Source organism: Labrus mixtus, chromosome 22 (genome assembly GCF_963584025.1).
Source record: "Labrus mixtus chromosome 22, fLabMix1.1, whole genome shotgun sequence".
NCBI lineage: Eukaryota > Metazoa > Chordata > Actinopteri > Labriformes > Labridae > Labrus > Labrus mixtus.
The window spans coordinates 13349069-13421157 of NC_083633.1; the positions used below are offsets into that span (position 1 = coordinate 13349069).

At 39.3% G+C, this 72089-nt stretch overlaps 2 protein-coding genes across 7 annotated transcripts in view; both read right to left on the reverse strand.

The window, feature by feature from the left end:
- Positions 1-279: 279 nt before the first annotated feature.
- Positions 280-54555, reverse strand: col7a1l (collagen type VII alpha 1-like). 4 transcript variants are annotated; one of them, XM_061029466.1, is made up of 108 exons: positions 54295-54553; positions 48820-49018; positions 45474-45654; positions 45075-45234; positions 43477-43570; positions 42160-42333; positions 41704-41867; positions 40520-40649; positions 40292-40408; positions 39920-40075; positions 39390-39506; positions 39079-39225; positions 38836-38955; positions 37820-37978; positions 37096-37209; positions 36734-36883; positions 36266-36403; positions 35970-36116; positions 35669-35788; positions 34774-34920; positions 34345-34608; positions 34103-34242; positions 33589-33712; positions 33108-33251; positions 32792-32979; positions 32209-32289; positions 32013-32030; positions 31899-31925; positions 31625-31690; positions 30619-30699; positions 30491-30517; positions 29579-29623; positions 29308-29382; positions 29133-29228; positions 28935-28961; positions 28596-28649; positions 28349-28420; positions 28200-28259; positions 28054-28089; positions 27888-27932; positions 27688-27723; positions 27501-27545; positions 26710-26781; positions 26586-26618; positions 25630-25701; positions 25444-25503; positions 25278-25313; positions 24828-24908; positions 24514-24549; positions 24336-24380; positions 23795-23866; positions 23544-23579; positions 23248-23274; positions 23009-23047; positions 22855-22917; positions 22263-22301; positions 22142-22186; positions 22016-22048; positions 21656-21721; positions 21422-21466; positions 21250-21285; positions 21142-21168; positions 20976-21047; positions 20765-20827; positions 20491-20508; positions 20357-20392; positions 20238-20276; positions 20117-20152; positions 19886-20014; positions 19494-19592; positions 18169-18363; positions 17678-17785; positions 16643-16687; positions 16114-16200; positions 15677-15733; positions 15306-15413; positions 14436-14483; positions 14257-14307; positions 12940-12993; positions 12797-12850; positions 12641-12679; positions 12033-12548; positions 11869-11904; positions 10427-10453; positions 10239-10298; positions 9738-9863; positions 9508-9579; positions 9289-9324; positions 9130-9189; positions 8880-8924; positions 8752-8787; positions 8362-8397; positions 8167-8223; positions 7474-7545; positions 7228-7299; positions 7105-7140; positions 6936-7016; positions 6780-6833; positions 6573-6626; positions 6422-6484; positions 6261-6323; positions 6019-6135; positions 5088-5165; positions 4514-4567; positions 4336-4384; positions 3328-3558; positions 1672-1743; positions 280-817 (listed from the first exon to the last, which is right to left on the reverse strand). In XM_061029466.1, exons 2-108 carry the CDS (start codon positions 48893-48895, stop codon positions 591-593), a joined length of 9093 nt encoding a protein of 3030 aa, XP_060885449.1. In that variant the 5' UTR covers positions 48896-49018; positions 54295-54553; the 3' UTR covers positions 280-590. The 4 variants fall into 4 exon arrangements, with proteins under 4 accessions (XP_060885449.1, XP_060885453.1, XP_060885450.1 ...); XM_061029470.1 differs by lacking the exon at positions 19494-19592 and having other exon boundaries at positions 54295-54555; XM_061029467.1 differs by lacking the exon at positions 20491-20508 and having other exon boundaries at positions 54295-54554.
- Positions 54556-68156: 13601 nt separating this feature from the next.
- Positions 68157-72089, reverse strand: part of lrguk (leucine-rich repeats and guanylate kinase domain containing) — a 14782-nt gene continuing 10849 nt past the window's right edge. The window contains exons 16-21 of one of the 3 annotated variants that reach the window (XM_061030143.1): positions 71710-71820; positions 71131-71273; positions 70776-70864; positions 70412-70480; positions 69079-69197; positions 68157-68763 (exon numbers count right to left, since the gene is read on the reverse strand). In XM_061030143.1, the coding sequence (XP_060886126.1) occupies positions 68531-68763; positions 69079-69197; positions 70412-70480; positions 70776-70864; positions 71131-71273; positions 71710-71820 (764 nt within the window). In that variant the 3' untranslated portion in view covers positions 68157-68530. Of the gene's footprint in view, positions 68764-69078; positions 69201-70411; positions 70865-71130; positions 71274-71709; positions 71821-72089 lie in introns of all 3 variants that reach the window. The other 2 variants (XR_009666048.1, XR_009666049.1) reach the window with 2 other exon arrangements.

Here is a 72089-nt window from a genome sequence, read left to right on the forward strand (position 1 = left end):
GCCACGCAGGAATCCCCTCTACTGCTGTGTTAGTCTGATAGAGAGGCCTCTGAAACAGTTCCTGCCTGATCTCATTCACTGGGCCCCGTTGGCCCTCATCTGGCTCCCAGCCTGACCCATAACACCCCCCACCAGAGGGACATATGTAGCAGTGGAGGTGGCAGCAGGCAATCAGCCACCAGCTTCTTATTTTTCACACAGGCTGCAGGGGAATTTACAAAAATAAAATAAAAGTGACTAAGGGTTACAAAACAAAAATGCAGAGACAAGCACGACAGATAGATGTGAAAAAGAGAAGACTGATTTAATGTTTCAGCCGTGTGAGTATTGATTACTGTTGACATTCAGTGTGTTGTAGAAATATTGAAAGAAATTACACATTTTTAACATTCACATCTTGACTTTCAACAAAAGTAAAAAAGGTGTAAAAAATATATAAATAAATCCGATATAAAACACTAAACATTAACATTTTACACACTTATGTACATAATGGTTTTGTTTGGGGTTGCTAGATTCAATGATGAACAGAATCCATACACACTGTACAACATTCAGAGTAGAATTTCTCACTCTCTTCATCAGCTGTTTCAGTGAATATCTCCTCTGTGATCTGATAGGATCCCTCTAACACTCCTCTCTTTCCCACACCAGCTCTGACACTCTTGTCTTGAGCTGAAACGGTTTCTGTTTCCCCCACAGCCCCCGAACAAGAACGGCCTGCATTTCCCTGAGCGAGGGTGGAAGTACCAGAGCAGGGCGTACTCTGAGCAAGAGCCCTCGGACATCGGCTCCAGGCAGCGGTCTGCTGCAGAAACTGCAGAAAAAAAGGGTTCATGTGAAAAAGCTTAAATATATTCTTCTGAAATATATTTTAACTGCTGGGCTTCAATAAAAATGAAGAAAAAGGACGCTTAAGTATGTTTTAGGTTGCTCACTTTAACCACCTTTAGATAGATACTAACTCAGGACACTGGAGGCAAATCACTTCATAAAGCTATGATTAAGAGAGTTTAATGACTTCACAACATAACAGATAAAAACTGAGACAGATATGTTTGTATGTTTCTGCTTCCATAAAGAGAGTTGGATGAGAATAAAACAGCGTACATAACATACTGTAGATCTAATGCCATGTCTTATTCAGTTGTCATATGGTCTGTGAGAAAAACTAAAAGTGCATCATGAGTAACAAGCTTCTGGATCAGTCAATCTTTGATCAACAACAGCAGGGCAAAGTTAGGAAGTTCACTTTAAACACTTCTATCATTTTATTTTGTATGTGCAAGTGACTATTTTTCTCCCTAACAAGAAACAGCATTTTTTGTTGCTGAAAAACCTTCCTCTGAAACCCTTGATTCCTGTATTTGTGCTATGTTAGGCTATCGCTCTGCTGTCTTTCAAGAAGACAACAGTCAAAGTCCCTATTACATTTTTCACTACATAATTGTATTGATTAAATTGCCTCTTGAAAGCTAGCACAGGCTGTCAAACAATCAGGGATTAACTTTTAGTCTTATCGTTCTCTCCCTCCTTGGGCTTTTAACTTCAGCAAGGAACTCATGATGACTCACAAATTATGAAAATACAGCAAGAGAGAAAGTAAACAAGAGATAATGAAAGAGGGGAGGCTGAGAGATAAGAAGAGTTTCACTTTTCTTGGCCACTTACCAGCAGTGTTTGTTCTAAATACTCGTCTTTTCGTCCTCTGTCCCCATTGGGCAGCCGCTCCCTCTAAAGAATCTGAAAAATAAAAACAATATCAACGAGAAGTTTACAGATTGGTCGATTCAATCGTCTGTGAGCAAGACGGAGCCACTTTGACTGGACCTACGCTGAAGGTTCAGTCTAGTCTACTACTCTATCTTAGTTTGAGAAACTACATTTACACAGTCACAACATTCATATGCTGTTAAAACCAGGAATGAGAGAGGACATCCAAAATGCAGGCAAAGGACATTTTTTTTACTTGCACAATAAAAATCACAGGTTCTTTTTCTTCTGTGAGTTTATTGTTGATCTCCTTTTACATAATTTGATCAAACAGCAACACAAATGACGGACGCTAAGTTCAGTCAGAAACATTTTCATCAAGAAAAATACCATTTATACCAAATGGTTATAGAGTTAGAAAAGGGTGTGAAAAGTGTACTTAACAAACAAATACAATCAACTTTACTCAAATCAAGCTTTCCATATATTTCACACATAAAGAAGCTGAAGCAACAAACAATTGTTGGCACAAAAATAATAGTTCAGGTTTAACTGTCTGCACTAAACAAGAGTGAGCAGTACAAAGGAAACCTTTAATGTCTTTGTCATTTTTAAAAATCAAAGTCTCAATATTGAGCTGTAGCCTTCCACACTTGTTCACATTCACTGTTATGAACAGTGTGAGTTCAATCTGACCGTCTTCTGTCTGACTGATTGTGATTTATGAATAAACATGCTGACATTGACTATGGGCAATGACAGTACAGCTGATTATTTTTCTGGTTATGTTGATCATAAGCCAGAAGAACAATAAAAAGGGTTGTGATTCTCTCCTTGGGGTTTGTTCACTAATGAGCTTCATTAAATACTGGTGATGTCTTGGCGCATGTTTAACCTTTGTTTAACTATTTTTGTCCTGATGCTGCTGATGACTTCATTGACATCAGTTTTGCATTACATTATGGCTACTTGAGCGCTCAAGTTCTTGGAGTCTTTAACATGACATTTTGTGCAAAATATTTTGAAGACATTTCTCTGGAGAATTGAGCCAATCTCTGCAGCTTAGATTGAATTTGCTGAGTATATCAAACCGAAATGTAATAGATAAAGAAACCAATCAAATAGACTAGCAAACCTGACGAGAAGTATCTAGAGAAACGTTTAGCTTATCTTTAAAAAGCTGTTTTCTACTTAGTGTTTCAAACCATTGCAGCTTAGCAGAGCAAAAGTCATTTTAATTATATTTATAGATAATGGACTATAACATGTGTGACACTAATGATAATCCTGTTTCCTTTAGTATACCAGCATGCTTGAATCATGATAATATACAGAGAGGTTTTCTAATATAATTTGATGATATAAAGGAAATTATAATGCCATGTTTTTTTATCTGAACCAACCTCCACACACAAGAGAAACTTCCAACATACTGTAGCAGCTGCTACACATGAGTATGACATATGCTACCATTTAGCAGTAACACACAAGTGGTCAAACAGGATTTCCAACATTAGAATATCTCAGGCATCTGTGAGTTTGACCTTCAGGCTTGCACAACAGCCCAACAGTAACGTGTGGCGTGTTGTGTGCCACTGAAGGAATCATAATTACCAGTGCGGTTTGTTTTGGTCTCTTCCTCCTCGAGGGTCACCGGGGCGGGACTTGTAATTTCCTCCACATTGTCTTCATATTCTTCCATGTATTCAACATCTTCTTCCATCCCTTCTTCAAGCAGCTCACGATTGAGGGATATCACCACGTCGCCTGGAACACTTTTCTTTTCTGTCTCTGAGTCGGTTCCATCTGGATCCACAGATTTGACCATGAACTTGTATTCCAACCCTGAAGTCACACACACATGATACAAAGAAATGAGCTTAAATGCATGAACCCCAAATAACGTTTAACATTTAACGTTTACCCTGCAGACCTCTTGGCACCTCCTCAGAAGAAATAACTAATTTTAAAAAACAAATAAATACAAGCAAACAATCCAGAAGTTAGCAACGAGCACATTCTAAGACCAAGCACACTAAATGAACGTAAGTAAGATTGTCTCACCGACAATTTAAAAAAAAGGGGGGCTACATTTGCAAAAACACAAAGTTAGGATGCAATGATAATACAACTGAAGAATGAAAAGCTTTTAATATAACTTCTTAAAAGTTTTCATATCTAAAAGAGAACTGTGCTTTCTACTGTGACATCTCTTACTGTCCTCTGTGAAAGAGGCATACTGCAGACAGGTCCACAGAATGCAGGATTATCCTTTCAGAGACCTGTAAGTAGTGTATTGAATTCCTCATGAGACGTCCCACCTCTTGGTAGTTTGGTGTTTGTGAATGGTTGTACTGTCGAGGGCACCATGGCGTGTGTTCCTCTGAGAGAACATAACAGATGGCACACACACACGGGTGCCTTGCTGCTGCCACAGGAGACCTCAAACACACACACACACACGATTCTCACATAATATGTAGAACTATCTAGAGGCACACGATTTCTACGATAAATGTACAGAAAAGTACAATCACCCATGGAGGGTCCATAATGTACAAGTGATGAACATGACAGGCACATCCCCCACACACAGACACACACTCATACAGGCAATCTTACCACATTTTACTACCACCTCCTTGGTGACCAGCTCCTTCACTTCTTCAGCCTTGACACAAAGAAGCACAATGTTCCACATCATTTGATTCTGCTTTTCTCGTTCTGTATTCAAATAATATAAAGTGTGTGCATGCATATGTGATTATGCTTGTTGTTTGTGTTAAACTGAGTAACATACTGAAAGTCCAGGTTCCCCCTTCTCCCCTTTTCCTCCTTCAATGCCCAATGTACCCTATAGTCAAAAAACACAAATAGTAGACTGTAATTAGAGACAGAGTGGTGACAAAACATTCACTTTAAAAGTCACTCATCCATCCATCCATTCTCTATACCGCTATTCCCGTTTGGGGTGGCTAGGGGCTGGAGCCGATCCCAGCTGTGATTGGTCAAGAGGCGGGGTACACACTGGACTGTTCACCAGTCAATCACAGGGTTGACATATAGAGACAGACAACCAGCCACACTCACATTCACATTTAAGGGCACATTTAGAGTCACCAGTTAATCTAACGAGCATGTCTTTGGACTGAAGCCAGAGAGAAACCAACGCATGCAAACTCAAACCAGGAACCTTCTCGCTGTGAGGAAACAGCGCTAATCACTGCACCACTGTGTGCAACCCAGATGTAATAACATACAGTAGATAATAGGAAAAACCATTTGGTTAGAGATGCTTGCTCAGAGAGGGTTAAGGCTCAGCTCTGTAACGTATGCATTAATGAGAGATGTGTCATGTATTTTGTGACTCTTACACTCGCTCCTCTTAGTCCTGGAGTCCCGGGTGTTCCAGTCTGACACGGCTTTGATCTGCCCCGTCTACCCCGCTCCCCCTGTGTGACACAGGAATCAGAAAGCAACTTACCATGTGTGAAATTTCTTCGCATAAAATCCTCTAGGATGACAAGGACAAATCCATGGCGGTACATTTCACCATTTACTCGTAAGCAGCATGAAAAACAGAGCAATTAGGGTTCATCCTTGGAATATCCTCATTAGAGGTTTCCAGCCTCTCTGTCAACACTGCAAGTCTGGTAATTGTGTCTGAAAAGAGCTAATTGAGTAGGATATTATTTTAAACCAGTAGACAAAAATAGATCCCGGTGTGTGTGTGTGTGTGTGTGTGTGTGTGTGTGTGTGTGTGTGTGTGTGTGTGTTAATCAAGGCGTGTATACAGAGCTCAAGCTGCCAGTCTCAGACATGGTGATGACTGTAATCAAGTTCATCCTTCTATTCATTGTGTCCTGTCACATTCTTAGTCATCCTCTCACATTATTTGTTACAGAAATGATTTTTTAAAGACTATTTGATACTTTTTATCCTCAGGAGAAATATTAAAGTGTACATTTATGTAAATTTTAGCTATTGATTTAGCTCCATGGATCATTAGTGCTTCTTTAACCTGTTTATAATTAAAGAACTTGCTTTATAGTGAATGCACCATTCAGTATAAGACAGTGGTAATATGGCTCTCTATAATTTACTAAAGGCTACTAATGCGAGCAAGTGATTCATACCTTAAACAGAAGACGCAGTGGACTCATTATAAACTTTTTCATTATCTCAAAAGAGTGAGATAATTCATCTTTATTGGGAAAATATCCAGAGATTATGTTTTTCTTCCATTTTTTAGCGAGCTCATCATATATATATATATAATACAAGTAAGAACTAGGACTACTGTACCTTAGTCCCTGGTTCTCCATGGGGTCCTGGTACTCCTGGAGGTCCATCATCTCCATCCCTCCCCAGAATCCCTGCAGACCCCTTGAACCCCGGGAAACCTGGAAAACCTGACGCACCCTGAATGGAGACAGAACAAAGTGAGAAAGCAGAATACTAAAAATACTAAAATATTAAATAAAAAACACAGCAAAACATGACAACATGTGGAAGATGAATCGTGATAATGACATTGTTTTGCTTACTTTTTCTCCTTTCTCTCCTGGTTCACCATCAGCACCGTTGACACCTCCTGCTCCTTTATCACCCTAAATCCAAAACACGTGAGGAGAAAAGTGAGTTTGTGTGTATGTGGTGCAAAGAAAAAGACTAATATGGTCCTTCATGAATTGTCTATTTTAATCACCTTGCGCCCTGTGAGTCCATTCAGTCCAGGTCCGCCAGGGGTGCCAGGTATCCCCATCTCTCCCTGTTTCAAGAAACCAGTTACATACACACAGTAATATTGATTCTTGAAATTGTTCGACAACATATAAATCCATTTCTAAGATACCTACACTATCACCATCTAAGCCTGGACTCCCGATGCGTCCAGGTAAACCTCTGAAACCCTGAAACAGCAGGCAACACACTGAAACATCACTGTAAAAACAGAACAGCAATATCATACAAATAGACGACCTGCAAACACAACCCCATGGGATCAATCTTAAAGAAAATGAAATGATAATGGAACAACTGTGGCAAATAGAAACGGCCTCTACCTTTTCTCCCTTCTCTCCTTTGTCTCCTGCTAAACCTGGTTCTCCTGGATCCCCCTGCAAAAAAAAAGCAATTACACACATCCGCAAAAAAACAAAGTTATTCTGAAGCTGAGGAAGTCAAAAGAATTATAACGGATGATATTCATTATAGCGTACCTGATTGCCCTTCTGGCCATCCAGTCCTAAATCTCCTTTGTCTCCCTTGGCTCCATCCACGCCATGGTCCCCATTGCGACCCTTAAATCACATCACGGGCATTTATGTTTGTGTTTACTAAAAGTAATGCACATTTACATTTACTGGATGTTTACAGCTGTGGCTTTACCACAACTCCATTGAGTCCTGGCTCTCCTGGATCTCCCTGCAGGAGAAGACAATAACAGGTCATAAAGTAATACAATAAAAATACTGAAAAGTTAAACGGACTGAACAGCCATAGTGTCCTTACCTTCTGGCCTACTGGTCCTCGTGCTCCAAACCGCCCCAACGCACCCTTAGTACCTGCATCTCCTTTTACTCCCTTTTTTAAAACAATTAGCAGTAAAATAGTTTTCTTTGATGTCCATACATGTAAATTAAGCATGAGGTCATCTTGTTGTCTATCAGACTTAATAATGACTCATTTGACATCAGTGTCTTACAGAAAGTATTGTTCTTCTATATGTTTTTGAATGTAAACAGAAGGATTTATGACCTTGACTCCAGGAGGACCGTCCTCGCCCTTCTCTCCTTTATCTCCATCATAGCCTGGTGGGCCGCGCCCACCCTGAAACCAAACATCTCATTCATTTACAGGACTTCTTGTGTTTTTACTTAACATGTGTTAAAAATCAAAAAAAGAAACAGTCGACAAACATTTAATAACAAGTCCTGCATTCAAATCTTAGCCTGTAGTGTTTTAGGTATTGAATGCATTCTATTTTTGAGGGAAAGAAGCAGCAGTTGATTAAACTCCAGATGTTTGTGATTTGATTAAGGGTTTGCAGGACTAAGGTTTGCCCAAGAAGTACATATAAGTATCATAACAGTATATATGGTATGACTGGATTATAATCAGTCATGCATGATTGTGTTGGCATCACTAATATTACAACTATTTAAACTGTTTATTTATATCCTAATGCCTGACGTAACATCACATTTCTTACTTCTCTGGTTTTAATAACTAGAGTTGAAACAGTAACAAATGTTTGATGACTGTAGTCGAGTTAAAAGTTATTTTTTGGCTTCCACATTGTGGTGTAGTAAAAGTATTAAGGATAAATAAAGCTTTATTAAACTAAACCAAGATCAATAAAACAAGCTTTATTTGTGATCATTTCAGAATGTCTATTTATAAGTTAATTGAACAATCTCATAAATGACGATAGCTTCAAAATCATCTCACCCCGTCTCCTTTAGAGCCCTTAAAACCACGAGGTCCCTGAATTTGAAGCACACTCCCCTGCAGAAAAGTCATTATGGAGATATTGAGCCATGAGTCATGAATACTTTTATGGTCTTATCTTCTTGCATGACACACAAACTGCCAGCACACATCCTACATGTGAAGCCATGCTGTAATAAAAAAAAATGTTTTTACCCTTTCTCCTCTGACTCCAGGTGAGCCCCCGTTACCCTGCAAAAAAAGTCATAGAAGTACACTTATTAGGTTATATCTCTTCTTCTTCGCTGCCTTTGATAAAGAGTCATGAAGAGTACTCGTATTGCCTTGGTCTTCAGGTATGTTACTTTGCAACATGCTGCATTAGAGTCTGAAACCCTCTGACGGTAATGTTAGTGCCATGTGGTTTGAACTATTTATCAAAGTCAAGGAGTTTTAACAACTTATATGTCTTGTCTGCTGAAATAAGACACTACAAATTGGCATCGAACGCAGAATTATGATATTAGCATATCGTTGAAAAAGTTGTTGAAATAATTAAAGGAATCCTCCAAAAATAATTTGTTTCAAAGTTAAATAACGACTCACCTTTTCACCTTTGCTGCCACGTAAGCCTTTTATACCCTGGAAAAAAGGTAAGAGAGGAGAATTTTCGTACATTGTACAATTTATATTACTATACCTTACCATGTTGGTTAGTATGAAAAGTTGCTTACTATGTTTCCCAGAGTTCCTTTATTGCCTGGAGCTCCCTTTTCACCCTGAAACAAATCCCCCAACATAAGAGTGATGGGCTTAATAATGCATGTCAAAAGTGTTGACAGGTACACAAGATCAATCATCATTCACTTTCACACAAACAGATGAATATGAAAAGTGTGTTTGAGTTTGAAATCAGGATTTTTCCCCAAACCAAACCTGGACTAATCGTGTTTAAATATGATGTTTAAGCTCAACTGAACTCACTCTTCTTCCTGGGAAACCTGTCAACCCCCTTGAACCAGGCTCTCCAGGAATACTGTCCCCCTGATGAAGACACATTTCAGTTGAGTATTAACAAATTCTTACAAAAGGTGAAAAAAGAAGCAGTATCCTCAGTTTATGACATCATATGTGCAGTTATACCTTTTCTCCTTTTACACCAGGCTCACCAGTAGGACCCTTGTTTAGAATGTGCAGTGTAAGAAAAGAAAATATCATTAATCATTCATATCAGAAGCAAATCAAAAAGATATTAAGACAATTGTTTGAAGTAGTTTTACTTACTAAGTGACACTAAGTAAAGTTAATCTGAAATTAATGAGTTTCAAAGTAGACAGCTCAAAGAAAAGGTCGTTTTCTCACAAGAGTTCCTGCTGCTCCTCGAGATCCAGGAGCTCCAGGTGATCCATTCTTCCCTCTTTTACCGCGTTCACCCTGCAACAACAAACAAAACATCTTGTGTCTCTAATAAACCTCAACATGTTTACCTTCCTTCTCATTTCATGCATTTGTTCAAACTCTTTGTCTGTCTTAACTTTCAACATTTAAAAAGTGAGCAATTTAAGAACACCATGCTTCTTGCAATGTAGTACCTCCCTGCCTGGCTCTCCCGGGTCTCCTTGCGGGCCCCTCAGGCCTGGAGAGCCTTGGATGCCCGTGTTACCATGGATACCCTGGATTCCTTGAGCACCTGGAGGCCCTGACTCACCTGGTTCTCCCTAAAGCGAGGTAAAGAAGGAGGAACACAGAGAGAAAGATGGAGACAAAATGACATGTTAAGAAGACAAACACACGGTGAAAGGTCAGTTGATTCTATAATGTAATTATTCCAGCCTTCTATCATTGATGATTAATCTTTTCAAAGTCCTTCTTCGCTTTATCACTTTATTATTATTCATTAATAATGAATTGAGTGAGTGAGTCACTGAGTCAATTACATCCCCTAAATTAAAAGCTCAGTGGGAGACAAAGTCAATCAAAGTGAAATTGATTGAAAGACCATGAAGAGTAATTGATTTGGGAAGGAAGTTATAAATGAGACTTTTTCACTTTATTTTATCTTTTCTCAAAGTGGGGAAGGAGGTAAATCTTACCTTCTGTCCTGGAGGACCGGCCTGACCTTCTGGACCTCTGTGGCCACTGCCTGGTTCTCCCTGAAAAAACAAATAAAAAAAAAACAAAAAAAACATTTGTTCATTTAATTGTAGAGATACATTTCTAGATTTCACACCTAACTCTAAAATAAGAGAACTGAAAGCTTATTAATGACACTCGTATTTACCTTTTGTCCCCTTTCTCCAATTTCACCCTGAAAGGAGAGCACATCAGTTAGCACACCTCAGCACGTTGTTTTTCAGGAGGCAAAATAAACCAGCACAGAGGAATTTTCAATGTAAAAAGAACTTCACATGTTCAACAAGGGGAATTATTAATGTCTGCTTTAATCTGTTGTCTCAGTCACACAGAAATAGAGACGATGGGACATCAAAGGCCTGGAGTCGACCGGCTGCACTGACAGGCGAGACAGCGCAGAAGTTCTGATGTCACTGACTGATGCAATGTGGGTAGGAGGGGAGAGTGATGATTATATTTTTATGAACCGATGGAAAATGTTATATGACGACTGTCATTTTGGCTCTGTGATCTCAGGATGATGCTAATGACACTTTAAATCAGCGGAACGATTTGGGTGACTCAGCAAAAGAAAAAGATGTTTCACTTTAAAATGACAAAACATGTTTTTTTTCTCTCTCTCTCTTCTGGTGATGCCAACCCCTGAATAGATTCCTGATTTTGAAGTGTTTATGTGAGGTTCAAAATTTAAATAAAACTTCAGGTTACTGAGCAGCAAAAGGGGCGACTCAGACTGTTTGAGGGGGATTATAAAGGGCCCCCTCTGAGTGCCCCATATCACTTTGTTCCTACTGAAAAAGCACTCAGTTATTTAAATCTTTAATGTTTTTAAACCCTGAGCAAAACTCAATGCCATTTATATCAACTGAGAAGAGACACGAATCATGTGTCAGTATCTTGGCAAATAGCACATAGTTAAAGGCCACTGCACAGCTGGATACAGCAGCACATAATGATATAGTCACATGATAATAATGATTTAAAAACGTTGGCGATAACCCTTACAAAAATTGTGCTGTCTGATCATGAAAAATCGAATCCTTCTGTCTTTTAATCAACAGTTGTCAGTCAAACATCTCACTCACCATTAATTTTGTCCATGCAGTCAGTTCAGACATGATCCCAATTATGCATAACTGTTGAGTTTATAAAATCCCCCCTCTGTACAGTGTGTGCTGATACAGACATTAATCACTTAGACTAAAACTGTTTTTGGTACCAGGCCGTAAACATGTTTATTTCTGCTGTCGTGGACATTTTAAAAATTTGGCGGTGTATTGTACTTCTGGGTCTTTTGAAGCTAGCCTCAATTTGATACCCGAGAAACTGCAGGTTTTTAGTCACTTCCAAATGGGTGTCATTTTTCAACACTGGGGGTTGCCACTTGGCTTTATTGTGTCGTGCATTTTGGGTGAACTGCCACTTTAAGTTAGAATTGCCAATATGTAAACACTCTACTTTGTGTTTTTCAAATGGATCTAAGACAGGTTCAGTATAGGATGTGAATGATTCCACTTAAGTCCTGTCATATTGGAGAAAATAAATTCAAGTCAAACCGTTTATGTGTCCCTACGATATATAGACCTTTACCTTTGTTCCAGGTTGTCCGTTCTCTCCCTGTTGTCCCTATTAGATAAAATATGCAATAGCAGTGACAATCATTATAACATTATATCTCTAAAATGTATAACTAAAAACAAAAGCTGAGAATGTTCTGAAGATGAGTGAATGTAGGTTTCTACATTGTCTCTTACTTTGAGAGAAAAATACTCTGGAGAGTAAGGGTACGGCTGTCTTGTCTCCTCACCATAACCACCTTCCCAGCCCCTCTCCATCTCCAACCTCCTCTTCTCCCACTCCTCCCTCTCCCTCTCCAAGTCTCTCTCCCCCTCCTGCTCTGTCCTCTCCCTCTCCAGCTCCAGCTCGGCCTCCCTCTCTCTCTCCAGCTCCTCTCTCCCCCTCTCCATCTCCAACCTCTCCCTTTCTCTCTCCCTCTCCAGGTTCTCCTCCTCCTCCAAGCCATCCCTCTCTCGGTCCACATCCTCTTCTGTTTCCCAGTCGTAGTCTCCACTCCTCTCCTCCTCCCAGTAGTCCGGCTCTTGTTCTTTTTCCAACTCCTCCAGTCCTTTAGCTGTAGTCGGTTCTTGGCCTCCCTCTTGAGTTTCTATGTCAGTCTCTTTTTCTGTATCACTGTACCGCTGGCTCCCGCTGTGTTGTTGCTTCTGACTGCTTTTATGTGCATGGAGGTCAGGATTTTCTTGCTTTTTCCTCTAGAAAAACAAGTTTTTTGAAGCACAAATGTATTCATTTATAAGTCAAACCATCTTCTTGGATTAGATTTGTATCTCAGTAGCTGACTTACATTCCAGCTATTGTAACCTTGAGCTCCAGATGACTGATGCTGAAATTGAAATAAAGAAACAAACAAATGGTCGATAAAGACAGACCATAGAATTTTGTTGACATGTTTGCTTATAATGGAGACACATATGTTATTTTTTGTTTGAAAAAAAGTTACTTTGGAGGCCTCCTTGAAGCGATTTCTTCCACCCGGGGCACCTGGCATGAACACCTATGATATACAAATGTAAATACGTCTGCCCTTTTATTATTTAAATGTGTATTATTAAACTGTCCTCTACAAAACAAGGTGAAACTTACCATGGAATCTGGCCAGTCGGCGCTTTTCCTAACCCTGATTTGGGATTGAAGAACCTGTCAAGCCCCCGAAAACGACGTAAATGTAATGTTCCATGTCAAACAGCTGAAGCAATGCGATATATAATTGTTATGCATGAGGTGAACCATGTAAGAAAGGAAGACACAGACTTGCCTATAAAGTTGTTGAAGCAGTTTTACTCAGAGATACATGCACAAAGAGATTAAAATTAGACAGACAGTGTAACAACAAAGAAACATTTCACCAGTGAAAAGAATGTTTGAGTTGGCAAGAATTGGCTAAAAGTACAATAACAGTCTGAATAATGTTTGTGATTCAAAGGTGTTTGTGGGAGAAGAAAACACATTTTTTTTCCCATGGTTCAATAAATAAAATATCAGAAATAAATTGACAAAGACAAAGTGGGCTAAAAGTGTTGCACATGTTAAAGAAAGCTTGTAACAGAAAAATATATGTCTAAATAAATAAATTGGAAGCTGTAGGCAGGCTAAAGTCAAGGTTACATTAAACATAATGCAGAATGAATTGAAACCTGGGATGTCACTTCTGCCTGATTTTCTAAAGAGCCCCATCTAATAAAAAGCCCTCAAAAAAGAAATGGAGTGTGGTGGAAAACATCGTCCCTTTGTGAAAAGAAGTCCTTCCTCATGAAACGCTCAGGGTCAGGTTCAGGGCTCCTCACCAGCAAAACAGTTCACAGTGCTTTCCGTGTGTTGTGTGTTTTCTTATGATTTCTTTAACTCTAAACAGTCACAGTCACTTGGGAATTAAGAAAGATCCTGTTTAAAAAAACAAACAAACAGAGAGAGAGAGTATTACAAGTAACTCTCTGGAATCATTTTCTTCGGTAGTAATTTTCTCCTCAAGAGCGAGACTACAGGATGCTTTTCCAGCTCATTCCCATTCAGACAAGATTCAGAGAAAAAAAAAAAAAACATGCTGTCCTATCTCATGCTTTGGATTGTGAATCCAAACTCTTTGATCGCTTTTTACATTCCCCTCGTGTTCATATTAGCCTCACACAAACATGTTTGCACTGGTGAAACTTTCACAGAAGAAAGAAAGAAGAAACAAGTCTGAAAACATGATGCAAAGTGCTTCTTTGTTATATGACTCAAGGCATGTTTTATTTCTTGAATACAGTATATAACGTCTCAAGCACTTGTGCATCATTTTCAAGACTCTCATTTTTGAGTGTAAATAAAGAAGATTGGCATTCCCAGGCATGCAAGAGTCTCCAGAAACATCCAGTTAATTAAGATTCAAGCTTGTAATGCGAGTTCAAAGTTCAACGCTACCTTGTCTGGTTGTTCTGTTGTGATGGGAGGTGTAGGTAGTGACACTTCGTCCTGCTCATAACAATAAAGGACAAATAAGATAAGAAAGATGACAGTGGAAACACTTCAGGAGTGAAGCACTATGTTCAGTTCAAATCAGTATGCAACGTTTACGGTGAGAGGCAGCTGCTGCTCAGTACCTGTTCTATTTCATCGCTGCGTTGTGGATCTGTGGTTGTAAAAGCAACCTGCAGGAGGAGAAAAGGGAAAATAACTACAGGATTACAACAATCTTACATTCATTTTCTTTTTAAACGTCATGCTTCAGTTTAAGAACTAACGTTAATGAGACGTAAATATCTTCTGATCATATAGGAAGCCCGAATGAGATCCAACAGGCTGTAGTGTTTTGAATGGTTGTAGTTAAAACTGTTCTTTTCAGACAAATTGAAATAAGCCTACGCTGGTGTTTTTAATGTAGATGATGTGTTTCTTATCAAAATCATACTGTCTTTCTGTTCAGCTCTGGGGTCTCTTTATTTATTATTGGTGTTTTAGGCATGACCCCTCTATCAGAGACCAAGAGCAGAGTGCATTGAGACCAAGACCAGCACCAAGACTTTAAGAAGCCTCAAACAAGAGCAATAAAATGTTATACATGTAAGGCCTGTGGAAAAGTTGATGTGAAAAAGACCTACATAGAAAAACACACACAGAAAACACTTAACTGTTCCTAAACATTTGTCTTACATATTGACATATAAAGTGACCGGTGCAGTTCATGTGTCTGTGTGTATCTGAAAAACAAGTAATGTCAATTATTTTGTATTGCAATTTGCTTTTGTGTTTACCATTAAACTTAACCAGTTTCATTCCACACTCCCTTTACATGTTTTACCAGCACCACCTAAACCAGTTTATTGTCTAATCATAGAAAGAATAATAAACATCATCAAGGTGATTCAACTTGCACAGAAACAAGGAAAATGTAACACCTAGTGTGGGAAAGACTGGGTGATTGAAAAATAATAAATGATGGTATGTCAGATAGATTTAGTAACACATCCTACATTAGTTGTAGTATCTGTCGCTCTGTTGGTTGAGGATGGCAGAGGATAACTGGAGGTTTCAGCCCGTGTTTCTAACTGGGCCGGACTGTTTGTGGGTAAATGATCCTCCTACAAAAGAGAAAAACACTTTCAATATGTTATTATTGTTCAGGTGCAGCACATTACTGAGCTCAGCTGTCTCTCCTCTCTTTCCATCAGAATGCAGTCTGGTGAAATAAAAGAGATTGATTAATAGAAAGCCTTTTATCAACCAGAAGGGGAAGGGAATCATAGGGACTTCAAGCTGCTATGACAGAAACATGAAACATATTATTTTACTTAAACACTATCAGCTGAAACAGAGGAGAGCATGAAGTTTGAAGCAAACTCACCTGTCTGTTGCCACTCCTCTCCTGAGAGACAGACAGGTCATCTGGATGAATTTCATCCTATTTAGAAAAAGAAAAAAAAAACTTTGATAACGTTTAAACACTCGCAACCTCCAGAAGCTCCAGTGGAAGATATGCAGAGAAGCTTGAGTGGGCTTGTGATGACAAACTCATTTATTTGTAATAATTAATTCAGGTAGTGGGTGTGTCATTAATCAAACTCTGAGCAGAGTTTAGTGTGGGCACAGACGAGACTCTACAATATATATGTATATATGAATTTACAATCTCATTATGAGTTTGACGGGTCTGTTAACAAGAAGACACCCACAACGACAGCCCACCAAACCCATAACAACCCCAACGCATCATCAACCATCACTTTAAATTGAAGTTTCCCACTGCTCACAAATTAGTCATTTACTGCAGCTGCGGCCCACCTCATATTCATAGCTGTATTCTTCTTCTTTTAAAAACTCCTCCTCCTCCTCCTCCTCCTCTTTGTCTTGCTTGTCCTCCTCATTTGTCTTTGGATTAAGGAGAAATGACAACAATTAGAGGAGGATACTGGTACTGATCATTGTTAATCATTTGTGTCAATGGCTGGAAGACAACGAAGCCAAGCGATGACAAAGCAACCCGTTAATCAAAAGTTTCAAACCTGTTATCATTATAATGAGAAGCACATGGAGACTAAGACAAATGCATGCTTTAAGTTGGACTAGCCACACCATGTATACAATAACTGCTTTATGATGTTTGTAATATCTGAAATGTTAGTTTATTATGATTATTTCTGTCACATTTTAATACTACACCTCTTATTCATTGTTAATGTCATGTTAGCTTAGGCCAGTGTTAGAGTCTGTGTTTGGGTTCTGCAGGGTGAGTTGGCTTGGTTAGTTGGTTTCTTTTGTTTTAGTTCGGGCAAAATGTGGTTTTAGTCGGACCCTCTTCAAGGACATTTACCAGGCGTTGTCTCTGCCTTTTATGCCGTCCTTTATTTCCTTTGCCCTGGTTAAGAAGTTCACAGTCGGAGAGAAAAAAAGATAAAGGTTTCTCATGCTTCAGACGTTCATGATCAAGTATGAAAACTACGAGTGGGTACTGCAAGTTAATGGGCAGATACCCTACAGAAGAGGGGAATAAGTAGTTAATGAATATAAAAAAAACAATGTAACACATTTACATGAAGGTGTTTAAGATGACACTTTAGTGTTATAGTTATCAATGGGTTTTGCTCATTTGTTGAGGAGCACACAGGTAGGTTTGTATGTTTCAGCTCATTTATTTAAATCAAAAATGTTTGACAGTATTGAAGACTATGGTTAGAGTCAATCCAATATTTTTAGATTCTCTCATTAGTTTTTAGCATGTAACGTGCTGCTCTTTATGCACTTTAATGTCAGGTTATACTTGAAATAAAGAGCTGTATATATAAATAACATTGTCTGGCTACAGTGATATCCTGCCCTCCAGAAAGCCACTGATTTTGCGTCATGGTTTGTGTACAGTTTCAAAAAAGAAGGTGCTGCAATGCAAAATATTACAATGCACTTTTTACATATAAGAAATAAATACTGCATTTGATAAAAGAGAAACAAAACACAAATGTAGACACAGTGAGCATTTATTTTCTTTCTTTTTTTGCCTAAATCTACTGGAAACATGCTCATAAGTGCTCGACTGCATTATATCTACAGTACCTCAACTTAAAGCACAAAAATCCCTGAAAGGTGAGTTTAATATTTTAATCACATTACTTCAAAGCAGTGAATAATTGGAAGGCAGGAAGGCTGAGCTGAAATGTTCAATACCCGCATGCTCCTTCAACTCTATGTGTTATGTTATCAAAGACAACCAAAAAGAATTATGATTACATTTGTTAAAAATGAACAGAGGAGTATTTCATGTTTGATGTTATAGATGTAAACATACATACGTTTTGAATGGTCAGGGGCAAAACTCATTCAACGATCATCATGTTCACAGTGCAGCTTTTACCTTCCCACGTTCCCTGTTCTTCTTCTTTTGTCCTGAGTTCTTCTTCAGAGAGTCCTCCTGAGAGAGGAGAACCGTCTCCAGCACACTTTCTGGTAACCCTGAAACCGTCTGGAATGCACACAGAAACTGTTTCTGACAGTTTTTGTCTTACAAATGACATTTTCCAAACAAATGTACCTATAGTGTAAAGTCCTACTGTAAAAATGAGATGCATAATGAGTATATCATATGATATATTATACTACCTATACCTATTCTGTAGAGTCTGACTACAGAGAATATGATATAATAAAAGGGATTACGCTGCTTTTGAAACCTTGATGTGATAAATGTTATTACTCAGTCTAATTGAAATTGTTGCTGGGAAATAATATTTTCCTGTTTTGTATTAACAATTAAACGATTAATATGTTCAGTGTTCTCAGCATGTTTCCAATCATTTCATAAAGCGACATTTAATGTTGGCATACCTAATTGTTAAATGTTCTTACCTCCTGGGTCGTAGTCGAATTGAAAGTAGAATTGACTGCTGTCTGATTAATTTTGAGAGAAAATGCTCCGTCCCCGTCTCCGCCTACTTTCTCCTGTTCTCTCAACTTCTTCCCAATCCTGTCCAGTTCTTGCTCGCCGTTAAGCGTGGTGTCCGTCCATAAAGTGGGACCCTCCGCTGTTTCCTTTGAAGGGTCCTTCACATCAAAATAAATAATTATTAGAGGTGAGAGGATATGCAGATTTGGACAAGAAGCATCTACTTAATGTATAAGCAGATCAGAGACAATAAAGAGTACACTGTAGCTTTAAATCTGAGTGAAAGAACCCAAACAGACATTGAATACGTCACATAGAAGAAGATGATGATGTTATGAAGAACTTGTTTAACAAGAGCTGATATTTTTGTCTGTCTCCAGAGGTCAAAGCAACAACACTCGAGCTGCACGATATCTGAGACCAACATGTGTTAGTTTGTTGTCCTCAGGGTCATCTTAGAACACTCGATTAAGAATATATAAACAAAATGTAGATATGAATCAATAAACATTCGTTAAGGCTTCATAAACTATATGTGATAAAACCATCATATACATGTGGAAACTTATCAGCCAAAGTGGTTTCCCTAAGTAAGATTGGTGTAAGGCAACATACGTCTCCGACTCTCCTAATGAGGTGAGGAATAAGTCTAAAATAGATTTGGATGACTCTAAATATTTGTCAGCGGTTCATCTTTATTCCTCTCATTTAAATGTTATTTTTATGATGCCATCCAATGAAGATCATGTGAGCCCTGTAATGGAGTTTTTCTGTTACCATTCAGTGTTTCTCGAGTCAAATCGGTTTAAATATGAATAGGAAAATTATGGCATCGTTTATGAAAATTAACAACAATATTGAGTCTTTGTGGTTTTCCCTAAGCATTTCTTCTGTCTTTGAATGAAGATGATAACTGCACTTATGACTGTTTAAGGAATTAACATCAGTAAAGAGGTTAGATCAGGGATGGGCAACTTTGGTCACAGCAAGGGCCACATTCATTTAATTCTCACTGCCAGGGGGCCAAATTGTAGGATATAAAAATGATTAAAATCAATTATGTCTCAAATTTAACTCAACATATACCAGTGATCAAATATTATTATGGACATATTTCTGGCTTTCATGATTTCATGGCAGATTTGTCAGGTTTTCTTCATGATTCCAATTAATTGATATGTCAAAATTGACCTGAGGGCCACATTGAGGGTTGATGGGGGCCGCATGTGGCCCCCGGGCCGCCAGTTGCCCACCCCTGGGTTAGATGGACATTTTTGAGGCAACGTACGACTGAAAAAGCTTCTGGAAGCTGTCGGCCAAAATCAGGGTCCTTAATGGAGTCCAAGTCTGATGGAGACTGGCCAGTAAGCTCCAACTTCACTGAACTCTGTAGAGGAGAAAAACATGAATGGAAGTTTTTCACTTCCTATAGGTTTACAAATGGTTTGATTCTTTTGTTTCATGACAGAGAAAATAAGTGAGTTAACATTTGACTCATGAAAAAAAGTAAATTAAATGTTATTTAGAAAATGTACATGACATCACTTAGACTGAGCTGTTTACTCTTCTTTGAACTTCGTGTTTTGTAACAGGGTCTTATAATACAATTTGACTTTTGCTTATTCATTTTTCATTTTTTAATCAACTCTGACACACTCTCCTTTCTTTGAGTTTATGTACCGTGTACTCAGTGATGACGTTGGAGGTGTGAGTTCCTTCTTTTGTTTTTTTGGACGTGATGAGCACATGAAGCAGCTCCTCTATTCCATCCTGCAGTAGCCTGTCAATCAAAGCCTTCAACAGAGGCAGCTGAGGAAAGGAAGTTTTTTTTTTATAGAGAAGGTCAAACTCGGATACAATCACAAGTATTTCTAACTTTTAAATGTAGTCAAAGTCAGATTCAGAGCTCACCCTGATGCCGTACGCTTCAAACATCACTTCAATGTCCTAAAGAGGGAAAGAAAAACAGATTGCTAAAAGTGCAAAATGAGAAACTATGTCTCGGGGGAGCTACTTCTACATTTGTATTCACCTTCATGTCGATAGATTTGCCAGGAGCTCCAACATTTCCCTGCAGAAACATTCAAGTAATCACAGTGAAATTATGTAATTTCCATATACATATTAATGAAGATCAATGCTGAAACATACCGTGTCTCCTTTCAGGCCTCTTTCTCCTTTATCACCCTGCAAACACAACAACAAGAACTGCAAATGAGCAACAGCGCTAATGTTTTTTGTTCCTATTATAACTGTGTTTCATATGAACCCCATCACCATCTTACCTTCATTCCCGGTGAACCCTAAACACACAGAAACAGAGGAGCAAGATATTGGAACATGCATCTACAATGCATGACATTGAGCTTATCTGTATTCAGATGAGGACAAAACTCATTGCAGCCCACAATAAAAGCATTACAGTCATCATCGCCGTACGATGACTCAGCCGCCATGCAGGCCAAATCTGAATTATGTCGTGCAACAGATGAAATAATGTGCCATTTTTCATGAGCTATAAATATCTACGAACATGTCGAGAGCAAGCATCAAACTCACAGGAGCTCCCGGAGGACCCATCGGGATTGGGAATGCTTGTCGGATTTCGTCAATGGTGGCGCCCTGAGAACGAGTAAAAATGAGAAGAATTTCTTCTTTTCTTTCTTTTGACTCAACAATTAGCAGAAATGAGAAAAGTGTATAATGATAAGGTAAAACTCTGAATATGTTGATTTTTAAAATCCCCAGCCTTACAAGTGATTGTTCTTACCTCAGGAGTGACGAGAACCTGCCTACCGGGCAAACCTGGAGGTCCTTGTTCCCCCTGACTACCATCTTTACCCTGTAAAGGTAAGAGGAGGATATACATTTGGAACCTCAGGTATCTTTTTTGAAATGTAAAATGTTTTTTTTTTCTTTATCTCAAAGCTGCTTACATTTTGTCCTGCATTTCCCTTCTCCCCCTGCAACAAGAGGAAAGTTAACACACGTATTCAAAATATAACTTTATACATTTAAAGAAGGTTGAACTAAATTTGAAGGACCTTCTTGCCATCTTCTCCTTTTGTTCCTTTTTCTCCCTGACAAAACAATAAAGTAGTATGAAATTCTGAAAAACTGAACTAAAATGTTAGCAAAATGTCAAAATTAGCTCAGAAATCAGGTTTATGTCACTCAAAGTATCATTTTATTTTTAAAGATCAAAATGATATTCACATCTTTTGCTGGCAGTCCTCTCTTCCCGTCGATGCCAGGTCTGCCCTGAAAATCAGTGGAAATAAAGAAGAAATCAGGATGCTCATTCAGAAAACATACCAGACACAACAATAAATGTGGATGTGAAGGTGTAAATGTTGACTTGAGTGTCATCTTTAAAAACAGATGAAGAATGGGTATTGAATCTTTAAGACACAAGCATCTTTATATTTAGAATAGAATAGCAGTACTCACTGGAGTTCCCGGTAAACCAGGCATTCCTGCAATCCCCACCCGGCCTTGGTCTCCTTTTTCTCCTCTCTGATAACAACAAAAGTGTTATTAGTCATATTTATTTATTATTATTTGGACTAAAGGGGCTAAAAGTATTTTTGAATTTCCATAATTAGATTATTAACAGCTCTCTCTGGGAAAATCCTTTCATGAAATGACTAAAAAGATATTTCCGTGTAAACAAAATGCTTCAAACAGCCGAGTTAAAAGCCGAGAGAAACAGTCTCTCTGATTAGAGTGAACAAGTTTCTTCATCTTTAACTAATCATGTAGACACAGTTGAATTTCATGCTGTATTAAAAGAAACCTTGCTTCACTCACCAGACCAGGCTCTCCTGTTTGTCCCGGGGTGCCCTGCAGATATTATTAAACACTTTGTAAGTGATTCAATACTCCATATGCCCAAATATGAACTCAAGTAATACTGTGTGCAAAAGTTTGTATAACCTTAACTCCTGGTTTCCCTGGTACACCATCAGGTCCAGAACCACCCTGTAATACATAGTGTTTCACGTTTCACATATAGACAGGTAGGTAGTAACAGAGTAAGAATTTGAAGTTGACTTACCAGAGATGATCCGGGTAGTCCTGGTTTCCCTTCTGGACCCTGTGGAGTGAGACCATTATTCAATTTCCCCCCCCCTGAGGGTTTGATCTACACCCAGATGTAATGTCAGTATATAGATTACAACATACTAAATACCAAAATACAAACTATAATTTAAAATCCATGAAGTCTAAACTCTGTCAACAAAACACTGGGTTCATTATTGATTCATCTGTCGTCTAGATTATTTCTCTAATAGACAACAAATCATTTAATTGTTTGGTCTAGGAAAGGCCAAAAATAACAGAGTAATGTCTCAAATGTATTATCTTATATGGATAATATTTAAAACTCAAAGGATAGTCACATTGATATTATGTTAGACAGAGAAAACCAGCAAATCACAATGTTTCAGAGGTGGGAACCAGATAGTGTTTTTCATTTTAACATGAAAAACTGCAGAAATGTTGTAGACTGAATTTTTGTCCTTGTGCTTCAGCTCTATGTGACACTTGATGGATTTACTTTACAATTGATGGTAGTCATGATCAGTATGCTTCTGCACATGATAAATATTTTTTATGACTACTTTAGAAAGCAATTAGATACTCACTGCGGGACCAGGTAGACCCGCTTCTCCTCTCAATCCAGGCTGACCCGGCTCTCCTGGTTCACCCTGAGGGGAAGGAGTGATTAGAAGAGAAATTTAAATTTACTCATTAAAAAATCAGAAATCAAATCATGTTGAATGTCATTCTTCAAGTTACCTGGATCACTCTGGTCAGCAAGTTATTGTCCCCCAAAATCTGCTCAGGCAAAGTAAAAGTTTCAAAAGTTAACTTCCTGATTGACAAAAGATTTCAGCTGATTGAGAACAAGCGTTCATTTTCTCCGTCTTATGGGAGAGTGATGTTGTCTTGTTCAAGCTTCATTACAACAAACGGCCCTGTCAAACATGGCTGAACTGATGAGGAGCAGACAGAAATGATAACAGAGGTTTGTTTACTTGTGTTCCCGGAGGTCCAGGTTTTCCCTTTGTGACCATGGCAGCACGATCAAAAGAAGAGGACAAGAAGACACCAGTTAATAATATAATGTCGCACTGCCAACACAATTCATATCTACATAACAAAGGAAAACTAGCAGGTGCACGAAAGGATGGCAAACACAAAATGGCAAACTTAATCACTGAAGTCACGGGAAGATAGCAGGTGAATGATGCAGAAGAATGATCGAATTGCGTCAACCATGGAGTACAAACAACATCAATGAGAAAGCGAGAGAGGTTGAATACAAACGTACTTGCTCCCCTTTGTCTCCTTTCTTTCCATCAGTACCCTTCAAACAAAGAAAATTACAAATTATCCAGAAGAATTGCAGATCGAACTCACATCTTCCAGTTATTCATGGACAAAGTGACTTCACAAAATAACTAAACAGATTTGTGTTCAATGGAGACAAAACAACACTGATAACAAAGTATAAATAATACCTTATTGCCACTTCTTTGAAGGGCTAGTTCATGGTCTTTTATTAAACTCTGAAGGACTTACATGTGGACCAGATTTCCCAGAGTCTCCTTTCTCTCCTGGGTCTCCTGGTCGCCCTGGTAGCCCTAATGGACCCTGAACAACAACAAAGAAGTTAACCTGGGCCTTGAATTATTGCCTTGATCAAACGCTTTCAAGTGATGCGGCAAATTAAGAGAAGTGTAAATTGACACAAATGGTTAATTGGAATACAATTAAAAAATCAGTGCAACTATCTGACTTAATGTTCCAGCTGGCAGCTATTAAAGCCAATATCTACTGTCCTGTTTATTAATTCACACAGACTCTACAAATAGTTTCTATAACATGGATGGTTTGTAGAAAGATAAATACTCCTTCAGATCGACCTGCACTCTATGCACTTAGTCAAACTCATTTTCTTCCTTTGTAAACCTCAGGACCTATGCTATTTAAAGCTACTGTGAGGAACGTTTGGTTTATGTTGATTTTGGGGACCCTTGTGATCAAACAGGGTTTTTTTCTCATCCTATTTCCTTCAACAGTCAAAACCTATCACTCACTATGAGATACAATAAAGAAATACCCGTATTCCTCTGTCACCAGGCTCTCCAGGGGGTCCTTGCTCTCCCTGTGAGGACAAAAAGATTTTAAGTTGCTAAATTGATATATCCAAAAAAGGTATAACTGTATTGATATACATAACTGCTGCTGAGCAGCAATGGTAACCAACAATACTATACTGTAAAAGATGCAGACTGTACCTTTATTCCGAAGTCTCCTTTAGTTCCAAATGCACCCTACACACAAAGTTTAGTAATTGTCATCAACATTACATAGTAAACACACAGAAGGCATATGCATGTATGTAAAAAGGGAAAAGAAGCATTACCTATACATCTTTTATTAAGTAAATATATCATCAAGGCTCGTTGAGACATTTATCATATTCACTTCTGTCTTTATTCAAACTATGAGCTTTGTCCCAACACAATTTCTGAAATAATTCAAATTAGAAATACAAACAACCTGTATAATTATATATAATTGCTGTATCAGCAACTCAGGATTTACTTACATCTTTACCTCTTAATCCTGGTACTCCAGGATTGCCGGGTAATCCGATACTTCCTTTGTCACCTTTGAAGCCGTCCAGCCCCTGGACAAACACAAGACCTCTGGTCAAGTAACACTGAAAACCTTAAATATAAATCTACTTTTTTATATGTTTTAGGACATAACGTGTGCTTTAGTTGCCAACAGTCTTCAGTGAGTCAACAGTCAACAGCTGACATGGAGCATCATTAGCATTCATTTGGACTCGTGCTCTTTTTTAAACTCTGGTTCAGTCTCCACCAACCAAGGAGAAAAATATCTGTCTCTTAGGTTGAGAAGTTCTAAATTTCATTAACCAGCATAAAACAATTAGATTAAAGATGCTTGGAAACTTTTGGTGGTGAGTTTATCACCTTTATTTACCAACAAAACATCACAATACAGAACAATTTGCCTTCATAACAAAACTTACTTTTGGTCCTGGCTTTCCTGACAAACCAACATTCCCCTGTGAATAAAAAAAACAAGATAAAGCCTTGGTCATGAAGTTATGAACAGTTCTTTTTTGCTCCAGTATTATCTGATGACAACAAATATTAAATGATAACAGAGGGATTCCTCTTGTGCAGATCACTCACCCTCTCACCATTTTCCCCCTTTTCTCCCCGTTGTCCTGGAATCCCAAAACCAGGGCTGCCCTGTGTAAAGCAGGACAGATCATGATCAAATCGTTTGTTATTTGGAACTAACATACAACAAAAAATTCAACTTAAAAAAATAGAAATGACAAAATGCAATGATGGGAAATGTTGGTCATTATTAACCTTTGCTCCTTTGTCTCCTTGTTCACCCTTTATCCCTTGTGGTCCTGTAGGGCCGACCGGACCAATGTCCCCCTGATAACAAAAAATATTCATATATATATAAACAGCAGTAGGGCATCCACTGGAGTCTGGTTGCCAGTCTACATGATCACACAAGTTCCAAAACAAAACTCTTCAGAAACAGCCCCCGTGGACTGAGATTAAAGAGGTCCTGTTCAATGGAGCGTTCAGTCCCCCAGCAGAAGCTAATGAGAGAAAATCTTAATTGTGTTTGATAAGCAGACCCAGAGGACCGAGTCTGTGTGTGCAAGAATACCCGGAACAATTAATTAATCAAGTCTCACCAGAATAAAAAATTAAGAAAATCACTTCCCTCTAGCTCACTCTTTTCATTCCGGCTAGTTAAGATAAATATAGGCAAACAGTTTAAACATACATGTGAGGTTATGACAAAATGTACCAGTGTAATCCAGCAGCCTGAAGGTTACCATGGTAACATTGTTCTTAAATCTTTGGACTAATTGGTAAAAAGACAACAAGGGAGTAAATCTTTTTTGAATCCGAACAGCTTATCAGTCCCTAAAACTGTCGACAGGCAGCTCAGGGTGAATATAAAAACAGGAAGTCAAAATCATCGATTTTAATGTGAGGGTATAGAAATGCTTAAAGTCAAGAAAGGTGGTGTGTGGGGGGGGACTGGTTGGCCTAGTGGTTAGGTTGCACCCTATTTTCTCCTCTATCCACTGTCCTGCCCATTAAAGGCAATAAAGCCGCAAAATAATTCTAAAACAACAACAAAGGACTCTAACGTTTGCTTTTGTCTCTGTTGAAATGTCTAAAATGAAATCTGCACAAATGTGGACTTGCAAGTGCTACACACCTCTGAGATGTTAAAAATTAACCCAGGCAAACTTTATCTGGACAAATAGACCTAGAAAAAGACTTTGGTTACTTACCCTAGCACCCTTTTTTCCAGTTGGGCCAATTATCTGTTGTGAAGCAAAAAAAAAAGGCAGAGAAGGGATGAAGCATCATGTTCCTTCATTGCTTTCGTTTAAATGAGTTGAATTGTTTCCTTACGCCCTTGGCAGGATCTCCAGGGACACCTCTTGGACCCTCATCTCCTTTTAATCCCAATGGCCCCGTCAGTCCCTGGAAAAAAAAAGGAACATGACAAATATGTTTTAGACTCTATAGTTTTTATTATGCTTGATAGTTGACTCAAGGCACTCTGCCAGTGTTCCTGTCATTTTAAAATGTATTATCAGCTATACATTCTTTAACACCCTTGAACCTACATCCATGACCAGCGCTCCATTATTTCATATATACAAATAGACATTTGGGATAGAAAATTGTATCAGAAAAGAGAGGAAGAGGGTCTTCTTGACTGCATTTATTTTTGTTAGTTTCTTCCAAAAGACTAAACTTCCTCAAATAAAATAATCGCTGATATAGCATGAAATTGCCTATTTGCAAAAGATATCCGCAGAGGTTTGATCATTTGGCTCATGATTGGATGTAATCATAACCATCTACAATAGAGTCCTGATCTTGAGAGCCAAGACAAAAAATGGCATCCTCATGTGTTCATTGATTACCCTAAATGTCTGTTTGAAGACATTAGGAAACGTTTTTTAAATCGTGTTTCGTTAAACTGTTTCCAGATTGGGTCGTAAATAAACTCCTGTTATCGGCCTCATGCTTTCTACACCATCAAAGAAAAAGCTAGAAAGTAGCAGAAATTATTATGTGGGACTTGTGTTGAAACATGTTCCAGAACACAGGCAGAGCAAGTCGCTCAAATGTCTATAAACTGTATTTAATAAGTTATTTCAGCCCTTTTTGTATGAGATGTAATCCTCACTCACTGTGGGTCCTAGTGGTCCGATTGGTCCCATCTCTCCTCGTTCTCCCTAAAAAGGCAAAATGCTTTTAAACACGCACATAAAATCGATTTTACTCTTTGTTGCAGCAAGTGATGTTTAATAAGTATAGAGTGAATATATTCAGCCTATTGGAGAGAGAGAGTGGACAATGTGTGTAGGATGACCTCACCTTGTCCCCCTGCTCCCCTTTGAATCCCTTCTTTCCCTGCAGGTAAAAATAAATCACTGGTCTTTGAATCTTTTCATCCTTGATTGTTGCATCAAACTCTCATCAAACTATGCAGCGAGTAATTAATATGCATTCATGACTAAAATATGCAGAAACTCTTTGCTTGCTTTTTGAACAGGAGATAATTATTGATAACAGACCCGAGGTCCAAGGATTCCTTGGATGCCTTGCTCTCCATGATCACCCTATAGGATAAGTCAAAAAGCATTATTCCACATTCTTTTTTCTGTAATATATATATATAGAAACAAAGCAATCAAACAAATTGACAACTTTATGTTCAGATGCCATTTTAATGTCTGCTACCTTTGGGCCAACTGGTCCCATTAGGCCAAAATTTCCCTGCAAAACAAAAAGTTCAAACATTGAAGCAAAAATATCATTTTTTATTTATTTAATTATCTAGAAAAACACTAAAGAAACTAGAAACTAAAGAGTAAAAAGTGATGCACCTTCTCTCCTGGCTCTCCACGAGGACCTTGAACACCTTGAATACCAATTCCTTCTTGCCCCTGAAAAATGAATATCCATGATGCCAGATACATGTGTTTATTATACACTAGTCACTGAAGTTGTATTCTTTTGTTATTCACCGCTTTACCTTCTGTCCAATCTCTCCTGGCAATCCTGGAACCCCGTCAATACCAATGGGACCAGGCAAACCTGCAATACCCTGGAGAAGTTTGCATAATGTGTGCGTGTGAGAAACAGCAGAAACGAAGAAGACAGAGAAATATGCGTCAAAAGATGCAAAATATTTTCTAGGAGGTGACTCTGAAAAATCTTTTATTTTTGTTATGCAATGTCTTGTTGCTCATTTTTAACCATTGTATCAACCATGGTCTTACATCTCTCCCCGACTCTCCTTTGTCTCCATTCACGCCCGGCTTCCCACGTAGACCCTTTACAAAAAGAATCAAAGCCTTATCAGATCAAAATGGAGCAATGCCTTTTTCATAGTAGATCATATCTGATTCTGAGGTATTAAAAAGGCTTATTATACAAATAGAAAATAATAATAATAATAACTTTATTTAGCACCTTTCAAAAACAGAGTCACAAAGGGCTTTAAAAGGATACAAACAGAAACATCAAGAGTATACAAAACACATGACGCTGTAAATAAAAGGTTTCAGAGCATCCTTTTAAAAAAGACTGAAAAGGCCTGGAAAGTAGCACCCACTTACTTTCTCTCCCGGTTCCCCCGGATCTCCCTGAAGTGCATACAAAACAAAAAACTCTGGTTTACTGCCTTACTTAAAAAAGTCCACATTATCTAAAATTGTATACATAAAATACAAACAGATACTGATACATCATTATGCTGTTGTAGTGTTTACAGCCTATCTCTTCACTTTGAATTTTTACATCTGATCTAATTTTACCTTAACAGATATTCCCGGTGACCCTGATGGCCCTGGCTGGCCAGGTAGACCTGGAGCTCCATTGACCCCTGGTACACCTGGAGGTCCCTGTGGTCCCTGTGATACATAATCATTTCTGTGTTGTTATTCAGTTCACTATAGGCAAAACCCTAAGACAGTTTTGTTGAGGACTCACTGAAGATCCTGGCTCTCCTTTCCGTCCAGGAACATAATTTGCGTCTGCTCCAGCTATGACATATCCAGGCTCTCCCTACGAGGACACACAAGAAGCATAAGCCTGGATTCTCAACAGAGCAATTCCATTGTTTCTGTTGTTGTTGTTATTGTAACACTTCAGTCCTTTTAATTAAAGTACATCAATCTTGTCTGCAACCATGTCCTCAGCTCATATCTTGGAAAAAGCAATCGGAAATTAAATCTAAATGAAAAGCAGCGGTCAGACTTACTCTCTCTCCTCTCTGTCCTTTTGGACCAGTGAGTCCAGGAAGACCCTGGAACAAGAAAGAGAAAGGGTGATTATTAGATCAATCAATCAATCAATTAAATCAATACATTTTTATTTGTATAGCGTCAACTCATAACAAGTGTTATCTCGAGACACTTTACAAAAGAGCAGGTAAAAAGACCTTACTCATTGTTATGTTACAAAAAGCAGATAAAAGACCTTACTTATTGCTATATTACAAAGACCCGGCCTAACCATCATGAGCACTTTAGCAAAGCAGCAAAAGTTACAGTGGTAAGAAAAAACTGCCTTATTAAAAGGCAGAAATCTTCGGCCGGATCCCCGGCTCATGACGAAACAGCCTTCACAGGCCTAGACTGCCCCGGGCTTGGAAAGGGATAGGGGGAGAGATGGGATAAAATGCAGGAAGAGGGATAGGGAGCAAGGAGGTGGGGTGGGGGGGTTGTTCAGGCAAACTGTCCATCAATGATCCCGTGGGGAGGGGATGAAAACATATAGGCTATAGTGGACATGATTATCATTATTCTGATAGATCTGTAACAAATATACAGGTTTGATTTAGAGGCATGCAGGTGGAAATGAGAAATGACAAAAAAGTCTTCAAAGTTAAAGGTGAATGTAAACCATCAAGTGCTGTCAAAGTAGAAGTTGCCAATTCAAAAATATTAAATGGCTACATTCCTTTAGCTGTCTTATATTTAGCTAAAGTTTTGGGTTAGGGTTAGTTGTTGTTTACCTCTACAGTAAGAAAGCAAAGGGAACAGAGGAAACATGTAGCTTTGCTCAAGGACTACATTCAAAGACAGGACCTCACTTTTATATGAAGTGAGTAGCAGTCGGCTGACTCACTCTAATAACTCATAAAGACTTTATTCATCATCATATTTCTTACCATATCACCTGGAACGCCTGGAGTGCCCTAAACAAAAAGAACAACAAATATAATTTTCAAAGTCAGGCCTGAACAAAATAAACTATAACAAAGTCAGTATGCGGTTTTCTTTTTATGAATTGAGTTACCCGTTGGCCGGCAGAACCTGGGGGTCCAGTTCTTCCTGGTCGTCCTGGCAACCCAGGTATTCCATCTGTTCCAGAAGGTCCCTGTCGAATAAAAAACATTATGGACTGTGCAGGAAGATGAAAGAATGAACACGCGCAGTAGAGCCCGATGACACACAGGGTGGTGAGAGGGGAATATGAGGAAATAAATAAAACTGTATTTTAATATAATGGCGCTATGAAGACGGAGTAGTTGTGTTAAAATTGACTGTAAATGACTAAAGGAGTGAAAACAGTAAACAGACTGTATGGAACCTCTTATTTAAAATAATCTCCACATAATTCTTAAACTATTGTTGACTAGTAAATAATGACATACAACATAAAAAATGCAATCCTCCTCTATTCTTAAATTTGACTCTTTATGACTCCTATCTGCAAATTTCAACAGTAATCCTAAAATATTTCCATAGGCTTATTTCCATCTGTAGTCCCTTGGCAGCTTGGTATGTATACACTTTTACATAAAACCACAATGGCAAGCAAAAATCAAACAACAACATACACTGTTCATTAGTCGACAGAGACACATATACAAGCATATAAAGTGGCTGTGTGGTGTAAATTACACATTTGCCCTGGAGCCTGTGACTTCAAAGTGCTGATGTGATTGCAAATAGCAATATTGTATATGAGTTTGCATATACAGGCATACTATTGCACAAGGTTAGATACATGAATGAGTTTATGTATGCAGTCTTGCACTGGGGTTAGTTACATAGATGTATGTATGTAGGCATAATTAAAAATTGATTTTTAGACATGGCCACAGATCGAGATTGTTCTGAGTCACAGCTTCAGATGACTCTTGAAAATGCCAAAGCCGGAAAGTTCCCTGACCGAGAGTGGTAAGCTATACCATAATGTGCTCCCTTTGAATGTATACAACAAAACAGATACTAAAAGATCAAGAAGTCTGAAATAAATGATCATCAGGGATTAAGGTTACCACAACAGTGTTTCTTACCCTTTCTCCGGTCTCTCCTTTTGAAGAAGTGAAGGGGTCATACTGCCCAGGGCTTTGTCTGAATCTCTACATCAAAAACAGTGAACAGAAAAGAAAACAGTTTTATTCCAAGATTTAGATTATTAAAGAAAGAGATTATGCAATGTCATCAAAAGCATAAAGGTACTTGGGGGCAAAACAGAGAGACCAAACAAATACTGAAGTGGCACTGAAGTATTTGCTTATTATTTAACAGATTAAATAATGTAAACATGGAAATATGAGAAATACATACCAGACCTCCAAGACCAGAACCATCTCCCTGTAATAAAGAATCAAATAAGTAACACTGTTATTGCATACAGTTTTTAAAATCAATTGAATCTTTAATACACTTTAGTTAACTCACCTTTTCCCCTTTCTGGCCCTGAGATAATAAAAAACACATGATGAAGCATTAGTAACTGTATGTGTATAGCGAATGAATGATCTTGTCCAGTGGTCATTTCTACCTCATTATACACTTGGTTGCACTTTATAAAACATATAATATGATGACAACAATAATGACCATGTCAGAGGGAAAGGAGAGGGATAATTTTTACCTTGGCACACTGGGAGGTGCAGGGACCCTGAGGCTTAAGCAGCTCCTCTGGGTCTTCAGTCGGCGTGTCTAACTGAGCAGACTGAAAATAAAAACATTTCAAAAAGTTTTTAATGAATTACTGGACTCTTCAAACACATTGCAGAGCAGTAGCAGGGATGGCTGTGAAATGCAGCTAATTTCACACTTTCACAGGACTCTGACGTCAAAAAGAAGTCAATGACTGCTGGAATATTTCCACCCACTGAGTCCTTGTTAGTTAATTAAAAAGTGATTTCCTCATTATGTCCAGATGTGCTTTCATAGACCTGTTCTATACACCTTCTATATATGCATTCACATTACATTTACATTTTTTTTTGTTTAGTTTAATATTGTGACTGTGGGAGATATCTGGTTACATTTCAATCACCAGAAGCATATTTTCAGCTGCAAATTTGGCTACAACAAATACACAAATATAGAATGTTATTAGAAATTCCACTCAACTCAACAACTCTGCTCAACAGTCTAATTGAACTATAACATGTATACATGTAAAGACAAAGAAAAGGAAAATTCTGAGACGTTTTGTACTTTCTTGCCTCATCATTCAGTTTATACTCGGACAGGAGCTCCTCGCTACAGATGCTGTCGATAAATTCTCTCTCTATAGTCGGGAAGTCGTCAAAGCTCGGTGAGAAGAAGATATTTTTGTAGCTGGTGGGTGCAGCGATTTTATTCAGCTCATCAATGTCCGCGTTAGAAACTCCAACTGCGAGGACGCTGACACCTAAAGAGAAAAAAAAGAATCGGTACACAATACTACAGGCAAAACCTTCATCAATAGACATGATATTGTTTCGCTGAGTTGTGCTTATATATTTTTTTTTTTTAGCTTTTATAATACATGTGACTGACCCAGAGCACGTGCAATTCTGGATGGTGGCACCACATTATCCTGAGCTCTGCCGTCGGTAATGAGGACCAGTATGTGGGCCACATCCTGCCTCATCCCCAGAGACTCCTGGAACAGCTCCTGCAGAACGTAGCTGATGCCTTTTCCTGAGGGTAAAAAGGTACAAAGACAAATTAATTAAACTTTTGCTGATGACGCTGGTAGACGAAATTTACGCCTTTGCATGGCAATATTTCAGGCAGCAGAGTGAAAGCATGGTATGCCTTCAATCAATAAATCAAACATTGTCTTGATAGCACTTTGATAACAGAATACAGGTGACTCACAGGATTCTTATTAGTAATTAAAGTTTTCTGTAGACCAGCAAGATAGAAACCTATTAGTGGCGGTGACATCGACAGCAGGACTTGAATTACTGTTATAATCAATCTCATGAAAGACTGCAGACGAACAAAAAGAAGTGTGCACACAAGTAATACATACCAGTTCTAGTGTTGCCCCCTACGTAGCGCAGTGCTCTGATCGCCCTGAGTACAGAGTTTCTGTCTTTGAAGTCATTCAGACGGAACTCAATTCGAGGCTCATCACTGTAATGAACCACAGCTATCTGCAGAGAGAGTAACGGAGAAAATATACATCATCATCTTTCCTAAGACTGATGTGATGCATCAAAGCTTTAAATCAACATTTTAGTTTTACTCAATAATCTTGACATATGCTTCAAATATAGTGAAAACATATTTATTTTTGCATCTTAATGGACAGATGCCTCTTCTTTGACTACATAACTGTACCTAGCCAATCACAAGCCATGATGTATTATTCATTGTTTATCCTTTCTGCAAAGTTATTCTGCAATGCAACATCTTTTAATAAAGTTTAAATAACTGTAATAAATTAAGACCAAAAAGACTAAATAAAGTATACACCTCAAGCCATATAAATACCATATCAAGCAGGATTGTAATAAAAAGTATGTTTCAATAGAGGGACTAACTTGTGTGGCCTGAGAACCCATGGCAGGGAAGTAAGTTGCCACTCGAAATATGAAGTCTTTCATCTTGTTAAAGTTGTCAATCCCGATGCTAGAGGACTCATCCACTAGAAAAACGATGTCTGCTTTTGTCTTACTACAAGCTTTAAAGAAAAAGAAACAATCACTGAATACATTTCACAATTGAATTTGTTCAAGTAAGGTCACACTTTAGAAATATCTGTGTATGAATGAGCGTAAGGGACCTGGTTTTTGTGGAGCTTTAGTCTGCGCACTGACAGTGCTTAATCGAATGGAGGGGACTCCTGCCTGTTTGGCTTCAGTGACACTTGGCTGACCTGGAGGCTTCTTGGTGGTTATGGATTTGGTTGGTGGCACTGCAATGGGGTGCCGGGTGGTTCTAACGGCTGTCTGGTGGATGGTGGTGTTGTTGATGGAGGCGGTTGTGATGCGAGGGGTGACTGTGATTGGCACAGACCGGACTGTTGCCACAAGAGGATCCTGTCCCACTGAGAGGCACAGAGCCACAATGATAAGTAACTTATCACTTATAAGTTTCATGAGTGATACAAAATAACCTCAAACAAGCTAAAGGTCTTAAGTTGGGATACAAGAAAGTCGAAAAAAATAATAATCTCGATACAAATCAAGAATATGTACATCCTGTGTCTTACATATTCTCTGATACACAGTGCTGATAGGGCCCTCCATTTCTCCATACAAGGGCCTGATGGTAAATATATAAGTTCTTCCATACAGCAGATTTCTGATCTTATAGGAGCTGAAGCCAGGGCCCAGGGTCTCTGTTTTTATGTCCAGCACTGAAAAGACACACACAGGAGAAGTTATTGTTGACGTAATGTTTGAATTGATTGAGTTTTTTAAAATGGCATGACTCTGTATGGAAAACATTATAGTCTAAAACAATTCATGATTACACCAAGCACTCAAGGTCATCAAAAACTGATGTATGACAGGAATGATGTCATAAGAGACCAGGCTGTGAGAAGTTATAGATCAGTGTGAATACATATACAAATTACTACACATTATCTGGAGTTCATTTCTTTTGAGAAATGTTTATATCACGACATTATGCTTGTGTCCTTTACTTAAAAATTAATAAAATCACAACCACAACAACAAGTTATTTAATGCAACACATTGCTGCAACTTACTCATTGCAGATTGTTACTAAAATAATAACCACATCCTGACAACGTCTATCAGTCTGCTTGTTTTTAGAAACATGATTTTTTTTTTCTGAACATTTTTCTATCTTTCTACTTCTGCTTTCAAAACTGCTTATGACGCGGCTTAATATACAATGTAATATTATGCATCATGCTTCATTTCCACTTCAAACCCTAAAGGACCCAGAGAAAGAGAGATGACTATAACGTCATAATACACTGGAATCTAAAAGAGTAGAGATCGATTTTTTAAACTGGTAAGACAATGCTAATGACAGCGCTCTATGCAAACGCTTTGGGCTAACTTTGACGGAGAAAGCAGATTTTTAATGGATGACAAATTGAAGGCAAAACTTCTGGCCAGTTCAACTCTGACCTGATATGTGCCTCCACGAGAGAAGGTATCCGGATACACCGGCCACACGCGTCCAGTTTAGGATAGTGCTGCTGTCTGTTGTGTTAAGAGCAGCAAAGCCACTCACTTTCGGGAGGTCCACTGCAACAGAAAAAAAACCACATTTGATTAAAGGAGAAAGAAAGTTCAAGGGTAACATGAGTCCAATGTCTGTGAAAAAGAAAAAGAGTCTTCACTTTGATTTAAAATACCTATTATGATCAATTTGTGTTAAAACAGTTATTTAAATATTGCTTATCTGTTTGGGGCATGCAGGACTCACAGGTGCGTGCAGTGACCAGGACTGGGCTTCCCTCCCTATTGCCAACCATGGAGGACACTTGGATCTTATAAGCTGAGCTCTCCCGCAGGTTCTTGATTGTGAAGGTGGTAGAAGCAGCTGATACTACCTGAGACTTCTCATCACCGCCTAGAATAGAAAATATTACATTTCAGCAGTTTAACAGTTATGTTTACGTGTATAATTAATCTGTTAAATAATTGGGTACATACAGTGTGCCTGTGTGCATGCATGTGAGCATTGGGCGTAAAGCATGAATGGTATTTGTGGTCTCTTACCTAGGAAGGGGATCCAGGAGATTTTGTACCCAGATGCCCCTGGTGTTTTCCTCCAGGTCAGGGAGAAGGAGTTAACTCCAATGTCCATAACCTTCACCTCCCTCACAGCTTGGATTGGTCCTGAGTCTGAGTCAGCAGCTGTAAAATAACAAAACATAACCACGTAAGCTGTATGGAAATTGTACACCATATAAAAATCTCATGAAACCTAAATTACTGGATGACCTAGCAAGACTTTTTATATGCACTGTATCATTTGCCAGTGTGTTAAACTTGACTCAAGGGGCTTTAACTTTGAAGGTGACGGTGATGAAAAGAAAGCAGCTCTGCTCACCCGGAGTGACAATGACAGTAACTGTGGTTAAAAATAAGAAGTCCAAAGTACATTATATGTCAGTCAAGCAAAGACAGAACACGGTTGATGCGGCACGTCCTGAAGACCTTCCAGACATCTCTTCAGTTCTGTACCTGTGAGCTGGGATAAGGATATTTCAGGACCCTCTGAGTTGCCGTACACTGCACAGATAGTGATTGTGTAGGTGGACTGAGGGTTCAAGTCTCCGATGCGATGGAATAAGACACTGCGGTCCAGGTAACTGGACTGAGGGCTGCTGTCACCTGCGCACAAAAAAAGTACAAATGCACAGATATATAAAACAGTTTTACAAACAGTGTATAGTTATGTTTAATAACTTAACATTATTTCTAAAAGCTTTTCTTGACACATACTTCATATAAAGGCTTTAACAAGGTTTTCTTAAACAGTGAGGTACTTTAATCCCAATATTGTGGTAAAGCAGAAGGGGTAAAAAAACGTGTTAATATATCACCTGTGTTCCAAGTGAGTTTGTACTCAGTTGCTCCAACAATAGGACTCCACTCCACATCAATGGAGTTACTGGTGTAGGATGTCACCTTGAAGTTTGACACATAGCCCAAAGGAGCTAAAAGAGAGGAAGAGGCATCTCACAAAACTAGTTTTTCTTGGTTATACATTGTCCAGTACATGTTTTTATTTAATCTCTAATATGCATCAGAAAGGGTTAGGCTTCGGTTCTCAGGAGGCAAGACATGATGGAAAAAGGAAAAACGACGACAAAGCAATCGAGTCCAACACCATGATGACACTACGGTAATGTATGAACAACATCACTCTGTCCGCTTGTAATTTTACAAGGGGGCCTGCGGGAAGAATTCCAGTTAAAGTCGGGGTGAAATAAGTGTCCGTTTGTGTTCACACATGCAGCTCACCTCGACAATTTCTGGGAACTTTCAGGATTTTTATGCATGTGTGAAAAGAACAAGAGAAAACGATTTGCCAGACCTGATGTAATGCATCGTTGAAACTAAAGAGGGCAGTAGAATTTTTTTTTTTTTAGCCTGTAATGAAGTTACACTGCTAAGGTTCTCTCATTACTATTAATCTTAATATGTGTATACATACATACACACATGATGTATGTACATACATGATTCAACACAAAAAGAACAGGTTATTTAAAAACAAAACCTAAACCCAAGAGGTTTTTCAGGTGTTTGAATACTGGTACTTACACGTTTTGAATGTAGCACTGATACCAGGCCCCACCACAGGTCCAAACAGCACATACAGAGTCAGGACATACTCAGTATCATGTGCTACATTCTTCAGGTGATACTCTATGGTGCTGCCATTAAGAGCCAACTGCCTAGGCCGGTCCCGACCAACAAACTCTGAAAAAATAAATAAATATATATATAGATAGATATATTCACAGTACAGTCACATCGCTCTTTCTTTCAGTGTATTATTCCTCAGTGTCCTGGTATTCCAAGTCAACTCTGGCACAGCATCAGAGTATCCAACTCTGGAAACAACATTTGGATTTTGGATTTGGAAGTGAGTCACCATGCGTCCTGTCACATCCTTGTTCATTGTAAAAGCAGAGGAATTTCAAAGGCTTCTGTCAGAGTGAGTTTGTCAAGCCAGAAAAACATGGACACGCATGCATATAAAATGCTCTGTACCCAGAACTAGCTCTAAAAGCACATTATCAGCATGTTTGTTGATTTTTTAAGTAGTTTCGACATTTATTTTCACAAGAGTGTGCAAAAGTCATCCATAAGTTCTCTATACCGCAGTTTCCCTTTCGGGGTCGCACGCTGGAGCTGATCATGGCTGTCATTGGGCGAGAGGCGGTTTACACCCTGGACTGTTCACCATTCAATTAAAGGGCTGATATATAGAGTCAGACAACCAGCCACACTCACATACACACCTACGCGCAATTTTAGAGTCATCAATTAACCTAACGAGCATGTCTTTGGACTGTGGGCGGAAGCGGAGTACCCGGAGAGAACCCACGCATACATGGGGAGAACATGCTCCACACAGAGACTCATGTCCAACGGTGATATGAACCAGGAACATTCTCGCTGTGAGGCAACAAATCTAACCACTGCACCACCGTTCAGCCCTGTTTAAAAGTTATGGTGTGTATCTCTATAAGAACCAGATCTTTCCATTGACAGGACAGGACTGACTTTAAGATAGAACACTGGGGGTCCACAAAGAGAGCCATGGCAGTCACCTGGAGTTGGTCCCCAGGCCAATCTGTATCCTGTGGCTCCGGGTACGCTGTTCCATGAAATGACGGCAGCACTTGTGCTCACAGCAGACACCTTCAAAGTTTGTACTGCACTGCTTTCCACTGACAGAGAGAGAGAGAGAGAGAGAGAGAGAGAGAGAGAGAGAGAGAGAGAGAGAGAGTTTAATATCTGGTCTCTGATGCTTATTCCTGTATTTTGAACTTCTGAGCAAGCATTCTTGTTACATGTCTTGACTGTGGTGGTGATGACTGGCCCCTCTGTGTCTCCAAAGATGGGGTTGATGGTGATGGTGTACTCAGAGCCAGGGTTTAGGCCCTGGATCATGTAAAAGTTAAAGTTGTCATCAAGGTTTATGTTCTCTATGTGGCCTTCTGAAAGAAACATGTGAAGAAATATTTGGATGCCACAAAGTATTTTTGGATGATAGGGTATAATCTGACAGTAAGATCAAACATGTTGGCTTTACTTCATAAAAAAAGGTATGTCCTTTTTTTTGGCTAAGTCTTCGTTTAAAATTGAAATTGAAAATCAGTACCTGGGGCTGCCCATGTCAGACGGTATCCTGTGGCACCCTTCACTGAAGCCCACCTCCCCTGGACAGTGTCTGTGGTGGCGTTTTGGACCAGGAAGTGCTTAACTGGTACAAGCTTTACTGAGGAAAACACCCATATATATTTGCTTTAATTTTATTTATCAACAAAATCAAAATGAGCAAGAGTGAGGATATTTAATCAGATTTTTCAAATGCAAAATTATTATATGAAGCATTTTAATGAAAAACAACCAGTTAATATAAACACATCTTAATCAAAAAACAAGCTTTGACGTGATAAATCTCCAGCATAGCATGAAATGGAGATAAATGAGAGTATGCAACAGACCTAATGGTGGTATTTTTGGGACAATATCACCCCACTGTGGATATAGTTTGGTACTACACCTTAGCATATGCTTCCTTGTTTTATACCATATTTTACACTAACTTTGTTATGTTAATAAATATGAAAGAATGTATTTTCCATTAAGATGCATAATATGAAATTTGATAAAGTCAAACTAACTTACATGTCTTGCCCACTACTGAAACTGGTTCACTCGGTCCCTGGGGGTAAACAGCATAAATACTGATGATGTATTTCTTATCTTCTTCAAGGCTGTCAATAACATGAGAGGAGGTGTCTCCAGGCAGCACTTTCTCATAGGTAAATCCTGGTCTGTTGGCTGCAGAGCAAAAATCCAGGAGAATCAATGACCAAGAATTTACTCCCACAAGAATTTGTTTCTGTGATGCTTGAAGCCTTAAGTTTAAAGTGATCACATTGTTTTAAACCATACATTTTAATTAGAAGATAGACAAGTTAATCGCAGATGATTGCCGAAATTTGCAAGGCGTTTGGTGTAAACTGATCATAACTGGGTATTGTAATGTTTGCGTACATCTTGGAATGAAGATCTTGAAGCCGTTGAGCTTCCCCAGAGGAGGAGTCCAGCCCAGTCGCAGAGCAAAGAGACCCTCCTCTATAACACGGAAGTTTGACACCTGAGGCAAAGGGGCTGAAAGACAGAAGGCAAGTGAGCCAAAGTGAAATCTAAATATGCTTAGAAGTATTTGTAGATTTTCCTAAATAAATAAATTCAACAAAACAGGTGATGTGTGACACCCACTGGTCTGGGCGGTGATTGTTGCAGAGTCTCCGATGAGGCTTGGGTAGATGGCATAGACAGTGAGGGAATATTCGGTTTTAGGACTCAGCTCAGTCACCACAGTGGTGCTCACGTCTGCCTTCAAATCAATCTGTTTCATACAAAGACATGAGCAAAATGACAACAGTGATTGTGGGTGCAGGAAAGAGTAAGAGACATGAGTACAGAAAAGACCATTGATAGACACATTTTTAAAATCACTTTAAATGCATGCGTGTACCTCAGTGAACAAGGAGCATCCTTATGCCTTGGCTAAACGTCTTTCTAGTATCCATGTCTCCATTATATCGATATTAGATGGTTCATAATATAACGCAAAAAAAACATTTTCCTCTCTTAGCAATGACATGTAACTATTTTTAGATATCAATGGTACAGGTAGAGTATTTTCATGAAAACAGTATACCAACACACACAAAGAAGCAAAGGTATTGTGGAAAGAGGAAGGGAAATCTATGTCATCATCACTGTTCAGGTTGGTCCCACTGATTCAATTCCATCATGGCTGCTATGAGAGATGACTCATTGCATATTGTTTCAGTCCAGAAGTGACCCACAGCTTTTGTAATAAACTGACATTCCTAGGATGATCTTGAGCTCTCTAAAGAATGATATGCAGTGGATGTTTTTTTTTTTTTCGGGGTGATTTTTGAAAAAATCAAATCATCTCTTGGATAGATTGAAGCATAAGTAATTATTCCTACTCGTTTCTTCTCAGCTTACTGACAGATCTTCAAATGATTCTACTAAATAACTTGTGACACAGCAACAACAAATTATTCTTTTCACAAGTCTCCAGCTTAAAAAATAGACAACAGCAGAGGACCATCTAGATATAGAGTTTTTTGGAGTATCACTTGTAAGTCAGCATGTTTTTCATTCTTGAGAGCTGGAATTGAGCTCATAGGTCGTGATTTTTATTTTATCAGAGTCTATAAACCTTCAGGGTGACTGAGAACGTAGCTTCATTTGCAGGAAACAGATTCTGAATCGCAAGGCTCCTCCCAAACTCATTAACTGTCTATGTGAAAATAAGTTGTAAGGTAAGCTCAGGTGAACAGTTCGAAAAGGACCAAACTTGTAATAATGCAGTCTAATGCAGCTACATCCAAGCAAGGCAGCTATCATTGTCTATGGTCCCTCACCTGTCTCTGCTGGTGGGGGAGGAGGTGTCCCTTGGAGTTGAGAGGGGTGACCAGGACACGATACCCGGTGACATCACTTGTGGCCTGGGTCCATGTCAATCTGAGGGAACTGTGGGCCAGCTCACTAACCTGCAGATCTCTGGGACCCACCACTCGCACTTTAACTAGAATTCCCAAAAGATACAGGAAAAATTAATGAGTATAAAATATGTATAATACAAACACAATTACGTTCAGGGTTTTTATCTAATTATACTTCTAAAGTTCTAGTTTTATATTAAATTGATCGATATAGAAATGCAAACAGCTGTCAGTTTAATGGCAGCTTTTTCTTTTCTGTGTGTGTGTGTGTGTGTGTGTGTGTGTGTGTGTGTGTGTGTGTGTGTGTGTGTGTGTGTGTGTGTGTGTGTGTGTGTGTGTGTGTGTGTGTGTGTGTGTATATCAACATTAACTCACCTGGCTGTGATGTTTTCACAGGACGAGGTGGTTCAGAGGCAGTGAAACACACTCTGCGAGATAGTTTGGGAAGCATGGTGTCCAGGAGAGAGTAGTCAGTGCCCAGTAACAGATGCTCCTCATGAGGCTCAGACACAATCCTCCTCAGCTCAGACACATCCGCTCCTCTAACACCTGGTTTCAAACAAGAGGAAAAATACATACAGCATGTCCTTAATAATGGAAAATTGGCCGAAATGAACGTTCATAAAACCATTCCAACTCTTAATGACTTACTGTGCATTTATACAAGTGCCAATTACAAAGTTATCATTAAATGTCTGTTTTTGTGTCTGAGGCCCATGCATTCCCCACAACATCCTCTCCTTTGGAAACCACCAGGGGGAGCTGTGGCATTTTGAGTGATTTTCCTTTAAATCATGAAAGTATGTAAAAACCCTTACACATGCATGTTCTAGGCAAAACCAAGCACTTTCTGAAACCTTCCTCAAGTTATGGCATTAACTGTGTTTGTTAGGACCCAATGTGTGGAGCTGGGCAGCAAAAACACCTATCATAGACCAAATCCAGGCTTGAAAAGTTCTTCTTTCTAACTGTAAAAATTAAAAAAAAACAGTTAACGGAAGGAGAATCTTGTGTGTGATTCATTAATCCATACATGTGTTTTATCCATATCATACAGGCTCAACAGGCATATTTGTTTTGCCCTTGATGCATGTGGAGCTTCTCTGCTGGAGTGATAAACGAGAGGAGCAGACCTCCGTGTCAGAGGTGCAAATGGGGGACACCGAATCGCCTAATGAAAAATGGCTGCGATTAGCACACCCTCGGCTAATGAGCAGTAATTATTGCACCGCTCCCAGCTGAGAGGAGTAAGTTGTGGGCTCTTGTGCTTGTGATTGTCGGTAGAAGAAAGAGAAGAGTAAGTAAACTTGTGGATAAACAGCAGTGTGTATGAGCGAGTAGAAGGGAGGGGTTGAGCTGTTGGATAAAGTAGCTTTGCTGAGGCACACATAATATCAGAATGTGAACATATACAGTACAGGAGCTGAATTAAGACATACGCTTATTCTGACATACATATTTAGTAGATGTCATGTTTGCACGTATAGAGAGCATAAAACTGCATGAGGGCACCCACACAGAAAGAAACATGAGTTTTACACACTCACAAATACCCACACTGAATTCAATGAATTCAAACAGGGCATGAATTTCTAACTGCAAACACTGCAGATAAGCTGGCAGAGCTGGGATAGAAATCGGAGAGGACTCTGCAGTGAGGATGTTGACGGAATTCACAAGTTTTATACTCACCTACTGCAAAGAGAGAAATCCCATTGTCAGCTACAGCTCTGGCTGCAACATCAACCTGGTCCTCCGAGCGTCCGTTTGTGATCAGTACAGCAATCTGAACAACAATGAGACAGGGAAAACAGGATAGACATTCAACACGTTAATTAGCCGTTTTCAATGGATTACATAAACATACTGTAGTTTAACTGCAACCAACCCATGTTGTAAAGAATGATTTGTTTGTGGAGGTAATTCTCCCTCCAAACAGTATTTTGTTCAGATTAAGAGAACCTCCTTGCCAACAGTCTCATCCTAAAAAAAGAACCTCCGTGGTCTTTTGACATGGTTTAACACATAATTAAACCCATGATTAATAAATCAAACAAAGTGGATTTTAAGGATGCTAGCCTCCAACTGAGACTGCTAATTTGCCCATCATGGAAAATTTACACAGTTCATTCTAAGTTCAGCCCTCTGTCAATGAATCAGGGAGGCTGGAGAGCATCAATATGAGAATGTAGCTGCTTTTCAGCATGTGCACCGGCTGTACGATTCAATATATCAGCCTAATCCTCAATTCTCAGCCTTCCCACGTCAAGTGCACTGCTGCTGCTGCTGCTGCTGCAAAATGATTCGCACGCACACTCAGAGATAGAGAGATGATTGGAATGCTAACCAGCTGCGTTACACTGAGACTGCACTACAGTGTAGGACTGTGAGGGAATTTAGCTGACAGAAACTGAGGGCTGCAGGAAAGGCATCTGGCTATTTTATTACGCATTTTAAATTAGACAAGTTCACTTAAAATATATTGGTTAAGGGTCAAAATCCAAGACTAGTATGAATGAATACATAATTTTTCAAGGACCCTTTGATTATGCAGATTGTGTCCATTTTTGAGCACTATTGGAAGACCGTCAGTTTGACTTATTGTGTGTTTGAAACTGTTGACACTACTCGTCATCCCTCATGGACAACCACTCAGTCAATGACATGTTGGATCAGCAAGGGGGAATTTATTACCTCTCTCTTATTCATATTTCGTCCCTAAGCAAAAGATAAATCAAAGTTGAACACAGTCTGTTGCCACTTGTTACTTCTTACCAGACATTCTCTCATTTTGCATTCTTGGAATAAAGCTAGAGCGTTTAATCAGATCCACCGTGGAGAGAAAATGGCAGACCAGTTTGTTTTGTTTGTATTTTCCACCACGTTTCTTTGGAGAACAAATAGAGACAATTTAATTCCTTTTGCACACAGCCAAAATATACAATTTATGCATTTTAGTGGCCAGCTGGAAACAGTGTGGGCTGTAATCTTGAACCAATTACCTCCCAGTTGCTTGTTTGTACAGACTTTGTAATACATTTTTAAAAGATTGAGGCACTTCAGTTTTACAGCTGCGTGGGACAAGTTTAAGGATGTTAATCTTAATCATGCGACTGCTTTACTGTGTCTTTGACCTCAAATTACCTACAATAAGTGAAATCAGTTTGTTGGACTGATTCAAAGTACTTTTTTCTATTCTTTGCTCATTATTTCATATGTGCTAGGAACTTGCTGGGACAATCCCAATATGGCAGGCAGGTTGTCATAAGTCCCAGTTTGAAGCGTTCTACCTTTGGGGAATGGTCCCGACTGATGGCTGGGCTGAACACAGTTTCGACTAGAAACTGGAGGGCATCACCAATCCTTCTGGATCCCCCCTCGTAAGGAAGGTCTCTGATGGTTCTGAGCACCTCCTCCTGGGAGCTGTAGTCTGTCAGGGCAATTCTCATCCTGCAAGGAGACGATTACAGGAGAAGCAAAACTGCATCATGTAGGAACTTTAATTTTAACGCTCCTTGTGATATAAAAAAGGGGCAAGACATCATTTGTTTTAGAAGCTGTTAACATTTTTTGGATATTAACAATAATCTGTAATAAGGTTAAATTGGTCTACCTTCATGACAATTTAAAAGGGTATTTCCCCTGTGTCATTTTTGTTTCTCATGACTGTGTTTGTGTTTTAGTTTTACCTCGGTACATCCCCAAACACAGTGACTCCAAAGCGAACCCCCTCAGTTCCCATCACACTGTCCCGGAAGGAGGAGACGATCGCTGAGATGAAGTCTTTGACGTTGTAAAAGCTCGTCTGGCCCACACTCCATGATTGATCAACCAGAAACACGATGTCTGCCTGCAATGTCGTCCTGCAGTCTGAGAGAAGAACACCTGGGGAATTGATATGAGCAAGAATACCTAGATTGCGTTTGTGAAAAAACAAATGGAGCTGCTCCTGCCCTTGTTTTTATTCCAGCACTGGCCACCAGATAGCACTCTTGTTCCATCATGTTGAGCTTTTTTTCTGTTCACTTGCTCCTGTCATGCAGCCAAAGCCCTACACACATCCCCATGAATTTTTAATGAGACACAAGTGAGCCAAAGAGACTATCAATATTCTGAGCACTACAGCAATAAAACTTTAGTACAGCGATGAGGAACGCTTAGAATAATAAGGTAAACACACCCAAAAATCAGGGTCAGTCCCCTCGCTCGAGCAAACAATCACATTGAAAACACAAGGATCTGCTGCGTTTGGCATGATTCAGACGCATTTTTAAAGTGGAGTTAAAAGCCAGACACACAAAAAACTGCACTGATGCATAAAGGACATGCACATCCACGCATACATTGACTCCTACACAAGCCTGTATATATTCCCACATAGATCCTCAGTACTGTACTAGCTTAATACAGAAACCTGCTGCGTGTGCAAAAAGTCCCCTTAGTCAATATTCTGGCATTACATATGCGGTAAACCACAGTGACGACAGCATTGATTAGGCTAGTGAATAAGAGATAGGCACCACTGATTGTTCTGTAAGTGATAACTCAGCTACTCTGCTATCCTCTATTTCATTACAGAGCCTTCTCGCCCCTATTATCTCACCCTTCTTCCTTTGGCTGCAATCCCAGGATTCACAGGGGGTGACATATGTCTCCAGCCCACAGCGACCTGACATTATGTTCCCCCTCACACACCTATACATATCTGGCAACACACCAAGGAAACATAATATCATCGGGAATACCACTTTGGACCTCTCACCTCTGGTGTTGAGTCACTATCTCTGCCTTAATTGAAGCATTGGTGCACTATGTTTTATCACAAAGGAAAATAAACAGGATCAAACAATGTCCTGAGTTAAGTCTCATATAGGAAGCCAACCCTTACATACACGATTGACTGTTTTCGACTGCACAGATTTCTGTAAAATCACATGAAACATGGCCAAGAATTTGAGCGAGGAAGCATCGGAGGCTCATCTCTGTCAGACAGACACAATCTGAGGTGGAAAACCAGATCAATTATCAAGTTCGTCTGTCTGTGCTGGCAGGTGAGAGCCACAAGCCAAGGATAAGGAGACAGCACATGCTGAGGGATTAGGAATGCGTTTCTTGAAGGTTATCTATGCTGATATCTCAAAGGTTGTGTACACCTCTGTGCTGGAACACCATTGATTTACGCATTAGATGTAGCTCAGTGGCTACAGCAAACGCTGCAGAAAATTCTGCCAGGAAAGACATAGTCTGAGGAATAATGATGCACTACTGCAATCAACAACCAGCAAGATCAAGAGAAAAGATGTAAACCATCAGAGAGAACGAGGCTAAGAACGTCAAGGGGCCATCAGATTTGATCAAGTCAAATTCATGTAAAAGTAACAGTTAGAAGTAGAAAAAACTGCAGTAATTGGCAGAGAAGCTTCAAAGTGGGGGGGCAGGAATATTAAATGATTGGAGAGTCCAAATATTGAAAACATTTCCCGCACTCAGTGTGACAAATACACAATCGTTGCCCGAGGGTCTGTTTCAAGTGCAGCGTACTCGCCTCGTGTGGGGCAGTCAGTGGTTGCAAACAAGCAAGTCAGTCTGCTACCACTCTTAATGTTTTGGTTCTAATTTGAATTTCATGTACTTCATTATGTAGCTGCAAACAAAAGAACACAGAGAACAATACAGCCTATTTTGAACCAGCAGGCTGACACAAAGTTGAGACCTGGTTGTTGTTTCTTGACCCTGTTTGGGTCAATGCAAGTACCTTAGGACTTTATCACATGAGCTTGATTCTTAGTGTCAGGGTGTCCGTCATGTTTCAGTTAATATAGGCTTGTGCTGTTGATTGTGACAGGTTAAAGGACCTGGCCTTCTAGATGTACATTGTGTTTGATTGTTGTCTGTGGACACCACTGCAGGGGCCAAATATATACTAACACATAACAGTCAAACTCAGAGGTGACGAGTGATTTATGTTAGCTCTAGAAACTTAAAGGTGTTAGCAGCCCACAAAATAATTACATATACAGATATTATATTTGGGGGAGGGGGGTGGTTTGTGTCCACCTCACAGTAGAATAATGAACAATATAACAAAAAATAACCTGATTTTAAATAATGTTATAATCTTCATAAAGCTGTGAAGTTTTTTTTTAAAGTATAAGTGGCGACCAACCTGTATTGCACATACTGTAAGTTCACAAATTTTCGTACACAAACGTTGATTAATGGCGCTTTAAGGTGTCAGCTGGTCAGTTGATTTGAACCCTGACAACATGTGACTCCTTGTGTGTTTCCGGCCTGAAAGATTACAGGCAGTCTTTGTGAGCATGTGAATTAAGACTTAACAGTCATAAAGATGCTGCAGCAGCTTTCACATATGGCCTTGGGCTATTTATATCCCTGCATAACTCTGCCCAACAACTTTAACATTCACGTTCTGCCAACCACATCCCAGATGGAGGAAATCCAAACTTTTGATTGGCTGATTGACCTTTTGGTGACATCCAATAGCACCTGAGCGTAAGGTTGTGTTTCGAGGGAGATGCTCTTTGACAGGCAGGCAGACAGAGTGCCGTACTGTACAGGAGGCAAGCAGATGTTTGAATTCCCTGACTAGACACAGTCTGGAGAGAGAGAAAGGTGCCAGGTTAGTGTCTTCACCGTGTACCATTCCATGTGTGGAGATTTGATGATGAAGCACTCCAAACAGACTTTGTTCATTAAGCACCCGCCCTCACTGAAGCCTGAGCATCTGAGTCATAGTTTGTGCTGCCAATCAGACATACTGTATGGTTTCGACTCAGAATTGAGCAAGGATGGGTACCATAAGGGAGAATTCAACCCTTTTTTTAGAGAGTAAATAGTTAAACATAACACAGAGAGAATGAGTCACTGACTGAAATTCTGAATAAATTAAAGACTGGATAAGTAAAGAAAAAGCATGATGGTGGGCTCTATAGTGGTGGTTTAAAACAATAAAGAGATGGAACATGAGGGGGGAATATTGTGTGTTTAAGGGTGTCTATTTGGGTGAGCTGTTACCTTCAGCTTGTGCTGTGACCCTTGGATGGGAGAGAGAAAGGGACAGGAGAAAGATCCACAAAGAGGAGCAGCCCATACTCTTCCTTTCCTCCTCTACCTCCTTCGATCGCCTGCTCCTCCTCCCAGTCTCTGCTCTCTTCGAATCCCCGTCCTGAGTTCCACTCCACAATCATCAATTCTGACTCTTCTTTCCACTTATCTGAAAGTACACAGATGAGTAGAGAGAGGGGGGGGGGAAACAAAGTCATTCAAGGCTCTCAAAGACAAAACCTAATCAGTGGGTTTTAATTTGCAGAGGAGGCTTTTGCAGAGTCATGGAGTTTTTTGCACGCATATCTTACGTCACGTTTCTAAATATATTTATGTACATGGTAAATGTTCTGTGTAAGCAACTTTACTGAATATTGACATCAGCTATTTTTAATTCATTTGAGAAATAAACACAATTATTTTCTTGATGATTTATCGATATTGTTATAATGAAGGTGAATGTACAATAAATAAGTAGAGTGCAGACAGGGGAGTTCCCTGTAAACACTTCAAGCACGGAAATAAAAGCTTCAAAGAGGCTTTAAAACTGTCTCATATACACTCAACTATTAAAAGTTGTTCATGAGAAGTACAAACATTATGGACATACACAAACATCAAAAGTTATTGCCTCAATACATCATTATGGCTGTCTTGCATGTCAGAGTTTCTTCTAAATGCAGCTTTTTAGAAGCGTGCCAGTGTCTCAGACTGTTTGAAAACAATAATATAGAATCTCTTAAATTAGTGTTTGTTACCATTAAAGGTACCTCAGGTTTTTGGCCTCACCTTTGTAATGACTTTGAAATGTCATTCACATCAGGCAAATTACAACTCACTGTGACAGCTTAATGTTTCAAAACTTATAACCCCACTTTAATTATCATAAAGATAAAAGTGCAGATTGCCGACACCCTCATACGTTACAATCGTTTGATTTGTGGGAAGTATAGCAGGAAGGAAATGTAAAATAATGTAATTCAGATAAGTATGTCCATGTCATGTTTGCGTTAAGGGACTTTTTCACAATAAAACTGGCTATTGATTCAGGCATTTTATATCTACTCGATAAACGGATCTATTCTGTGATGTGAGTTTGTTTTGAAGTTATTATACCTGAAATAACAAACTAACTGCTGGGCTTGCAGACACACACTGATACATGCAAAAAGCTAAAGTAGTGTATATGGAAATGTATATTAAGAGCTCCAGAGAGTCAGATTAAGTTACTCATCATTCATCACACATTACTGAGAAGATATAGCCCTTCATGATTGGAAAATGACATTTCATAAAGGCTGCCAAGTTTTGATTAAGGCTGAATCAAGTTTTGTTCCGCATGGTGAATATGCATTTAGGACGATGTCAAAATATAAATGATCAATCTGTTCAATCTCTGTGACAGGACATGGAAATCAAATCAGGATCTAACAGAAAGCTTTCTGTTCAAGTAGAGTAAGAAGAGGAGAGGTGCACTGCACTGATCTGTAACTGAAGTAGAGCATGGAAGGAAGCTCTTTGTATGAAGTGAAGATGTTTGGACTGTTCTAACCTGCAGACCATGTGCACCTGTCCTACACTAAAGGATTAGCCAAACCCCCTAAGGACCTGCCATCCTCCGACATTCACACAGTGAAGATGATTATTTACAGGGGTGAGGCCAAGACAGCATGGCTAATCGCTTCCGATACGTGTTCGCATACTACCCTGCCCATGGTACCAAAAAGAAAAATCAAGCTTGCACCGCAGCAAATCTGCAGTAACAGGCAACAAGTGTGTCTGATTACAGTCTCCACCTTTCTACAGCTTTTCTCCCGCAATATTTCAAAATCATCAATTAAAAGAAAACAGTCGCATTTAGTAAAAACACCTAATGGAGTGCAGTTTTTTATTGATGAGAATCCTTAATTCAAGACAACAAGAAAGCGGCAGAGCCGGTTGGCACATCTCTAAGTGATTTGAATTTGTGCAGTGATGGCATCTTTGAGATACAGAAATCAGACTTCTACTTCTACAGCACAGATAGAGGATACTTCAAGTTAGCATGGGAGAGCTTAGCCCCGGGGCTACAGCTTTACTTGTGGCATAATAGACTGAGTTAAGGCAATCCAGTCCATATTATCTCCCACTGAGAGTGTTTCTTGAAAGGTAATATTGAAAAGCAAGTTTGGAAGTATACTGCAATGGTAGTTACTCATCGTAGCATCTTCACTGCATTAGTGCTGTTCAATGGTCCACTTCAAACGTAACTTAAGGATCCTGCAGTCAAAAGTTTTGAGTATCACTATAGAGAGCTCAACAACATCAGTTTGTTAGGCATAATCAGTGTTTAAGTAGAGTAATCCAACTCCTAAAGCAGCGAGCAACGCGCTGGCAAAGGAATCATGCAGCAGTAAAAGATTATCCTATTTGGAATAAATGAACCCCCATCAGAGAGCAACACGCTCTGCACATTGATCTGGGAAATGGTTCCTGCTGTTATGTTTTACATTAGCTTTTTAACCCCTCCACATGACTCCATAGAGGTATGCATGTGTGCCTACGTTTCTGTGCGGCTGTATGAGCATGTGCTTTTGCAAATTCATAAGAGTCACATCAAAGAGAGACCTGCCTTTACTCAACTACTCATGAGTTGGAAACAGAAGAGATTTCACTTGGCTTTAAAGGTTCACAATCATCCATGAATGCATCACATATAATATATCCTCATGTGAATATATTTGAACTATAAATAAAAATAATAGTGATATAAATAATATATCAGATCAATGGGAAACAATTTTGAAATCCTGACAATTCCTGCGTTTGATTTGACCACCTGGTCTGGTAAAGCCAGAATAGCTTAAGGCTGACGAGTTTACAACCTGTGCAGATGGAAGTGAGAGCTGGCAGGGTTTGAACTCTAATGTAACACAGCCAAAAACCTACATTCTCCCCCCTCACATACCTGTGCAGATCTAAGATCTGTCTCTGCATGTATCTTCCTATTACTGAAGTGCAGAGCAGACAAATGTGGGTTTTTTGATGAACGACAGAGAGAGAGTACAGATGTACACAGTTACTCTTGTATCCATCCTACAGCAGGATTTCTTAAAAGGTTTGCATACATTCTCAGAAAATCAGCAGGAAAGCAGAACCTTAGAGTTTTATGATACCTTCAATTTGATGAAACAGAAAGTTTTTCCTTCATGTCACTGCAGACCAAAGGTGTCAGAATCTTCCTGCAGCAAAAAGTGATTCCCAGTTTTCAGCAAAGTGAGAAAAAAAAAAGCAGAAAACAAAGGAGCCTTGGTTTAAGCCTGACATAAATGTGTTACTGATTTAATCCAAATGATTTTGAAAAGATGAAGTAAAGTGAAATACTGTCACACACCAAGAGAATTGGAATTAAAACTTCATAGCTATTCATGCAAGTAGCTTTGCAATGTTTGGAGGTGCATGCTAACATTAGCACGCTCACATGCGCAAAATGAATATGCTAACATGGTGATGTTTAGCTGGATGACTTTTATGTTTTGTGTTCAACAAAGCTAGTTTAGTCTGTTAGTACACTATAATTAGCAAATTAGTGCTAATCGCAGCTATGGCTCAAAAACTACATCAAGATTTAAAAACATGGCATGATGGCAAGCAAGCAAGGGTCACCAAAGTTTTTGTCCAATGGGAACCAAGTATGCCCTCACAATTTGAGAAGAATCTGTAATGTGTGATAAGGGGAGGCAGTAGCTCAGTCTGTAGGGACTTGGGTTGGGAACCGGTTCAAGTCCCGGTGCGGACCAAATATGGAAGTTGGTCTGGTAGCTGGAGAGGTGCCAGATCGCTTCCTGAGCACTGCCGAGGTGCCCTTGAGCAAGGCACCAAACCCCCTACCCGCCACCAGCTCAGGGGCGGCTCCGTCACTCTGACATCTCTCCATTAGTGCATGTCCATAGAATCCTGTTTGTGCATGTGTGTATATTTCAGTCTATGTGTGTGTGTTGCATGACTTACAGAGTGTAAAAACAGAATTTCCCCTTGCGGGATCACTAAAAAGTAAATCTTATCTTAATCTTATAAAAATCTTACATTGTTCAATACTGCAGTGATGATAAGACATGCAATATGCTTCAATATGTTGATGATGTGATGATTTATCACTCTTCTCCCTTTCTTGAGCGATTGCGCTATCTTACATTGCAAAAATATCAGGTTTATTAAATCGTGCAGATCATGGCTTATCTGACTTTAAGACATCGAAATCCATAAAGACATTCTAAAAATCACAGCTCATTCTAACAAAAACTCAAGACATTCCTGAAATGTCTGTGATCATAAGCCAGAGTCAGATACTCAGACAACATGCTTGCAATGATCCCAAATCAAAGAAAACACTCATGCAGGACTGTATCTGTCACTCACACCTTATGCTGGGATCACACCCACTTTGCCCAGCCTCTCCAAGGAGAAGCTGCATGTGCATATTGTGTCTGAAGCCTTTAGTTTATCACTGCCCCTGCGAGGATTAAATAGTGTTACAAAATGAACTTTACTGTCTCTGGCCCTGATACTCCCTTCTCTGCTCCATATCTTCTTTCCTCACACACATTGGATCACACATCATATGCCCTGCAAGTTGAACTGCACGTCAGCTATTTCTACATAATGGCATTTTCCACCTCACCACTTCACAGGATGGATTATCCCTGTAGGTGGGAACCGCTAACGGTAAAAAAGACGTGCACACACACACACACACACACACACACACACACACACACAGTCACACACATACACCTCAGAACTATAATGTATGATAGGGGATGTCATAGCTGAGATTCAATCAGATCAGCAGATAGCTCCAAAGCTGCATACTGTCTTTTTACCACACTGCAGTTGCAGTCTAGGAACATAGACAAGTCTATACATGGGGAAGAAAAAGTCCCATATTAATTCTACATAGTTTCACCACCTGACAACTTGTTTGTGAATTCTGCTGACATGACAGATGAATGCATGAGATCATGTTTTTTGCTCCTTTTGAACTTGAGAGAGCAAAATCTTTGCCCTTACTTCTGCACATACGCAGGTCACTTTTTCTGAAACATGCATACTCACTGATGCAGGACTTCTGCACTGTGCAAGTACTATGTGAAATAAAAGTGCATGATCTCTGACCACGTGCAGGCAGCTTTCCAGCAATTACTGTACTTTATCATTTTGAACACAAAGGTAACAAGCACTTATATCAACAAGTAATGCTATTAAATGAGAAATTGTGATGTCTAGAGCAGCAGTAAATGCTCAGTGTAAAAACAGTTGGCCTAAGTCCAGACACTTAGCCTGTATCAAATGGTATGTGGGCAGTTAAGACTCCAAAACTTCTCCATAAAGCACCACATTAAAGTGCAGTTAAAGTAATGGGTTTTGACTATAGCCCCAAAAATGGGCCCACACATTCTCACTTACCGCTACGCACAAGTGAATCACCATTATATTCCCAATACAGGTGACCTCTCGGCGGTCAACAGGGGAAGAATTTCCCCTAAGATACCAAAAATAATTTTCATCCAAGCAAGGCAAGAAAAAAAAAAGTCCTGCGTTGATGTAGTATTCCTGCAGAGGGTGTTATCAGAGATTATCAACTGAATGGCACATAAGAGTCAATGAGCGTATCTGTTCTGTCTGTATCTGAGTGAAAGAGTGGGTAGGTGTGTCTAAATGTGTGTAAGAGTGGATGAATGGCACAGACTTTCTTTCTTGGGCTCTGTTGAAGTGCAGAAAAGTTTGGGAAGTGGGGTGGGGGGTGAAGCTGCTGCAACCTGTTGGCTCAGAGAGAGAGAGAGAGAGAGAGAGAGAGAGAGAGAGAGAGAGAGAGAGAGAGAGACAGAGAGACAGAGGGAGAGAGACACAGAGAGAGAGAGACATAAAAAAAGACAAAGCAGTGAAAGACAGCTAAAGAGAGAGGAGGAGTACTGATGAGCTTGACCCTTCTTGGAATGCATTGCTACTGTTTTACAGTGCATGTGCGTGCATGTGTGCGGTGTATAAAGGTGTAGATGCAGACAGTCAAGTTTCCACCTCAGGGTAATAGAATGTGCAGTTATGTAAAACAATGTGAAGGACTCAGAGGTTAAGTCTGCCTTCCCGAAAAATCATACTGATAGGATTGTGAAACTTCACCAATAACATATTTAGCATTGAGCACTCACTGGCTAATTTGTTTTACTTGTTCAGTCTTTCTCTGGCTGTCTTACTCTGCAATATTTTTTCTTTTTAAATGCTAGAATCTCATGAAGTTCAATAAATGTTTTTAAAGAGGATACTGTTTAAAGACCTTTTATTTGTAGTACTATTTACACACTATAGATACTACAATATAACTATGTTTTCTAGCACCTAGTAGTGGTTAGTTCACCAGGGAAGTTATTACAACTAAAGCAAGAGACATGCTTGTCAACTCACTTGAGTGTAGGGCTGTACAAGAAATCACATTTTCATCATTATGGCAATCAGAACAAATGCAATAAAACATTGCAACAACTGCAAAAGAACGGCCAGAAAGCAATACTGACAGAAAATACTTTATGAACACGTGCCAACTAACTCACTCAGCATGCTTAAATTTGAACTATCAGAAGAAGCCGTGGATGAAAGAGCCATGCTCTCATATCAATCGACCAATTAAATGAAGCACCGTCTAGATGCATCGTCAAGATCTTGAAGTATATTGCATGCCTTATTACCACATGCAGAACATTTTTCTCACATTTTGTGTTGAAATGGCAAATAGTTTGAACCCCTGTCTGCTAATGTTGTAAATAAATGGTAATCATACTGAAAGTCAACAAACATACCCAAAGATTAAGCTTTTAGCAAGAGGTATGACCATACAGAAAATAGTTAGGCTACTGTTACTTTAACTTTTACTTTTGGTTTCTTTTGTAGCATTTCCCCCACTACCCTTCTGCAGCAGGAGTTATCCAGATTATATAATAAGGATAATACCACACACAGCCAGGGTCAATTTGTTGAAGCATGACTTCCTGTATTTCCTGCATTCCTCTATATACAAGGCTTGTATACACATAAAATAAAAAAAAAGTTTGACTACCAAACAGCTTCTCAAGACAGAAAAAATAAAGAAAGAAGATAAATCTGTCATGTTTTACAAGCCTTTTTCAGTTGGTGTGTGTGTGTCTGTGTTTGGTCTATGTTGAGGGGCATTGGGTCAACTTTAATGGCGGACTAAGGAATGTAGTGACCGGTTTAATAGGGTTTAGCCAGCTGTCAGACCTGACATGCTATAACTTATCACACAGCCACTCCGGGCTTTGGCCTGAGACGTAGGACCAGAGATTGTGTTTTGCTTTTTGTGATAGTCCAATTATAAGCAATGCCTTTATAGTGATATATATTCATGAGCATGCATTGATAACTTTACCCCAGATAAGGGTGGCAGACATGCTGTAGTTTTTATCAGAATAAGCAAAGAAAATGGACGTATACGCAAGACATACAAAGCTTCAGCAGAGGTACATCTAACAATCTATTAGAACAAACATCAGTTGAAAAACATTTAAATAAATAACTTTGAACATCTGGTTTGACGGAAAATACATCTGCAAAAGCCAAAAAATGTCTTTAACTAGAACAGAAGAATTTTCATTGTGCTTTTGCAATGAGACTTCAAAGCTAGAAGAACCTCAGGTCTGAATAATTCCCAGATGCCATGAAGTACATCGCACACTTACAGACACTATATTAATTCCTCCTGCAGTGTGTTGTTTTCTAAATGTTCACAGTCTTACTAGAGTGTGCATATTGTAGCGTTTGCAAAGTTATTTTTTCATTCAGCACTTATTTAACCTTCTCTAACCTGTCCAGTTTGAATGATACAGCATGATGAAGTGGTGCATTTCAGATAGGTTAAATGCACGAGGCTGTTGGTTTAAACTACTTCCCATTTGTGGGAGAGATAGCAAAGATAGTAAACGAATGCAGTGAAAAAGGTCAAATTTTCTTGTCTTGCTTCTGGGCCATCTGAGCTTTGTGATGCCCTGCTGCTGACCCTCAACACAGGTTATGGAAGTTCAGGAGGGTGCATCATCAATCAGGACAAATCTCACTGAACAGTCAAAGATAAGGCATATCTCTATGTTCCTCTGTGTTTCCCCTGATACTCAATGAATGTAAAGAGTAGCTTTAGCTATGATGTCAAAGCTGATTCAATTTAGAATCTGAAGAGCGCATAATCTTAACCAACCTTTACCACACTGACACCTTCTACTGTAAACATCCACATCATTACAGCCTTGATAGCTTCCCAGGCTCAATTACACCGTGGGTGAAAGCCTTTACCGTTTTTCAGCAGCAGGTGTGATTAGAAATAAAAGGTGTTGTGGACCTGTTGGGGGTATTCAGATGGGGAAGATTAACAAGCCTTGTCTCAGCTAATTGCACTCCTTCTCCAAGTGGGCCTAAACCCTCCCCAGTCACAAAGAGGTGCAGGCACGAAAAGTGAGCTTTGATTAAATTCATGCTGCAGGCTAACCAGAAAACAATCGTGTGCATTGGGGAGTCAAGAGAAAGAAGAAAGAAAACGAAAGCAGGCAAAACAAGCAAAAGCACAGAGAATTAGCAAAACCGCTGGGATTTCAGAGGTAAAAAGTGTGAGAGTTTTATGATGGCTGCGTCGGTAAACTGGGAATAAACACAGAAGGCAAAAGAATCAAGTCAATAGGAATTCCATGCTTCAAAAACAAAAGGGAAAAAGATCAAATAAAAACCTATTCTTTTATTTAACAGCTCCCTTTATTAAAAAGCCATATCAATTCCATAACTGCAATGTTAAGTCTGAAGCCTCTCATAATGTACGCAATGGAAGTACAAGTGAGCATAATAACCTATTAATATTCTGTTGGAACAGCCTTGGTCATCCACTGTTCATGCCTCCTGGCAGCTTTTCAAGGAGCTTCTACCTCTAATTTGATGAAATACAGATTTAATGCATTTCTGAAATCTTCATTTCTCCACCCACTTTTTCTTTTTTTTGCTCCACTGCTTCCATCACAGAGATTATATGAATGAGATATTATACTGTATTCGCCAGTTGTGAGGCACAATTTCTCACACGGTACTTTAACTATGTAAAGATGAGCGTTTGCGTTGAATTTGACACACTTCTTTAAACTGTGTTTTGGTTTATTCGGCAGGTATTTTACTGTAATATCACGAGTTTGAACTACAAAGGAGATGTGAGACTGTTTTTTTTGTGTGTGTGAAATTTGTTAACAACTCTGAGCTGAACTTTGACCACATGCACTTTGGAACATTTCACAATTAAACTTCCAGAATTAGAACATGTCACCTGCTGCTGTAGCGTGAAATCACCCTCTGAAGCTTGTTTTCAGGCGCTTGTATTTCATTTGTGCTCCTGCCTCCTTTTGTGAGGCATCAATGAAACTATTGATAGACTGACAGCATGAGATGCGTGTCAGACCGATCTGATCTTTGTATCAGTTCCTGTTTATTGCTGTCAGTGCTGGCACGTTTGTTGCAGTTTCACACCAGGAAGATGGGCAGCCTCTCTCTGGCCGGAGGCTAATGCAACTCTGACTCACATCCATAAACCATACAAGCTGGGCAGAGTGCCCACTGCTGCCTACTACAAAAGGTCTGCTCTGTGCCAAGCCTTTTAGCAGTAAAAACATACAAACACACGCACACATGCCAACGCACACACACACACACAGCAGAGATGCACAGAGATAGGATAAGCCACACTGTGCTCAGACACAACGTACATCCACACTTTTGGTGTAAACACCCTTTCTCCCCGACTCTTGCAGACTATTTTTTTGTCATGATAAATTAATTCCTTAAACCCTGCGACTTCCCATCTCCTACTGAGATACGAGCTGTCATGGCAACAGAAGGAAACAGCGGTTGCAGCATGAGGGCTGGTTTGTTTGGGACAAGCAGCACCAGAGCAGAGAATTGAGATGCAGCAGAAGTCTGGGCTGAGAGAATTAGTCATGAGTGTGTGTCCAATTACCACCGGGAAGCCGACAACGGATATCGAAATAATGAACAAAACCGGTTCTCTTCACTGTGCTTAGGAGGACACAGGGCCGCATTAAATCTGATGTTCAACAGGAAAACACAACTAGAGATATACATGTAGAAATGTGAGTCTATAACCTCAGAAACAGCAAACATTAAGACTGTGTTAACAAAACAACAAAAACTGCTTTACATGTTTGCAAATTGGACACTAGGGATTTAAATAAATGTAAAAGTTTGTATTGTTCGTACAGATTATCTATTATCTCGACACAAGTCTGCAATTATGTTAATTATTCCCACATATAATAATAAAAGGGCCATTGAGTTAAAATATGTCATGATTACACTCAGGCAGATCCAAGAGATTGTGTTTGTCAATAGCTAAAGACAAGCCTTAGTGTGTGTGTCTGACCTGCAGAGATAATTTAGGTGCATGTGGGATTTTTAGGAACTACACAGCCCCTGAAAGCCAAAGGGCAGCAGCTGTCCACACTTGCCTTTTGAACCCTTCACCGACCGCAGAGACAGATATAGACGAACACAGGGAATGAGGTCAAAAGAGGAGACATGACGCTGAGTTACTTTTCTGAATTCATAGGGTGAGAGACATATGTTGCTATCTGCATGGCTGCGTGTCAGTGGGAATGTTGCAATCACCTTCACAGCTCAATGCAGAGGAAGAATCTTTTAAGAATCGAGTTTCACGGGAGTCACGCCGGCTTTTCAAACATCCGTCTTCGTCTGAATACTCACAGAAGATTTGACTGAACTTGTTGAAGCAGCGTCTGCAGAGAATTTTAACTGTGTATATATGATGATATGCTCAAGGGGGAAACAAAAAGCTTCAGTAGTTCAAGAAATTATTAACACTGATGTGTGTGTGTGTGTGTGTGTGTGTGTGTGTGTGTGTGTGTGTGTGTGTGTGTGTGTGTGTGTTTTCCTTCTCTCATTTATGCAAGTATCTAGTCATCCCTATGATTTATCAGCTTTGTCACCTGTTTGCCTGCATGCTGCACTACATCCAGCAGACCTGCACAGACTCCTCTTGATGGCAGTCCTGAAGTTTGGCTGCAAAGCAAAAACAACAGTGAGGTGAAGCTTCTGGCTTGTAAATCCAGATGTTTGTGTGAAATTATACTGTATGGTAAAAGCACTGAAATTGGAGAGTGGATGGGAGTAGACAGAATTGATAGTTTGTTGAGGGGAATACTTAAAACAGACAAACTCCGTACAACACAGCTGGCACAAAATGAAAGAAAAGTTATTTTTTTCTGTTTAAACTGTTGAATAATGAGTACCTGAATTGAGCATGAAGATATGCATTAAAATTTGTTGCAGTTCAGTTAACACAGATAACACAGAGGTAAGCTTCATGTTTCGGATCCCTTGTAAATCTTGCAATAATTGTTTGAACCACAGTAAGTTGAGAACTGAAGGTTATCATGTTCAAGGAGTTTTCTGCAAGACTTATGATTCATCTTTCTCCTGCAAAGCTTCACCTAATCCAGCTTTAGTGAGCAGAGCAGAACTGGATTTAGGTGAGATCACAGAGCAAGACTGTGAAGGACAGTACAGAGCATTCAGGTATGCAGTATCGTCGGCGTAGCCCTGGAATGAAACAGTTTTATTATAAAGAAGTCCAACATGTAATTTTTAGATCAGTTTACTCTGTTTGGATAAACTGCATGGAAACATCTCAGTCTTTCTGTAACACCAATATGTGAACATATTATTCTAAAAGAATAGTTTTAGTTTTGTAGGTTAAGCATGGGAAAAAAAATTATGTGACAATCAGGAAATCCTTTGAAAAAGAAAGGGTGTTTCTCTGAATACCATGCCCCTTAGTAAACCAGTAGACTTTTTAGAAATGTTTTTAAGAATGCAATCTCCCTTTTTACACACTCAGGATAAATAAATCCCTGAACAGCTGTTTGGACTTTTGTTTTAACCAAACCTTTCTCAAACAGGACTATATTGTGCGATTACAAGGGATTATTTTCAGTGGTGGATTGATACACATTTAGTAGGCTAGTTGTATTTACCGGAGCATGACGGTGAATGTGAAAAAACTTGAAACTTGAAAACTTGATATGTTTGCCATCATGTAAATGAAGAGTGTTTGGGTTTTGAACTGTTGGTGATTACAAAGAATTCAGGAAAAAGGATCAGTGAAGAGCATTTTCCAAATCTCTCTGACATATTATTGTCTAAAAGATTTATGAATAAATCGTTTAAAAACGTGCCAGATTAATCAGTGAAGAATAATTGTTATATGAAGCCCTGAAAAATGTCAACAGGTTGTGGCTCATTGCTTCGATTTTGTAAAACAGAGCAATGAGCTTTGGTCACAAAAGCAATACTTTGAACATTCATAATGTTTGATTTGTTGACAATAACAATGTTCACATCATCATCAGACTTATTCTATAATAGTAATGTCCCTAATCTGATGTTGTTGCTCACATCATTGTGGGCTGCACCCATAATAAGAATATCCTGTTACTACACAGGTAACAGTTTAGCATACATTCAGCAGCTCCTGACTTTGGCCTTAACCAGGATACGAGCTTACTTTGGAGGACTTTATGTGTACACTGCATACATATACAGTAACACCCCTCCATCAGTCAGGAAGTGAACTCAGTGGAATGTGTCTTCTTGTGTTGTACAATATTACATGTTGGCCACGGCTGAAAGATGACACATACACACCCACAAGCAGAGACAAGTTGGCTGTGTATCTGCTGAGAGCAGGTCACTGGAGCTCTGCAGCAGAACTCAATGGAATGGAAAATGGCTGAGAGGGGCGGATTGCTGCTGTGAAAGCTGCTGCCACATGTGCATTATACAAAAGTAAGTGTTTGCATTAAAATTCAGGAAAGCATTTTTTTTTTTTACCTATAAACATGACAGGAAACAGAGATGTGGAGGTGTAAATGGGGCTCAACAATGCAGAAAAAAAGATGGTTGCATAATTCCTCGCATTATCTATGAACTGGTGTGTGTTTTTTCTTTTTCATTTTCGGCAGGTAGGGCTGCCATTTAATGACCTTTACAATGTTCTGATTTTTTGGAAGCAAAAACAAAATGAAGGCAGACACAAACACAGAAAGCTTCCACATCAAATCCCTGACGAATAAGAAGTAACACTGAAGGAAATCAATGCTAAATTCATTAGAGCTTGAGCATTTGATGGGTGAGGGATTTCAAAGCAGGGACACCAGGGGTTCCTCACAACTGTCAGATGATCTATGTCCTCATGATCCACCTCTGCCTCTCTTCCCTCTGCTCTATTAGTCTCTCTCGACTCTTCTTCCCCATTATGTGCCCTTTGAAATGCCCTCTTCGGTCTAATTTAATATGGATGGCACAGTTGGGGGGGACTAGGATGGCATTTATTGCATAGTCTGACGCTATTCCTCCTTTTGGAAATGCTATGAAAGAAAATATTTGCTTGATTTGATGCGAAGTGGACTGTGGGCGTACAAGGCAACAACTTAAGGGAAATGAGAGGCTGGGAAAAGAGGCTGTAAAAGCAGGAGATCCAGTGAGAGAGGAGGAGGAGCGGGTAATGAGGATAGCAGAGAAAGGCTGGAGTGACACTGAAATGGAGTAGGCTTCAGGAAAAATAGCTCAAAAGTAATGGTGTCTGAATGACAACATGAAATACAAAGATCCAAACAGAGAAAAAAGAGAACATGAAAGAGGAGAAATTACCAGAAAAGAGGGTTATTGTTAACACATGGTGTGTCTGTGACTTGGCCTAACCTTTCTGGCTGTTACTGTAGCCTACTGTCCAAAATGTCTTGAGGAAAGAGGGGAAAATAGAAAGGTGATGGAGACAACGTGTAGAGGGGCGGCAGACATCTGCAGAAAGAGAGAAACATATGGAGTAGGAGGAGGAGAGGAACAGGGCAAGAAAGCTTTAGATATGATAGGGTAGAACAAATGGAGGGGGGGGGGGGGTAAAAAGGTCTATGAAAAACTGCTGTCATCACCTTATAGAGGGTCAGCAACAAAGCAAAGGTCAAAACCTTTAAAAATGAAAGGAAAGATAAAATCGCTGCTCAAATTCACACTTTCTCCCGATGGACAGGCGGTGTAATCCAACCTTACCAAGAAACTTTCACAGACAGTCCAACAATCTCAGTTTCCCACTAGGAGCTGTAGCTCTGCGCCTCTGAGGCGGCCATTCCCCAACTCCCAGGTGACCTCAGCCCATCCTGGGGGGGCAGTATTGTTCCAGTGAGGGAACACGTCTGAGCATGTCCACCTGCTGACATCTCCCTTCATCTGAGCCACAGCCTGAGGGGTGCAAACCAAGCCAAATGTGGGATGTGATGGAGAAATATGGATGCATACTACCCCTTTAGTTTTTTACAAATACAGAAATGAGCTATAAACGCTGTAAACATGCTATTATCACTATTTATTTTACTCAGAAAAACAACAAAACATACTTTCCTACTTGCACTTATTTAGCTTACTATAGTATTCCATTATGTCCAAATCTCTCTGCTGATTTAGCATAACCTTCATGATGTAGCAATTCATACTTATAAAGCTTCTATTTTCCCATCCCAGAAACACTTCTTAGCTACTTCCCCAAACTGAGGACACTCTCCTTAATCTAAACAACAACTTAAACCCCTAAGAATATAATATGCAGTAGCTATAACACAATTGATCAAGTAAAAGTTAGTTTGCCACTTTAAGAACAACACAGACTGTCCATTCAGCAGAAAATTATGTAAATTAATGAGGGTTAAGTATGTGTTAGCTTTGTGAGAAATCCTGCCTCCTCTCTGTATATTGATAAATGGCCAGATGCTTAGTTCGCACTGTGTATTGATTATTGCAATTACGCACAATTATGGTTCTATTATATGCACTGACTGTCTTTAATTACACTAGAGAGCAAGAGAATGAGTGAGGGAGGGGCGAGAGAGAGAGGGAGAGAGAGAGAGAGAGAGACAGTGAAAGTGAAAGTGAGAGAGAGGCGATGCAGATAGATAGATGAAGCGAGACACTGCACCCAACTAATTAAAACAGAAACTTTTTGTTTCAGCAAGTTGACAAGGAATGACTCTGGCGGGGAATTAATCTGTCCGCAGGGGACACAGTGAGGAGCTATATACACACACACACACACACACACACATTCACACATATATATACACAGGGAGGTGCAGTGCAGAGTGCCGTTGCCATGGTTACGGAGTGTGGCGCCACATCTTGCGGCAGAGTTAATGCAGAGGTGTGTGTTCTGTGTGTGTGTGAATATCAGCATCCTGACCTATTCGTACATCCTCTAAAAACCAGAGAGAGGGAGAAAAGGTTGAAGAGATAAATCCAGGAGTGTTCCTGTTGAAATAACTAATTCTTTACTATTGGAAACAGCTTCCAATCTGTAGCTCCTTTACCTGACATTAATGCTTAATGTGGATGATGACATACTGACAGAACCTATTTGGATAGAAAAGATAAGCTCTTTTAGTAAAGGCTTAAGGAAAGAGTATGTTGGTTGGTTGGTTGGTTGGTTATGACCTAACAGCGCATGCATATTTTCAAAAATGTACTTTAAAGTAATATGGTGTATCATAATCGAAGATCACCAATGGCTCAAATGGAAATGTTGTACAGAATAGAAGATACAAAAACATTTCTTTGAGTGTTGTAATAATGTATATTTTGAGACTTATTTCATAATTTGACTTTTATAACTGATGAATAATCATGTACTGTATTTAGCATTTAAATGTTGAAGCAGAAATGACTTTAACTACAATTTATTCTCCTTTAAATATATATATTTTTTAGGGGAAATGTATAATTGTTAAGTGCCGGGTAAGTAAGTAAGAATAGAAATAGCACTACAGTTTAAAGTACTTTGACTTGTATTTAAGTGAAAAACATGAGAAAACATACTTTCCATCACTGTGACAATGTCAAAGAAATAATGAAATAGAGGTATAAAGTTACATAAATGCAAGGTTGAAAGTTGAGCACATGAAGGTCAGTGCTATAATTCAGCCATGCAGCTCAAACAAACACTACCTCCAACAAAGGTCTACTAATCAAAACAGCAAACTCAGCACAATCCAACACACGTGGGATCTGTCTGTTCTCACCGTCCTTTACCTTAAAAACCTCTGTTCAAGAAACTGGCAAAGCTAAAACTGCACAACTGAACAAAAATCACTGATGTATAATACAAGTTCTCAATGCCAGGCCTTTTAGATAAAGACAATATAGATGATGTAATATCTTCAAGAAGGGTATGAATGTATTGCGGTTAAAATTAGTAGGTGTTTCCCTGCTCCTCCCTCACACTCTCATCCCACATGTCACCAAGTTTACAGCAGTGCCTGTAATGTATTATTGTGCTTTCACAGACTGTTTTCCAACTCCATTCTCAGCCTCATAACCATCCCTCTTCCTCCCCCTCTTTTCACAAGGACCCTTAAAAGGAAAACACACAGTAAGTGAAAGTAGCTACAACTGCTGGCTCTGTATGGTGTAACAAATCACTGGGGCCGTGAAGCAGGGCTTTAATTGAAAGCTGTTTAAATTACTCTGGCAGCTCATAAGGCTCAATAATAGCTGTCCTTGGTCAGAAGGCGAGAAAAGGAAAGGGTGCAGGAACAGACAAGAAAGATGCTTGCCAAGTTGATACATTTCTGACCTGCTCACAGACTACAAACAGACCCAGCCCCTCAGGTCATCAGGTGGAGGTCTTTCAGCCATACTCAGAATCACTTTTAAAGATACATCGCTAATGTCTCTCCTCTACTAGTCCATCTCAAATAACTCCTGGAATGCCGGTACTCCCTGCTTTCATCACTTGGTGGTTGTGTCAATACTATCAAAATTCATTTTTTGCCTAAGTTTTTATACCTGTGTCAATGTATCCATATTTTCCTGTATACATCTTTCCTTATGCCCTAAGAGAAAAAACATCAAGATTTATTTGGAACAAGAAAAATCCTTAAATATGAAAAAAACATGGCGGGTTATCCATCCCAAACTCTCAAAGCTATAACTGGGCAGCCAACATAAGATGTGTTGGGTTCCCCCCCAGGGATACTTTTAAGAAATCATGAAAATAATATAATAGCTTTAGGGTAACTCTTCTAGCTAAGCGACTGGTATGCCACATAGAAGCCTTCTATCAAATATCGAGAAAATTGATGCTGCCAATATTACATCTCTACATTGATAATCCAATGAAGAATTATTTATATGTTCTTATTGTTTTCTTTTTTCATTTGTGTTCTTGCCTTTCTTCATAAATTGTATTTATGTTTTTTATTCTGTTTCATTTGTGTTCATTGTCAGCTTCAATCAATTTCAATTTGTTCATATTGTCAAACCTTGCTTCATTATTTTCTTCATTCAATGCTCAACCAATATTTCTCTATTTTTATTTGTGTGGTACAATGGTGAGGGTGGGGGCCTGGGGGCTGTCACTGAATAGGGCAGAGGGAGAAGGGAATATATTTTGTTCATAACATTCTGTCTTATAATTGTATTTTTTTATGTCAAAACATCAATAAAAATACCTTGAACAAAAAAAAAGGCTGATATATACATGTCCTGGTTGGATTTATACCACAGAGTCTTGCAGTGTTTTTTCATTCTCTGTTGATCCACACAACATAGCTCTTTAAGACCATGTGGTTCAGTATGAAAACTACAGGTGGTATCCAATCAGACAGTCTAACTGACGTAGTGCAGATCCAGGTTTGTTATGTTTCTTAACATTTCTGTTTTCTCCTACATCATCCTCTCTGGAATAAAAATAATGAGAAGTGTTTTTCCTTTCAAGGCCTAAGTCTCACAAATATCGTGAACATTTTATTCAGAACATTGGCCACTTGAGCTTTTTGAAAATTGATTACGTGCTTCTGCATATGCCCCATAACAACTCCTTCCTGCACACATAAATCCTAGACGCAAGGAAGTCTCCCAGAAAATGTGATCTGCTTCCCTCTTTGGTGAAAAGTGTTGCTGTCTTGTGGAGTCACGTCGAGATGAAAGTGTGTGACATGTTTATTTTTTAGCTGCTGCTGAAGTGAGGGAAGACTCGGGTTCAGCAGAGTGTGATGTGTTGTTGTAGACACATGTTGTATGCTCTTTAAACTTTGTTATGGACTTGGTTTATGATGCATAGAAAGCAGCAGCGAGAGGAATACAGCTGTTTGTTGTTTTCTTCAGTAAAATGTTTGTGAACTATCCATGGGAGGCACAAAGACAGATGCCAACAAATTAAGAATAAATTGACAAGTGGAGGGCATGTATCAAGTGCATAGCATCAGAGAGTACGTATGGTTGCACATGTACTATCTCAAAGGATTTTGGAACACATCGTCAAGCACATATCTGTATCTAGTGGAAAATAAATACACAGGAAGACAACATGTAAGTCCCTGATAAACTATAGTATGAGATCCAGACTGCTGTGCAAGTAGGTTAGACCCCAGGGGCCCCCAAGACACTGTCTGGTTTCAAACTGCCAAAGAATTATGACAGCGTTGCAACATCTGCTGCCTGAGAGGAAGACAGACAGTGATGGATGGCCAGGTGTGTGTATGTGTGTGTGTGTGTGAGTGTGTGTGTGATTATGTGTGTGTAGGAGCCCAGCATTCACATATCCAGTTCAGGAAACAAAACATGCATACTGTATGTGCACATTCACATGCAACCACCAGCAGACGGACTGTTAAATAAGCAATGCGTGCATCCATGACGGATGACAATATCAATTTTGCACTGAATCAAAAATTAACGCTGTTAAAAGTTCACAAATATTCAGGTGCAACACACACACAGACACACACACACACACACACACACACACACACACACACACACACACAGACACACACACACACACACACACACAAACTGACAAAAGCACACTAACTTGTTTGTGATGGCTCACTGTTTAATACCTGTCAACAACTTCCATATGAGCACATTTCCAGTTGAATAATCCCATCAGAAGAGATAAAGATTAATGATGTATTTATCATCCAATGACAAGAGTTCCATGCTGTGCATAACAGATCAGCTGCTAGATGTCAAAGGCAAATCCTATTTGATGAGATTACTGAACAGTAGGAAATATAATAACACTTCACTGCCAAGGAAATCAATGCTATAATCATGGACCATATCGTTCAGCACATTCTTTTGCAGACATTAAGAGAAACAGATACCACTTTGAGCCAAAAGTTAAAAAAAGAAAGAAAGAAGAGCTGTTTTGTTCAACACGCTTTTATTCATCATAACTGAAAGACATCCTCGTCAATCAGTCTGCAAATGATAGTCTTTATCAACAATGTATACTTTATGGCCAGTATGCCAGTCTTCTACACAGAGGAAACGCTTTTCCTGTAATTATACCTTATAGTCACCGTATATATGACTATTAAGGCCATCACTTGCCAGGTAGATATAGTAAAGAGAACCAGACATGTTGATACAAGACAGACAGATCACAGGAAAGGCAAGAGCTGACAGTGAAATCGAACCTAGAAAGAGTATGACTGATTGATTGGCTACTTCTTACTTTATCTTAATGTGGATAACATTTATTCTTCAACAAGCAGTAACTTTCAATTTGTACATATTTTTAGATTTCAGATTCAGTGCTAGCCATCTTTGTCTGCATGCTTCCCTCTCCTACTGATGGGTTTGGGCTGGGTCTGGGTGAAGGAGCAGGGCTGGATGCTGCAGGGGTCTTGCGTCCAGTAGGGATTGGTGGCAGGATGGGCAAAGCATTGGAACCAGGACGTCTGTCAGAAGACGGAGACACGACCAAATCCATCTGATCTGTGCCAGGAGGGAGGTCTTCAGCAGTTTGACCTGATGCAATAAGGTTATAAAAAATTGAACATATTTACTAAGTGATCACAACTATGAAAACACATAGACCAACATTTCTTTAAACTTTATACAGGCTGCTTGATTATCTTCAGATAGTTATGATTGTAAAAATATATAACGTGAATGACAAAAGAAAAATAAACAAGAATATATTGGAATGTGTTTAAACTTGTTAAAATGTCTTTTTTATACTGGCCTTTAGCAGATAAAACATGAAGTCTCCTTTTCTTTCTATACATAACAAAATGGGAAATAATAATAATAATAATAATAATAATAATAAATTATAATGACCTTTGGGTGTTTCCAAGGCTTGACCCAGGACAGAGATATCTAGTGGCTCCACTAGATTGGACAAGGCCCCAGCTGAACTGGGCACGGATCGTGCAGAACTAGCACGAGACTCGTCCGAGCTGCTCATGAAAGGAGAGAAAGAAAGGATGGAAGAGAAGACAAACAGATAGGTAAAAGGCAGGAAAAGGTTTATGCAGTAAGAGGTGCAATGTGTACAGAATAAAAAATGAAGGTTGTGAAAGGTACGTACGATCACGGTTAGAAAAATAAAGGAATTGAAAGAGTAAGGAGCTTTTGCAGAAAGAAAATGTGTCAGTTTTACAATCATACTGGAAGCATGGGAGCATGGGAGCTGATGATATGGATGGGTTTTTATTTGACCGGTATTGAGGAAGTAACATTAATTTGACACTGGATTTTGTTGTTGAATAAACTAACAGGTAAAGATAGTGGTCACTGCATTTATGCATGAACCCCCCCCCCCCCCCCCCCCCACAAGGCAATTGAAAGTGCTTCACACAAACAAAAAAACAAAAGACTATGCAACCATCTCATCAGACTGATACAAAAGGATCTTCTGTTACACTATATGAGACAGACACACACAAGTAAAGGCACATCCCTCTTAAGAGAACTGAAGACAGATGTCTGGAATCCTCTGTAGAAATACTGAATGGCTGAGTAATGCTAACATTACACACTGGGGGCATTTATGGCTCACACTGAGCTGACAGGACTTGTAGTGTTGGTGACACTTGCATTCTGAGAACATGAACCCAAAGGCAACCATTTCAACTTGACTGAACATGCACAGTATCTCTGCATGTATCTTAAGGATCATCTTCTGTTTAAGTCATTAAATTAATTTGAAGCTAATTTTTACAAGAGAGATAAAGCTGCCTGTGCTGTTGCGTGCAAGAGACGCACATAACATGTCAATGTCTGCCTAACTAATTGAATATATATTTGTGCAGAAAGCTTGTTCATTGATCTTAAGTGTACACACAGGGGAGTCAAATAGCAACAAAAGCTTTAAAATGACACAAAGGAGCGTGTGCATGTGTGTGTGTGTGATCTGTCCACGCTTGGCATGTACAAGTTGGACAAGCTCTATAGATTCAATATTCATTTTTGAAAACAAACCTGAACCACAAGATTAGTCCTCCAAAAGCTGTTTCCTAACCCTAAATCTTCAGCCTCACATTAATTATTCTAAAAGCAAAATACCTCTCCTGGATAATCTAATCTCATCATTGATTACAATGCCATTACTCTGGATTTATAAACCATATAGACTTTGTTTTAGTGAGTGTGTATATGTCTGTTTTCTTACCTGCTGTCTTCACTCACACGGGTACCAGGATCCTGATTCTGGGATTGTGATGGTGCTGTTTGAGCAGAACTGAAAATTAAAAACAACAAATTCAAGCATTCATTCAGATGTGTTGTAATAATGACTGGAGTATGGTTTGTTTTAGAAGAGAGACACTGCACAAGCACTTCTTATTAACAAACAGTTAAGAATCAAATTATTTGGGCACCTGCCACTTCACCCTCAAGGTCAACAACAACCCAAAATAAACCATCAAAAGGCAGTTAGGACAAAAGCACCAATTAAACCTATTTGGCCTATCAGAGAGTATCTACTTGAAATCAAGCCTTGGAGTGCAGTGGAGTGTGTGCTACTTATAACAAACCTTTTGAAGAGCTGGCTGTAGACCCCTGGACTCTTCCCCACTATAGCCTCTCTCACCAGCTGCTCTCGCCTTGCGATGGAGGCTAGCTCCTGCAAAAGAGGGAGACAAAGAGAAGGACAAATGGGAGGAAGTGGGAAGGTGAGTGAAAGGAGAAGTAAACAGGATTAAAGGTAGAAACAAGAGAGGGAAATTGATTTGGAGAGTGATTGAGGAGATGTGGGGAAAAGAAGGAAAGCGAGCACATTGTTAGAAGATTTAGGATTATTTCCCCCAAAATGTTTACAGTCTGCATGTGTATTTTATACCCTTTAGAGGCTTCATTAACAATACAAAATAAAGACATCCTGTAACTCACTGCCGGGCTCTTCTGTGGGCTGAGCTCTGCCTGGATCTTGGTGAAATAGTTCCTGTAGGACAAATGTGATGGATCAAGAGCCATGGCTGAGTGTGGTGTAGACCTTGACAGGGGTGAAAGTAGCTTTTCCTCTGGCTCGTGACCTGAGAGAGGAGGACAAAGTTCCTGCATATGAATACGTGTAACACTGTATCATATGGTTGCAGCATTTTAAAAAAATGAAATACAGAGAGTATGCTAATGTAGAAAACAGATTAATTTTTTTTTATAATTGAAGATGCTAAAAAAAAATCTAATTTATGCCTTTTTTTAAAAGGAGCAATCCAGCTAATGAGTACTGCAACTCCATAAAAGATTATAAAAAGACTGGTTAAAATTATTAAGTAATGTCCCAGAAGTTAGTTGGTCAGACTTAAACCCCTATTGTGTAGTTTCCTACCACTAAGTCTATCAATCAAAGCTAAACAATAAAATAGAGTGCAGGGTGTGCAAGACGTATTTTACTGCATTTTACACCCCGTCTGTGTTCACAAAATTTGAGTCTACTCATGATGATCAAGCAAACAAATCAATACACACCCACTGAGGTGTTGTCAGGAGATGCTCTGTTTTCCCCATCATCCAGCTCCTCTAGCAACAGGTACTCCTTCACAATCTGCTTCAGGGACTGAAAGGCTTCTTCACAGTCATCTTCTCATATCCAAGTGCACACACACACACACAGACACACAGCCCCCCAACAAAAGAGAATCTGGTTGTGAACAGAGCCAATGCGTCTCCCATCAAACAGTAATGAATCAAAGATATGGGTATGACGACCTTAGTGTAATGATGTGCTAGCTAGCAGTGCATAAAAGTGATGAGGTTCTGCACTCCCTGTATGTTCATCTCATTAAGGAAACAGCCAACATGTCTGAGGGCTTTCATGAGGGAATGATAAACAGAGCTATTCTGTGGCT

Bases quoted from the DNA above. Each gene is read 5' to 3' on its own strand.
- col7a1l (XM_061029466.1), bottom strand. From the start codon at position 48,895: ATGGGCTGCTCCTCTTTGTGGATCTTTCTCCTGTCCCTTTCTCTCTCC. The intron at 18,364-19,493 runs GTACGTTGCCTC...TTTGATGTGAAG, and splicing joins TTCCAGAAGCTTTTTCAGTC to GACCCTTCAAAGGAAACAGC. The intron at 17,786-18,168 runs GTAAGAACATTT...TGTGCATTCCAG, and splicing joins ATTCGACTACGACCCAGGAG to ACGGTTTCAGGGTTACCAGA.